At 32.7% G+C, this 72,089-nt stretch overlaps 4 protein-coding genes across 6 annotated transcripts; 1 reads left to right on the plus strand and 3 right to left on the minus strand.

The window, feature by feature from the left end:
- Positions 1 to 1,701: 1,701 nt before the first annotated feature.
- Positions 1,702 to 2,944, minus strand: LOC108333298 (uncharacterized). Its single transcript, XM_017568703.2, has one exon. The coding sequence runs from the start codon at positions 2,337 to 2,339 to the stop codon at positions 1,905 to 1,907; it is 435 nt and encodes a 144-aa protein (XP_017424192.1). The 5' UTR covers positions 2,340 to 2,944; the 3' UTR covers positions 1,702 to 1,904.
- Positions 2,945 to 4,563: 1,619 nt separating this feature from the next.
- Positions 4,564 to 14,442, minus strand: LOC108332437 (probable hexosyltransferase MUCI70). Its single transcript, XM_017567701.2, has 9 exons — positions 13,740 to 14,442; positions 8,117 to 8,407; positions 7,745 to 7,958; positions 7,478 to 7,587; positions 7,196 to 7,395; positions 6,475 to 6,578; positions 5,497 to 5,687; positions 5,163 to 5,362; positions 4,564 to 4,991 (listed from the first exon to the last, which is right to left on the minus strand). Exons 1-9 carry the CDS (start codon positions 13,975 to 13,977, stop codon positions 4,803 to 4,805), a joined length of 1,737 nt encoding a protein of 578 aa, XP_017423190.1. The 5' UTR covers positions 13,978 to 14,442; the 3' UTR covers positions 4,564 to 4,802.
- Positions 14,443 to 26,993: 12,551 nt separating this feature from the next.
- LOC108334061 (probable serine/threonine-protein kinase At1g54610) lies at positions 26,994 to 33,795 on the plus strand. 3 transcript variants are annotated; one of them, XM_052870579.1, is made up of 9 exons: positions 26,994 to 27,213; positions 27,540 to 28,083; positions 29,153 to 29,437; positions 29,948 to 30,265; positions 30,546 to 30,773; positions 31,228 to 31,328; positions 31,857 to 31,986; positions 32,684 to 33,154; positions 33,288 to 33,795. In XM_052870579.1, exons 2-9 carry the CDS (start codon positions 27,676 to 27,678, stop codon positions 33,489 to 33,491), a joined length of 2,145 nt encoding a protein of 714 aa, XP_052726539.1. In that variant the 5' UTR covers positions 26,994 to 27,213; positions 27,540 to 27,675; the 3' UTR covers positions 33,492 to 33,795. The 3 variants fall into 3 exon arrangements, with proteins under 3 accessions (XP_052726539.1, XP_017425166.1, XP_017425167.1); XM_017569677.2 differs by having other exon boundaries at positions 26,994 to 28,083; XM_017569678.2 differs by having other exon boundaries at positions 26,997 to 28,083; positions 31,857 to 31,971.
- Positions 33,796 to 68,919: 35,124 nt separating this feature from the next.
- On the minus strand, positions 68,920 to 70,650 carry LOC108332778 (uncharacterized). Its single transcript, XM_017568084.2, has one exon. The coding sequence runs from the start codon at positions 70,648 to 70,650 to the stop codon at positions 68,920 to 68,922; it is 1,731 nt and encodes a 576-aa protein (XP_017423573.2).
- Between the last annotated feature and the right edge of the window lie 1,439 nt (positions 70,651 to 72,089).

Here is a 72,089-nt window from a genome sequence, read left to right on the forward strand (position 1 = left end):
ACATAATGTATTAAATAAGAGGTGTGAATATAAAATTTTAAGACATATAAAACTACAACTTACTAGGCTAAAATTTATCAGTATTCTCTTTTTCATGAAATGTAACTAGGTTGAACATCAATTAAAATAAAATGTGTTTCAATTAATTAACTCAAAAACAACAATTAGATTGATTTTTAAAGGAATTACTAGTAAAAAAATAACATTTTATGACGATCTATTATGACGAATAAAAATCATCCCTTGTAATAGATTAATCGGTGGTAGAATTGTAATAAATTTAAGATATATTATAACGTAATTAAAAAATCAGTCATAATAATATGTAATAAGATATATTATTAGAATAAAATATTGTGATTAAAACGCAAATACATATATGGAGAGCCTGTGTTTTCATTAGCATAGTAGAAAATGAATAAAAGATTGATAAGTGTAGGAATTATAGTACTTTATATTCGTTAGCTACCAAACATTTATAAAATTTCACATAAAAGCAGAAAAACTAGCTTGTGACCAAATTTTCATTAACATTGAGACTACTTTGCTCCATAAGTGTAGGATTAATTTATTGATCAAGTAAAAAAAAACTAAAATAATAAAAGATCAATATTAAAAAAAGACAAGTTGTCATGGTATTAACCACAAGGATTTAGAAATACAAGAAAATATGATGATAATGAGACTGAATTTGTGTTCTTCTATGCTATCATATGTATGTGTAATGGCTGTCCTTAAATCGTCAGTTTATGAGTTCATTTCTCTAATAAACCAAAAATAAAAATACGAACATGGAAATATGAATTGTCAATGTGATACTAATTATATATTAGTATTTTGTTAGATAATAAATTTTAGATCAACAAAGTATATCAAAGTTCTAAAATATAACTAAATATTAAATTATACATAAGAGACCTGAGCCTGTTACGAATGGAGATGTCACAATTGTCAGATTTATATTTCTTAAGTTTGATTTATTTTTTCATAAGTAAGATTTAAGATTTAGGGTGTAATTATTTTGTATTATTTGTTTACAACGTAAAAATGGTATAATAAAAACAAACCTGTTTTCGCTACTTTAGACCGATGAAAAATGAATTTTAGTAGTTTTATACAAAAAATAAACATTAATTTGAATGTATTATTTTGATAAAAAAATATTGTTTGATTAAAATTCATCACTGAGTATTAAGTAGTAGTAGATTTTAAGTTTTAGTGGGTGGTTTGACAAATAATGGTTTTAATGGGTGGTTAGATAAATAATGGTTTTAGTTGGCGGTTCGATAAATAATAATTTTAATATTATAGTAAAGAATGGACTTTAAATCTAATTTACTTTTTAAAAAATATTGATAAACTAAGATTTATATTTACTTGTATATTTTAAATTAATTTTATTTCTATGTGAAATTTATACCATTGAAAACTTTTGACACAAGCATCCATTATAAGAAAACAGATATTTTAAAGGAAGATTGGGTTTTGAGAGAAAGAAATGGGCATCCTACACTTTTACACAAGTGGTTGAGCATTTAGTAAACAATAGTACTTTAAAAAAGTGAAGAAAGAAACAAGTTGTAGAATCTTTAAAATTGTCTTTCTCAATAACCATATTATTGACTTGAGATGAATGGAGTTGCCATTTTGGATTCCTTTTGTAAAACCATGATAACTTTCTACAACCATAGCAAAATATTCTTCAACCAGGAATCAAGGAGACTGATTAATTAATCCCATTTACATGTTTACATTCATAACTGTCATCATCTATGCTTTTGTAAATATGGATAAATTTACATTGAAAACACAGACTTTCACACAAGTGAATCCAAGAAACAAGTACAACAACACAAAGGCCTAAGGTTTTCCATGGATGCTACACTATACAATATAGCAAAACACTAATCATACTTCTCTCTCCACAAGTAGACAAGAAAGAAGAGCCAGGAAGTGGCCAACGCAATGTCCCCAACAGCATGTCTAGGCCAGTCATGGGCAAGATCTTCAAGCTTCCTTCCAAAGTAGAATCTCCAAACTGCCATAGATATGTGAAGAAAGACACACCCTTTGGCAAAGAAACTTTGGAACTCCCAGTCCTTAACACAAGCAACCATGAACACAAGGAATCCAATTGTGAACAACAACAAGCCAGAGAAGGAATCTGAGGTTTGAATCAGTAACTGATCATGAGGTGTTGACCCTTGAAGCTTGCTTGCTGTCTTTGGTCCATGCCCCAGCACACATATCTCTTTCGAATAAAACACCATTAGGACTCCACAAGTCAAAGCTATTGCAGAATGCAGAACACATATTATGAAAAAGCAAGAAGAACCCATTCCTCCAAATTCCAAAAACCCTTTCTTTTTTCACACTCAGCTCAGCTTCTTCCCCAGTAAAGGCAGTTCAAATCTCAAGCTCTAGTTACTTCACTTACCAGTAGTACAGTAACAGTGATAACAGCAACAGAACCAAATCTGTGACATGACCAATCCTGATTCTAGTTTGAAGCATGCTAACTTTTTCATCATCACCCTTTAGAACTTCAACCGAACAAATCAGAAGCTTAGTCTACTCAAATTTCAGACATAGCATCAAAAGGATGCTGAACTTCACCTTGATCACAACTTGTTGACAGATTTCAGAAAACCAGTTTCAATTTGGTAGATAAAGGCTGAGAGGACTTACACAAAGAGGGAGAGAGGACTAGAAGATTAAGTTTTGAGATTGAGTAGAGAAGGAGCTTGATGAACGAAGTTGATGTTGTGTTACCATAAATACCTCATAAATTGGATCCATATTTCATGCAGACATCGCCATGGTTTTCTGGTGGCCTCCTTTCTTGTTTGTTCTACTAGGCAATTAATTGAATGGTTGGTGGGTCATAGAAATGGGTCTACATGAGATTATTCAGAAAATGTTGTCGTTATATTTGGTATTTTCAAACTTGTAGGCCACGACATTTTTATATTTGTCAAAATACTAAAGGGGCTTTCATTAGACATCATTCATAATTTTGTACTCATTTAATCTTAAGGATAAGTATGCCAGAAATCTATGATCTGCCACCCGAATTCTAAGTATCTTGTTTTGGTTTTGGTGTGTGTGTGTGGCAGTCTGGGAGAAATTCTACTCATATGCTTTTTTATTTTATAATTAGGAGAAATGAAAATGAAAGACGTGGCGGCAAAAGATAAACAGAAAAAAAAATCTACAAAAAACTATCAAAATATATTGTGGGAGTAATTAATATAACTATTGTATTCTATTAAATTGTTTATAAAAACATATATATCTGAGAAATCATTGTATATTCTTAGAATAGTTATCAACACTACATAAAAAACAGTTATATTTGTATATTCTGATCATCGTTAAATATAAATATATTAAACTACAATTTGTTCAAGTTGTGCTATCTTTCAAGTGTATTATATTCTAAATGAATTTAATTTAACTATCTTGGTACGAATATTTTCTCTCATTTTTTTTCTTTAGAACGTTGATTAGTTTTGAACGAAAGTTAAGATTTTGTTTTCCGGTTCTAAATCTCTTTTACTGATCTTGTTAAGATTTTTAACGAAAGTGCACACTCACTGGTAAGGAATTTTACAATTTTAAATTAATCTTTAAAATCTATAAAATTTATAATAAGATATTAGTGATAGAGAAAGTGGGAAAACTATCTTTAAGAAGTAAAATCATAGTTATCCATAATATAATAAAAAAAAGGAAAATATAATTTCTAAAATTGGAAAGAGAAATTTCTGATTTAAATGTATCTCTAGTAAGAGTATACTTTACTAAATATAATTATATATATTCAGGTATCATTGGTGTCACTTAGAAAAGGAAAAAAAATTAGATGCAAAAATTTGAAGAATGTTCAATTGTAGGCTGGAAATGCGAAAATTGTAAGTTTGTCAACGTTTCAAGAATATTGAAAATGTCAAAATTTGACTAATCCAAATATGGAATATGATAAAGATTTGTTTAAAGAGATTTTTTAGAACAAGAAATGGTGTTCAGATGTTTTAAAGTACACGAAAATTGCCAAGTGTTGTTGGAATACACTTGAACAATAAAATAGAGAATTATATCTCTTTCAAAAGTTAGTGACAAGCGATTTCACACGCAGGTTTGGTAATGCCAGTGGTCACTTATTCTAATTTTTCATTTATCTTTCTGAATAATGATATACATTTGAATTGTTTCTTCTTAAAAGTCAATTATTTTTTGTCTTAACATAGAATTTTCCATGTTTAATAAATCAGATACTAATCTCGAACATAGCATGATTTTCACTGATACAGTATAACCATTTTCGGTTTCACTTATTTTCAGGGGAAAAAACCCAAACATTTAGCCCATTTCAGAGAAGATTTTCTTTTTCTAGAAAACTAATCTTTCAAAAATTATTCGTAAAAAGAAAATCTAACCATACACACTGTTCTCTCCACAGGCCAACTTTTATTTCTGTAATTTTTCAAGCACTGTTACGAACATCCAACAGAAACACGGATCCAAACACATTCTACAAAGACTACAACTATATAGCAACGGTAGGGCAGAGAAAAAATTAGTGATAATTAAGTGTGCAAAATGCACTATTGAGAACCCCCCTTTTTTTTTCTTTTTCCTTTTGGAAAAAGGGGGTAAAGATCTTTCAAAGATATTTACAATTCATTAAGCAACAGCTTCAAAATTGTTGTGAGCTCTTTGAAGTATAAATTTGCAACAAAGAATGCATGCATTTACACTTAATAAAAAGAAAACAAAAAGCCTCGTGGAAGAAGATAACACTAAACCAAAAAGTGGTTCAAAACATTGCTGAATACTCTATGATGATGCTTTGGACCTGATCTCCTTTCTCCTCTCCAACGTCTAGGATGATTCCTCATCTGAAACTTGTTATAATAAGCAGCTGGACTAGGACGCCGGATTACAACAGCTGGTGGAGGCATGTGTTCCAAAACGTCTCTATGGTAAGTCTAGTAGAATTCATCACAAACCACCAACATCAAAATCCAAACCATTGAAGAGGAAATAAAGCACATGCTAAAAGACCTTCACAAACATTTGCAAATGCATGTTGACTTCATAAACCAGTAAGCTTTTTCTAACAGCTAAACACAACTGCAGGGCAAGACGCAAATACAAACCTGTATCACAAAGTTACGTCTTTCACAATCCATAAACATGTTAATTCTCCAACCAGTTTTTGCCATTATTTTGTCTCTTACTGTGGAAAAGCTTAATTGATCCCTGGAAGTAAAGCGATCAACTTCGTTGAACCATAAGCAAGTAAAAAGATTTGTAATTGGAATGTGCTCTCTTATGATAACACACCCTTCAGGAACATCTGCAGAAACTCAGCCATAAGCAATACTTCAGACTTTTAAGATGGAGGAACTATTATATGCAAGCACAGGCACAGATGTGAACACATAAGCCATTTTACATATGCAGGCATGAATATATCAAAAAAATTCCTACCACTAGTTATAGGAAGCTTGTCTCTGGAATAATGAGTTAAGCCATCGTATAATTTATAAAATCGAATTTGGTTATCAATGGAAGCATTTTCATATTTTCCAGCAGCTTTATTAGCCTCAGCTTCAACAAATACATCAAAGCGTCTATAGTGTCTTGAAATCGCAAAAGTAGCATTTGGGCGCCACAAGAACCTGAAGGATATGAAAGGCAATGATACTTAAAGATATTAGAAATATACACTTACAATTTATGGTTGCATATATCCTCTTCATATGTTGTGCTATAAAATAAAGGCAAATGACCAAGATATTAGATTAAATACTATGACTTTTCATTTAATACTATATGTTTTAACTCCCTAGCAATTGTCCTAAGGATAGTAATTAACGATGCTCAAGTTACCAGTGGTTCACCAAAAGTAAAGATAATAGGAGTCATTTGATCATATCATTACTTAAACAGAGAGACCAGAGTCCGTATAGTGTAATAAGAAGATTCAATTTAGCAAGTTGGATATGTGGATTGCTAGCTATTTATAAGCTTTAACAAAATATTCAATTAGAAAATACCAAGAGAACTACTTGAAATTTCTCTTTGCTATATATTATAGATAGCATAGCTTGCTAGAATCCGACTGCACCACATCAAATGGTAAAAGATATGCACTAGTATAAATAAACCGTGTAAATCTGCTGAAAATCATTTAGCCAATAATAAAAGTAAATCCTTTAAATATATGGTTATTATTATAATATCCAAAACTTGTCAAATCAAAATCAATTTACAACTAAATGAACAAACAAAACTACATATTTTCATCAGAATATAATTGGAAGCAAACAATGTCATTGTGTATTCTCAAGTCTAAATGACGGTAAATAGAATAAATAATAGCAAATAAAAATTTATCCCACCAAATACAAAAGAAATAAAAACCAAACTAATTTTTAGTAAAATAGAGAGCAGAGATTGCTTTACCTCTCAATAACCTGATATGGGTCCACGACGAGCTCAAGCTTCCCGTCAATCCATATAGAATATCGGGCATTAGGGAAGATCCTGTGTAAAAGAAGTTTTGGAACCTGTAATAAGTTTTGCGGCATCGTGAGATCACATAAAGTTTCAGAAAGGGGAATGTATAAAAAGATCTTATTCAACTTCAGTAGAATATATATCTAATTATTTTGTGAGTCCTTCGTAATAAAGCAATAATTCAGAATTCCTTCTCACAATATTTTTTAACCAATTCATTTTCCTTCCCTTCTCAGCTTTCCAAACAAGTTTATATTAAATTAAAGCATTCATAACAATAATTACTCTAGTACAAAACAGTCTACATATGAAATCAAATGCTACATAATATTTAAATACATAAAAAATCAATTCCTCAAGTTTAGGGCATAGAAGCCTTAACTCTTTGCTTTCAACTCTGCGCTTCTATACACTCTTATTGTGTTATTAATACTGTATGAACTAGTAAAATCATTTCCCCAATCACAAAACATGGTGAAATGTTGAAGAAAGTGGAAATAAACAAAAATAAAGGCCAAGGTTAGGCCAGAAATCAAAAGCTTCAATTGAAAAGGGGGACCGTGTCTAGAAATGATAGAATATCTGCTGAAAATTGTACAACTTTCAAGAATGCGCACAATAGATTTTACTATAATAAATAGTGAGAAGCAAAAAGTAAGCTGTCAACCTTTCCGTTACGCCGAGAATCAGCGTAAGGAATATTATGGACGACAATGATTCTCCATAATCCAACTCTCCTGCTGCTACTCAAAATGCTGGCATTCTTCATAAACATTTCTGTTTCTTCATCAATGAACATATAGAAAGGAATGTTTCTCTTTGCTTCTGAACTGATGTTCCTGGGCTGCTGTATAACATCATAGTTTCCTGGCATAGATAGAAGGAACTATGTGAAGAAGAAAACAAACAAAAAGATGTATATCTGTAGGAGATTAGCCATAAGCCATACCAAATATGGCAGATGCAACAATGACATCATGGTACTTATCCAACTCTAAGAGATCAGCCTCGTCAAAATCAAATCCAGTCCCACGACCAGGTCTGCTTCCTTTGACAAATCTGATAAGAGTTTATGCCAATGCAGGAAAAGGAATAAAAATACATGTAGTAAACAAAACACTGATACTAATGTGGGGGTGACTTCTAAAAATTCTTCAAGGAATATTAATCTCCAGACTGGGAGAAAATTAAATATAAATAAAAAAAAAGAACTAACCCGCAGTGCACTGTCATGGTCTCTTTTATATCAAAAGCAGCATTCCTTTCTTCCAGAGAAGGGTATCCACCAAAATCAGAGCCACCATGTCGGTCACTATTAATTGAATTTTCATCATGCACATATGTCAAACTACGAAGTATAGGAGATTTTGATGGGGAACTTGGCATACTAGCTATAGCTTGCTTCACTGGAATATAACACACAGGGCATGCTGAAAATGAAGAGAGCAAACCCGATTACACGAATTCTAGAGGGACAATAACTAAATATGCAGTGTGTGTACGTGAAAATAAGATGTTATTGCTCATATTCGGGTTAATAATTTGAGTTAAGAAATGAAAATAGGCCAAATGGAAAAACAAGACTTACGGCGTGGTCCAGTTCGTCTTCTATCAACTGGTGGAGGCGGAAATGCAAAATGGTCACAACGATGTCTCCAAGTAGGGAATTTTGCCCTTTTGCCTTTAGACTTGGACAAGGACAATGAAGAAGGAGCAGAAGGTGGCCTTGATGTGCTTCTATATCTACTTGTCGATGAGAACACTCTAGAAGAATTACTATCCTGGGACTTATCTTCTACAACTCCTCTAGGTCTTAAAATTCCATACCTAGTAACGGCATAAGATCTCGTATCTTCAATTTCACTCGTGATGCTTCCACCTAGTTCATCACAACACCAAAATACATTGTAAACATACATATTTTAAATCATAATCGAACCTTATGAAGATAAACAGGCATAAAACCAGGGGAAGTCCTAAATCAAATCACTATATCTCAAATGGTGTCTTAACTCCTAACCAATATAACTTCAACTTTAGAAAGAAAAGAAAAACAATTGAACAACAAGACATGAACTAACAATTCCAGAAAGATCAAAACTAAAACACATTATACTATCACTTATTGATCTTAAAAATTTATAAGATGCAAAGTGTTGAAAATCGCACGTCAATTAAAGATAGGACCAATTTAAAATATATATGTAGATGCAAACCTCACTTTATAAGCTAGTTTTGTGGAGAATTAGATTTAAAATCTCCTTCTTAACATGCTATAGAAAATGACTTAGAGTTTATCTTAACAAAATTTGTGTTGGACACATCATTCTACCTGTTATCGGACCACTATCAAACCACCTATTAATGTATAATCCTGTACCCAAAATATATATACTTCGGTGTAAAGGGATGTATTAAAAGCTCTACGTTAACTAGAAATAAGATCAATTTAGAGTATATATATAAACCTCTTGTGAGGTTAAATTAACTTAAAATCTCCTTCTTAACACAAAATATCATTGAAATGATAGCAAACGAAATTTTATGGTACACCGCCTTATTACTTCCTCCATCCTACAACGACCGGCACATTTAGCCTTCTAAAAAGTTCCAAAATAGATTGTGTGCTCACCTTTCAAGCATTATTTTTTTTTCTAATTTCTCCTAAATTTAATTATTTTCTCCATTTCAATAAAAGTAATGCATTTATAGGAAGAGTAATGGTGTGATTGGATAAAAAATTCTAATTCAGTAATTTCGTTTTATAGAAAGTTAAAATATCGTGTGATAAAAAATGTTGTTTACATGGAACATTTTTAAAAAATTGAAATTCTAGAAATTCAGATTAATTTGATTATTTGAAATTATAAATTTTCAAATTTCACATTAAAGTAAATTTTAAAAATTTTAAAATTATCTTTTTTTCAAAATTATGTTTCCTTTCTTCGTACAATCTTCTCGAATCGGCTTCAGCCGTGACATTTTGACTCCTCACATTGGGACATCATCATCACTTAATTAAGACAAGAAATTTGTCGGTTTGTTTAAGGTTAAGTCCTTGTCAGCTTGACATTTTTTTTTATTGTTGTTGACAATTTTAGATCAGAATCACTTTTACCAATATTCTTAGATTTATTTTTATTAATATATAGATTAATATTATTTTTCAATCAATATAAGTTAGAATTGTTTTAGTTAACATTACCGTTTTTCTATTGATGTCAACCTTTATGTCAGAAAAAAATAGAAAGAACAGTTAGTAAGCGGAGGTTGGAGGACTTAGGACGAGTTTTATAGCAGTTAGCAGTAGTTTCTTTGGGATCTGTCCTGTGTAAGGGAAAGTTTTTCCCTTGACTGTTGTTGATTGCTTTCACTGTTTCCCATTCAATAAAACTGTTTTTCCCTTGTGAGAATTCATAAAGTTGTTGTGATTATTGACTCTAAGATAGTATCTAGGTTACTTGATACCAAGAATATTAGAAAGTGGGTTTTAAGCCTAACTCAACCCGATAGCGGGTGGAATAGAAGAATAGAATGCTCACATAGAACTCGCTAGGATAGGCTCTAACCATGGCTCTGATACCATAATAGAAAGTGGGTTTTAAGCCTAACTCAACCCACAAAACCGGCTTGTAAGGTAAGGTTTGCACCTCACTTATATATTATAATTTGGCCTTATCTCTAGTCGATGTGGGACTTCCAACAAAGAAACCTAACACAACCATACTTCTTTTCTTTTTTAATTGATGACAATGTAGATCAAAGATATTGTACGGCCAATACAAGTCAATGGTACTTTTTATTGGAATCCAAATGTGAATTTAAGTCTCACATTAAAGTTAAGTGTCTTATAAGGTAGAAAACTTATGTATCTATTGTCTTAAAGTTTTTTGGGTTGGAGGTAATATCAATTTCTATGGATTAGACCTGTGTCTAATTGGTGTTTGTATCTTTTGCGGAATTGTCCACTCAAAAGATGGTGACCGGTTTAGACAAAGACAAGGGTTTCAGACAAACGTGTCTCATTGTGGTATAACGGCGATATAAGAAGGTAACCATTGAGGTCCTCATAGTTAGGAATGTTTGTGTTCAAAAGGGAATACCAACACAGAAGGAACTCATCCTTAAAGGAAAGATTGGTAGAAACCTATTCCCTTAAGGTTTTTTGTTGGGCTCATGTCTCATTGGAATTGTATCTCCCTGGTGAATTCTCCACTTGAAAGACTCATTAGTATCAAAGCCAATAGTTTGTCTTGTTAACCACTGAGGATAAAGGTTTTAGGAAATTGTGTCCCGTTGTGGTATAATGACGATATAAGAAGGTCACCATTAAAGTACTCATTGTTAAGAATGTTTGCACTCAAAAGGAAAGTATACTAATGTAGAAGGGACTCACCCTTATGGTAAAGATTATTAGAAATCTAAATATGAGTTTAAGTCTCACATTAAATAAAAATGAAAAAGTTGAATGTCTTATAAGATAAAAGACCTATAAATCTATTGTCTTAAAATTTTGGTTGAAGATGATATTAATCTCTTATATGAGTGGAGTTCACGTCTCATTAGTATTATAACTTCCCAGTAAATTCTCTCCACGAAAAACTCACCACTAATTGTTGCTACTCAAGGTTTTCCCAACTAACATTAGCATACTATTTATTTTTCAACAATGTCAAAGATACTATTTTTCAACTAATATAAAGTCAAGGATGTTTAATCATCATTGATGGAGTTATTTTATTATTAACATTTTTGGAATTAATTTTTCGTTTAGGCTAGAGATATTTCATAGTAGAGGTAAGTCAGGGTTTTATTTTTCAAAGGGTGTTAGCCAGTTTTTTTTAGTTAGTGTTTGTTGTGGGTATTTGTTGGCCCATGTTTATAACAACTGTTTTTCAATTTATTTCACTAATGTTAGTTATTTTTAGTAATTATCACTTCGGGAGATTTCCAACCTACAATAGAAAGGTTGATGAAAGAACCTAACGAATATCATAAGAGACTAATCTCAATCCAAGTTAGTCAAAATGATTATATATAATATCAATTAAAAATAACATCAAAGATGACATTAAAAAAAAATCAACGTCAATTAAAATTTTTTGACCCACTTTAGTTATATTTTGAATTATTAAGTATTGTTTATATTAAGATAAACCTTCTGAATTTAGTGATAATTCAAAAACTATCCAAACAGAAAAATAAAAAATTAATTAATTTGAATTATCTTATCTAACTAAAATATTTAAAAATAAAACAATAATTTAAATTTAATATATTTTAATTTTCTTTAAATTGAAGCCACTTTAAGACTGTTTTACTGGAAGAGTTTCAAGAAGTAACAATCTTTTAATGTGTGAAAGAAACTTATACTGTAGTGATTTTAGGATGGAATGAGTATATTACACAGATGCAAAGCAAAGTGTGTTTCAAGGTTTAAAAATGTATTCCCCAAAATGTGAATTTGGGAAAGGAATATTTCCGTTTTTCATTAGCTTTGAAAAATTATTCCTGCCACTGTGTTTGTTTCAAGGAATAAAGATTTTTCATTTTTGCATGAGAAATGAACAATTTTCATGTTTGTAATGATTTTCAAAAAATTATTCCTATGTATTTATCATGTTTGAGAAAGTACCCACACTTTGTTTAGATTCACTTTTAGTGAGAAAGTTATATTCCCCAAGAAATCTGGGAATTTATTTTCTAATCTAATTATTTCCATTTACATTCTTCATTTTTATTCTTATATTTCAAAATTTTGAAAATAATTCTAGGAATGTTAAAACGTATCCAATCATTGTCTTAAAATGCTTTTAGGAAAATTATCACAATTCATAATATTCTTAGAAATGTGATTCTAGGAGATGCAATATTATACCTCACAACAAACACCCCATGAGTATTGATCACGTCCTAAAAGTATATATGTGGTATTTCCCTTCACGTTTACTTCCATAGTGAAGCATAAAAAGGTTATTATCTAACCGATCAGAACTTACTCATCCTTCTACAATAACTACACTTTAAACAAGACCATTATGGACCGTAAGTAAAATTCTACTCTTGCTTTCTATTATAAATTGTTTTGAATTTTAAATAATATTCCTAGGAGAATTAAAATTCAGCCAAACCTATTCTTAAATTTACTCAAATAAAGTAGGACAGTAGATAAATAAGTGCTGCTGTCAGTGATACTTTCCAATCAAAATTGGAATTTAACTTTGCAGTTGAGAATTCTAGTAAATGTCAGTAATATGAGTTTGTCCTAAATATTAATTAATGGTTCGAATATTTCGTAGAAATGTCATTGCCATAAATCCAACATAATTATATCTTGAAATGATGCCAAGAATTCCAACAACTCGACAAAGAGTATATACAAGCCATTTCAATCCAGAGTGAATAAGGATTCAGGAAAAATTACCATACTTTCTAGAACAATAATGGTTTCATCCAATTTTCGAAGTGTCATTAATTATCCTTGTAAATTGAAAAAAAAATTCTGTAATTGACCTCTATCATAAACATGTGCAGTTTCAAACGATTTAATCATTGATTTTTGTAACTTCTTCGATTTACTGTGTTTTCTCACAGGAAAGCAATAAATCAATAAAGGATCTCCCATCGAAACAATTCTTATGAATGGTTTTCTACATTAAAAAATATTATTCGTAATCTTCATTGTGCATACCATCATTAATTGATTTACAGTAGATTTTATATTAATAAAAATATGCAAAAAAATTCTAAATAACTTCTACTTTTATATTTTCTTAATTTAAATTTAATTATGAAACATAGTGATATGTATTCTGTTGGTATGAAATTTGACAAAATATTATTTTCTATTCTTAAGAAAAATTGTTTGTAGCAGTAACTCTAGAAGATGTATTTCAAGCAACAAATGATTATCCTAAACATACCCTAAATAACTACTAACCATTGAGATGTTTAATTGGTTATAAAAGTTTTACCAAAATTTTTATTACACTCTTCTTTAGTTTTATTCTTACTTGTTACTTACATAATATATAAAATAATAATTAAAAATAATTAGATTAGTGTGAATATATAATGAAATAAACTTAGAATTATAACATCAGTGAATTTAAAAATGATCAGAAGACAGAAAGTGAAATGGTGGGAGTATATCTAGGAGGCATTGATAAGGTGAAAACGAAAACATAAAATATGAAGAGGAAGTAACTAACCTCTGTAAACAGTGAAACAGCCAAAAAGGAAAACACAAAGGCCAAGGGCAAACATGAAGAGCATTGCGACCCTGACTCGCCCAAGGCGCCGGCAAATAAAAAAGAAACCCCTCTCTTTCTCTCTGGGGTTGTAGAGGAGCGTCTTTGAAGGTCTACGCACAAGCGTGGCCACAGAAACGTTGCCGTTTTGCAGCGAACCATAGCTCCCCGTGCGCACACCCAATGACACCCCAGTCATCGTTCTTCTCCCTTCAATACCATCACCTTCCACAACTCTCCTCTCTCTACCACTATTTTCCAATTCCCCCAACCCTTTTCCTCAACAATATCAAATTATTTAACACCAACAATAGTAATCAGCAATTGATAATGATTAAAAATAGTGAAAACACCCGCGAAGTGCCAACAACCTTAATCTCTTCACATCACGTTGTATCGCACCCGTTCCAGGGTTCGCGATTCGTTCGGGGAGCTGCATTTCCCAGGACGCGTGTGGGGTGTCAGAAACGGCCACTGATCGAAGGAGGGTCGGGTACGACGGCGAATGGTGGAAGCGACGACGTCGGGAGCGCCGCCGGCGTTGTGGCGGTGGCGAGGTGGAATCGGAGATCGGAAGTGGAAATGTGAAATTATGGAATGTGATTAGGGAGCGAGAAGAGGATTGGAGATGGATTGACGCATAGCGTGAATGGAGGGAAGATGCAATAGCCTCTTTTACCAGAGGAGGTAGATGCACGCGCGATTTTGCATGGGCCTCAGGCCCAAATTAACGTTCCTCCAAAAACAAAAACTCTGAGGCAAAATCTTTCTGCCCCTCCATACATTTCTTTCTGTACCCATATGTCATGTGAAAAGACATTTATGTCCTTATCTTCTTCCTCCATCATCTTCCTTTTCTGATAGTGCAACCCCTCATCCTTCTTCTTTCTTTAAAATGTATTTTTTATTTTGTGTTCCAAAAATTACAATTTAAAATATAACTTTTACATTTGATATTTATGCATTTTGGAATCCCCGAATTATGTATTCCAAAAAAAATAAAATGAAAACATTTAAATTATTGAGACGCAAGAAGAAACTGTCACACTCCAAGTATAGCTTTTCAGTCATGGGAATGGCCCATTCATCCATGCAAACCAAACTTCGATAATAGTGTTTGAATGAGTATTTATTTCAAATATTAAAATGAGATACGTTAAAAAAAAAGTATTAAAATCACATTATCAAACTATTTTTCTATATAATTATGTTAATAGATTAAATTTACCATGTTCTTGTTATTTATTTAACACTTTTTTAATAAAAAAAAAGTAAGACAAGAAATGTTCAACTGAAAATGTATAGGTCAACATTAATAAATTTAGTTAATAATAAATCAATAATTGATTTACTTGCGTGTAAATTGGTTTATAGAACAGTAATGTATTTTGGATGATTGAAAAGTACGAGAATGATGCAATTGTAGTAAACCCTAGTATTTGAAAATTGGTTGGTCATAAAACACTAGTGTAAGAATAGTACAGACTTTTTTGGTAAAACATAAAAAGGTGTGTTAAAGTTTACTAAATGAATGTATAAAGTTAAGTATCACCAACCATACTAACTACTTGTTAGTTCAATAAAGTCTGCTGTTTTTCAAAAGTAAACTAATTTATTGATCCTTTTATAAATTATTAATTTTATGAGTAAATATTATTTATGGGTGAATGTTTTTTAACCTTATTATATTTCATTTTGTTTTAATCATATTTATTATTATTTATTTTCTTTTATATGTGAATACAATCTACTTATCACATGAAGAAAATAACAATAAATAAAAGTTTTTTATTTTATATTATCTTTTAAAACATTAATGTTCATAAGATTTAAAAATCATTCAATATATTCAATGTAATAACCTTTAAAAAAATAAAAAATAAAACTTAAAAACAGTTTCTGAAGACATTTTCAGAAACTTACATTTCATTTTCTCTCCTTCAAACATCTCTCTATCATTGTCCTCTTCAAAACTCATTCTTCTCTCTAGATTTTTCCTCCATTGAGTCACTGGATTCCCATTCCGCAGACGTCTAGGCGATCTTTGCATCAAGGGCTCCAATTTTCACCGATTGCATTTGCGATTTCGTAGGGTAAGTAACTTTCCTTTTTTTGAACTGTGATCATGTAGCAAATTTTGCTGCATGTAGTTCACTTGTGATTTTTCCCCAAAATCTTAACCCTAAGCTTATTTTAGAGACTAATTTCTATCACCATTTGGTGAAATATAGGTGCTGTCAATTTTTACTAGAGTGCCTTTGGATTTCCTCTTGAGTTTAGCTGCTGGAAATTTAAGGTAAGGGGAACTGAGTTTTTCTTTTTATTTATGCCTTGTGAAATCCTTGTATGCATGAGATGGGTTTTGTAGAAATTGTGAAAGAATGCCTATGTTTAATTATTTCTTTCTTTCACATTATTTTAATTATTGTTTCTACACAAGAAAACCTTGCTGTTTGGATGTTGTATTGCACCTAAATCATTTCTGATTGCTGTCAAAAAGGCATGTTGTTAGCTGTTATAAATTCTGCAAATTTCTTGCTGTGTTAAATTAAAATTCTGCAGAAAAAAAAAAAATGCTGTTGTTTTTAAAAATTCTGCACCAGAAAATGTTGCTGTTTCTGTCATAAAAAAAATGTTGTTGTTTTAAAATTTCTGCACCAGAAAATGTTGTTGAATCTTACTAAAAAGCAATTAGTTTAAGCTTGAATATTCTGATTGCAGCAGTCTTGGTACTGTATTTTCACTTTTGAATATGTTGTTTCTCTTTAAAAATAAATGCTGGTTGAACCTGGATGTAATAAGTAATGTGTGGTTTTCATCTAGTTTATTTGTCTATAGAAGATGTATTGACTAAGAGATTTATTTCGGAATTTTTGATAGTTGCATAAGCATGAATATGGTTTCTTACTTTTAGAAAAGGCAGAGATAGAGATAAAGTTAAGTGGTATAGAATTTAGAGTAAAATAGTGAGGATGTAGTTAGATGCTACAGGAAATTTTCACTAGGTACGGAAATAAGAAGCTAGTGGTAGACAACCTTATATTTTTGTTTATAAATGATTGGAAATGAGATCTCTGTAGCATTCTCGTAAGTATAAATTGGTGGTTTTAAAGAATTGGATAAGTTATAAAAAGAAGGGTATGGGAGGGTCGTGAGGGTATTTGTTTTTAATAATAATTTGTTAAATATCAAATTTAGTTACTTTAATACGTTAGTCTTCTTTGTTGGAAATTGTTTACGTAAACTTAAATCATAAAAGTTTAATTAACATATTTTATTTAAGCCATGATGGTTTAAGAAAATATATTTTTGGTGTATTAGAAATTACATTCCAGAGGCCTTTTAATTTTATTGACGTATGACTTTAAATATTTTAGTGTGAGCATGTAGATAGTTTCACTTTTTGTTAATTTTATTAACTTTAAATATTGAAAGGAAGAAGCTATTAGACATATGATTGTACTAGGGTCATCCTTGCTGATTAATGATAGAAGTATAAATGGTTGTAATGTAGTCTTAGGCATTCATAGAGAAATGATAAACTATTATTTATTTTGGGATTGTAGAACTATATTACTTGGTGGCAACTTTAGCGTGTATATTTTGGTTTGATTTTGGTTCAAAGGAATTATGAAATGATCAAAAGTCTTGATTGGTGTGAAACTTTGAGAGGAATTATTGATTCAAGAGGTATATCCTATGATTTAAAGTGGTCGGATTGAATATGAAAGTAAGATCTCTAGGTGAGATCATTTAGTGTATTGAATGAATGTAAGAGGCTTTCATATGGGGGTTATCCCTAACACTCTAACGGTCTCTCATTCTCACTTAGAGAGGATTGACGCGTGTGGTGAGAGTAGTGGGAGGTCTTAGGGTAGACGCTATCACTGGAGGTCTATTCCGCGGTAACGGACTAGCCTTGTGTGTGGTCGGGTGAAACCCCTCGGCAATGGCTTTGCAAAGCAGTAGGGGCCACCACAAGTGCACAACCCGCCCCAGCTCTACATTCATTCCAAGTCTGGACGTGTCTAGAGTCTTAACATGATAGGATGTTTGTCTTGATGAGTTTTATGAAATAAATGCTTATGTTTATGATGACTAAGGTGTTTATGTGTGTATGGATATTCTGGGAAATGCTAGATTGATTGAAAATGAATTGTATGATTGTTTGAGACCTAGCTCACCCTTGCATTTGTATGTGTTGCATGTGTTTGCTTTCCCCTTTGCGATGATCATCCAATCCTTTGGATGTGAGCAGTAGGTGATGATGTACCTTTGGAGCAAGCTTTGGAAGTTGAGGAAGACCCAGCCCCTAGTGCTTAGGATTTCTACTAGCTCTTAATTTAAATAGCTCTTTATTTTGAAAGACTTCTAGCCTTCATTTTATCATGATCTGTATTTTGGAAACACTCTTTAGGTCCCATTGAACCTTTATTCAATCATGTATTTTGGAGAATTATGAACTTGTACTTAAGTTTTAAAACTTCCCAGCCAGACTTGGATAACTGTACTCCTTAATCCTATCTATTGTGTACTCTTAACTGTTTTATATTATTATAATCGATGCATTCTACATATATACATTGCTATATATTTTGGGATGTCACATTCAATCAATACGATGAACTATTGTATTTAAAGAAAATAAGTACATATTGTTTTGTCTTGCCTTGTATAATGTAAATGTTTTCTCTTTAAGGTCAACACTTTGCAAACTTTTCCTATTAATTTTTATCCTGTATTGGTGTTGTTTGTTATAAAAGTTGTTTGGCTTGATCAATCTTCTTTATCCCTTTATCTTTATCATATTTTTTAGCATTTTTACGGAGAATTCTTGAGATTTCTTAATTAGAGACAATATTATATAATATGTTTATATGAAATGATTAAGTCATTCTCAAGTAATCCTATAAATTATCCGAGTGAAAAAAATTTCTGTTAACAACAATAAATAAAAGTTTTGCTCACTGATATTCTTTATGATATCTAAACTTATTACTTCCTCTTTTATATAAGTGATGTTTCAACATCTTCTACTTCAAAGCATGATGTCTCAAACAAATATATTTTGTCATAGAGGTATTTTAAGTGTTTTGTTAGATAACACTTATAAGATATTTTGCCATATTAAAATTGTTGTTTACTAAAACTCCTTGTGATGTCTCTTGTATTGATTTGCTTTCTACGAGAATGTTCACTAGTGCAGAAAATGCCTTTAACATCACCCTTTAGATGTTCGACCCTCGAATATCCAATGTATAAAATGACCGGTGGCATTTTCCGTAAATAAAACAACCATATAGACGTCTGTTCTGGAGGGAACAGACTTCTAAAGGCACATAGACGTCTGATGTGGGAGAACAAACTTCTATATACTAATTTTTGAAATCTAAAAAGTCACTTTTTGACTCCATTTAGACGTCAGATCCCGTCAATCCGACTTCTAAAGCCATATAGACGTCTGATGTGGGGGGAACAGACTTCTATATACTCATTTTTTAAATCTAAAAAGTCACTTTTTGACTCCATTTAGACGTCAGATCCCGCCAATCCAACTTCTAAAGCCATATAAACGTCTGATGTGGGGGGAACAGACTTTTATATACTCATTTTAAAAATCTAAAAAGTCACTTTTTGAATGCATTTAGACACCAGATCCCGCCAATCCAACTTCTAAAGTCATATAGATGTCTGATATTGGGAGAACAGACTTCTATATACTCATTTTTTAAATCTAAAAAGTCACTTTTTGACTCCATTTAGACGTCAGATCCCGCCAATCCGACTTCTAAAGCCATATAAACGTCTGATTTGGGAGGAACAGACTTCTATATACTCATTTTTGAAATCTAAAAAGTCACTTTTTGACTCTATTTAGACGTCAGATCCCGCCAATCCGACTTCTAAAGCCATATAGACGTCTGATTTGGGGGAACAGACTTCTATATACTCATTTTTGAAATCTAAAATGTCACTTTTTGACTCCATTTAGACGTCAGATCTCGCCAATCCGACTTCTAAAGCCATATAGATGTCTGATGTGAGGGGAACAAACTTCTATATACTTATTTTTGAAATATAAAAAGTCACTTTTTGACTCTATTTAGACGTCAGATCCTGTCAATCCGACTTCTAAAGCCATATAGACGTCTGATGTGGGGGGAACAGACTTCTATATACTCATTTTTGAAATCTAAAAAGTCATTTTTTTGACTCCATTTATATGTTAGATCCTGTCAATCCGACTTCTAAAGTCATATAGACGTCTGATGTGGGGGTAACAGACTTCTATATGGCTGCATTAAAACACCGCGAACGTAGGGCAGCAGTTACGCGCACTTAATGTTCATCATCTTCCTCGCGTTTTCTCTCCACGGGCTACGTTTTTCAGGTTCGTTTTCTCACTTTTGCACCGTTTAAAATTAGTTTTACTTTGATTACATTACTCTTTGATGAATTATCTTTCATTTGAACCGATTAAAATGCGTTTTCGTTGGGTTTTGGTGCAGTCTTGCTTGTGTCCTTGGGCGGCGATTTCTTGCATTTTGCACTCATCTAATTCCCTCCATTACGTTTTTAAAACCATCGAATACAAAAAAATGTACAATCCATTCTCTTCAACTAAAATATAAAGTTGTAAACTCGAATCACCATGAGCCAGGAGCAATCCGAGAGGCCTCAAGCGGAGAAAGATCCAATCAAATACGGCGACGCTTTAGACGTATTATCTGTAGTGTCAGATGTTTATATAGACGTCTGACAGTGCAAGCCGACGTCCCATCAACGTTACCCATAAAGACGTTAGGTCGGGATCAGACGTAAAAAGCCCAAAATAAAAGACGTTTAAAGCCTTTTCTGCACTAGTGGTTAGTTGTGATGCTTCTAGTTTTGATTTGCCCACTAATGATAATGCTAATAAAAATGTTCAAAATAAACTTAGGAGAAGTAAAAGAAAAAGGCATAATAAATATTTTGTTCCTAACTTTTTTTCATGAGTATGATCTTAAGACTCCTTGTTGTAAAATTATTGAATGTAAATGGATTTTTAGTAAAAAATTAAGAACTGATGGATCCATAGATAAATTTAAGACAAGACTTGTTATTGGTTGTCGACAAGTAGGTGTAGATTTCTTTATATATATTCAACTGTTTCAAAAGTTACTACAATTAGAGTTTTAAATTGCTCTTCTTATATTTTTAATTTACAAATTTATCAAATAGATGTTTAAACTATTTTTTTAAATGGTGGTTTAGAAAATAGAATATATATGAACCAACATAAGGGCTTTAAAGAGTTATGAAATGAAAATAAAGTATGTAAACTTGTTAAGACTTGAAACGACTTAAAAAAAATACCAAAGCAATGACATGAAAATTTGACCAAGTTATTATTTCATATAGTTTTCATATTAATAATAACGATAAATGTGTTGTATGTAAAATAATACAATAATAATATTTATGCTTATACGACACATTAATATTTGGTAGTAATATTGATATTACAAAAGATCTGAAACATTTGTTACCTAATAATTTTATTCTAGAGGACCTTTGTCCTATGGTTATTGTGGGTATTAAGTTTATAAAGAAGATGATAACATTGTTTTAAGTCAATTTCTTCTTGTAAATATTTACAAAAGATTTGTTCATTATTATATTTGACTAATTTATCTAAACTTTATATTTCATATGTAATCGGTAGATTAGAAAAATATATACATTATCCTAATCATTCTCAGTGTAGTGCATTGGAAAAGGTGTTTAAATATTTGAAAAGAAACCATTAATTATAGAATTAATAATACAAAATTTCTTGTTGTTAATGAAAAATTAAGTGATACAAAATTATATTTGATTACAATAACACAAAATCAACTACTGGTTATGTTTTTATTTTGGATGGAGGTGCAATACCATGAAAATATGTTAAACAAACTATTATTTCACAATTTACCATGAAACTTGAAATTATTGGTTAAGATATTGTTGTAGGGATGTTCAACATACACACATAGATCTCCACACTAATAAGATATTATCCACTTTGGGTCAAACTCTCACGGATTTGTTTTTGGTACCACTCCAAAAGACTTCTTACCAGTTGAGGTATCTTATGTGTATATAAACACATGTCAATTTCTTATTTTATCCGATTTGAAACTTTGTTTGTACTCAACAATTGTTATTATTGAGAAGTAACTTTTTATAAACTTTTATATGATTTATTGTTATTAAACAAGTCTATACTTTTTATTTAAATATATAGTGTTAGTTAAGGTGTTATACATTTATTTTATATTATTTTTTAAAATATTGATGTTTATAAGGTTCGAAAATCTTTTATTGTACTTAATTGATCTAGCAAGTTATATTTTGAAAGAGGAATAGATATTATTATGTATTTTCGTGTAGATAATTTTCTTTCCAAGGACAACGTTCTAGGTACTTTAATCCAGACTATTTTTAATAATTTCTTTCTTAATGATTTATTCATATATTGTTCTGGTTTATCCGAAGAATTGTTTATCTTTATTAATTCTCTTTAAACATATTCATGCTTTTTTTATATTTCTTTTATAAAAGTAACGAAAATAAATAATGTTTATTCATATAATTGATATAATAATTATACAAAAAGTAGAGGGTTGTGATGAATTTTCTTATAATAAAAATTAAGTAGACCAAATCACAATTCAATATAGTAATACTCGACTCAACATACAAAAAGTTGTAATACAACTCGTTAAATTACTTGCTAGTTGAAATGTGTAGAAGTATTGAACGAAAAAAAAAGGTTAGAAAGTACTTTGTGTTGTGGTGTAAGAAAGATAACTTTTTGAAACACTTGATAAAAATCTTCAACTTTCTACAAAATCATTTCAACATGATAAGTGGTAAAAAGGGTTGGACGTTTCTTTTTCCAAACACAGTTTTTGAGAAGTGTAAACAGAAATTGGTAATCATAAACTTACTTCAAAAACATGCTTACGCAACATAACTACACCATTTTAACAATATATAAATGACTAACATGATTCATTTCACCATCATCATTTTGACTATAATTAACCATTAATTACTCTCTTAGAAGCTAATGATACTCTTTTAAGACCCGTATATATATATATATATATATATATATATATATATATATATATATATATATATATATATATATATATATATATATATATATATCATTAACATGTTAAATTTAATATCTCTAATTACATTACATAAATCCAAACCTCATTTGAGAATATCTAATACAGTACAAGAGTTTTAAAAATAAGAGTTGCATTTATTACCTATATATGATGTAAATAATTTATACACTTTGATATAAACATGATGGTGATGGATTGAGTATTGAAAATTCTAAAAACATTTAATAATTGAGTCTCTGTCCTTGACTTGTCAAGCAGAACAATTCACATGATATGTCAGCCATTTTTGGTTAGTCTGAAATTACAACCTTTTCAAAATAAAATAAAAATAAAAAAGGAAAGCAAATATAGTACGTATAATGTAATAATATTTTAAGCAATATAAATATCAATTATATATATACATACTATTATAATGCAAGTACAACGATGAACGCGAGCCATGCTTTGCGGCAAATAGTTATAACTTCGCTTATGGATCAAAACCCTATTAATAATCACATCCATTTAGCCCTTTAAAATTGAGGATTGAAATTGCATAAAGAATCGCTAAATCTTAATTAATTACTGTCAAAAAGAAATTCTTATTAATTGTTTTCAAAACACCCTGAATTTGATTTGTTTTATATATGACAAATTTATAAAGAGAAATATATGTTAGATTGGACGGGGGAGTAATATAATATCCTAATTTTAAATTAAAGAAGAGATGAAAGCAGTATATTTGTTTAATGTAACGACCTGATTACTAAGAAATATGCTTAACTACATAATTATATAAAGAAATTTAACATACTTAACATTTCATCAACATGTATAAAGAACTATAAAATTCAAACATAGGTAGTTTATACAATAAGAAAATTTTGAATGTTTTAAGACACGAAGATAATGCATTATATATTGTACTATAGTCGAATGCTACATAGTCATAAGCTAACCAATTCCTATTCAATCACATTATATATTACACTTGGTAGATATTTTTAGATTAAAACGAGTTAATAGAATAAGGTATGATTATTTGCGTTTTAAGGAAGGAGTTTATACTTATAAAGGTCTTCTATCACTTTGATTTACTTGGCAGTAACAGTAGAACTGTTATGATAGCCTGCATAAGTCTGACTGATATTAATGCTCAAGAAATCCTTAACACTTTGTAATAAACCCTTAACACTTTGAAGTATGCAAGTCGTGCATGCCACATCCAAAACAAGCTTGTTGTCAACAAAGATCTCATGTACAATGAAACGCTAAAAATGCGACAAGAGTATTTGTAAGCAGAACTTTATGCTTGCTCTAGTGGCTCTTCCAAGGAAGTTCAAGTCCTTATGGAAATGATTTCTTGACTTGAAACAGCTAATAAGGATCTTTATTACGAACTTCGTGAATACCGTAGTAGATGCTCTGTTGTAGATCAATGTGAAAAAAGATACTTATGCTAATAGCACATGTAATGCAAAGACTAATGGTCTTAAGAGGGGCTTACCTATAACAAACTTTGATTATCCAATGAATTAAACAACAGACGATTTAAGGGAAATCAAAGAAGTAGCAAAAGAGTGGGAGCACACTCTTTTGCAAAATAGTATGGATAGAAAGATACATGAATTGAATAAACGCTTAGAGCAAAAAGAGTCTTAGATGAAACTTTTTGGAATATCTAATGCTGATTGGGGGGCTCATATAGATGATAGAAAATCCACAATAGGGTAATGTGTCTATCATGGTGACAACATTGTTTCGAGGTCTTCCAAAACGCAACAAACAGTCTTTAGAAGTAGCATTGAAGCTGAATCACGTAGTATTGCATCTATCACTACAAAAATCTCTTTGATGCACACTTTTCTTTGTGAGGACTACGACAACTTTTAAGCCTAAATAGTGTTTGGCTTCTTCAGCCTCAACGTACTTCATCCCATCTTCTAAGCCTTAACGACCAAAAAGTTACATGTTGTCAATTAAATAGATGCTTGTGCAACCTTCAATACAGTTCCTTGTTGATTACCTTGTCGATTTTGGTCGAACCTTTCATGTAGTTCCCTTTCGACTACATTGTCGATTTTGGTTGAACCTTTCATGCAATTCCCTATCGACGATGTTGTTGATCCTGGTTGAACATTTCATGTAGTTTCCTGTCGACCTTTCATGTAATTTCCTGTTGACTGCCTTGTTGGTCCTGGTTGAACCTTTCGAGTAGTTCCTTATCGAGTACCTTGTTGGGCCTGATTGAACCTTTCATACAGTTCCCTATTGACTACCTTAAAGGTCTTGGTTGAACAGTTCATACAGTTCCATATCGACTACCTTGTCGATCCTAATTGAACCTTTCAAAGAACAATATTTCTTATATTTTATATCTCACATTTCTACTATTAGACATTATTTCCTCTTATACTATGCTTTGCTCACGTGTATCACACAATGATAACATATGGACAACAAATAAAAAATAAAGCACCAACATGATCTTATTTATTTTTATAAAGTTCAAATATATATAAAATAGTTATAATTAAAAAAAATTTAACAAATCATTTATAAATTTCAAAATACATGTAATCATTTAATTATTACAAGACTTAATACATAATAACATGTAGTGAACCGAATATGCTTTAATCATGCACTTATCATAGGATTCTCGGTAGTGGATTTATGCAAAAAATCGTTGTAACTCCATTTGCCTCACATATACAATAACATGGTTAATTCTTTGTCGCATCGTCAAACTAGGTTTCTTTCAACTCGAAATCCCACTATACATTAATACAACGAAGGGATACAACAACGTTTGTTTTGGGGTTATGATAGTAGTTACAAAATTGAGGTATATTCAGGCGAGGTAAAAAGACGAGACTTTTGGCGTCGATTCAAAAAGCAAAAAAAGTTATGATTTTACCCCGGTTCAAAAAACCCGAAGCAGTAAACAAAAAAAAATTGGGTATTTTACTTTGGTTGGATCCAAAACCAAGGCAATAGATCCTTTATGCTTCGGTTGGATTCAAAACCGAGACAATAAACTTTTTTCTGCCTCGATTTTTACCACAATCACTGTCTAAAGTCAATTTTTTTTAAAAAAAATAGTTATGTTTCTTCAACATTCCATATCATAGAAGCATCATATTACAAAAACACACCTGTTTACATATATTTGAGTTATAATGACTTATTATTAAGACTCTAGCTCAATACATACACTAACACATGCATAAATGAAACAACTATCCTTAGAATTACTTTCATTCACAACATAACATACAAGAGAAACATTCGTAGATTATAAAACATCTTTAAATCCAAATTTTAGAATCTAAAATAGAGCCCACTCATGCTTAGCGTAGAAAATAATGTCCAACCACAATCCTCTAGTACCCAATGTTCGCATGTCTATGCAACACCTAAAATATACCATTAAGTATACTAGGTTGTTATATTATAACAAGTGTCGTACCCATAAGAATTTGGTAGAAAATACAATGTTTTATAGTCGTATTTAAGATATTTGAAAACATATTTATGCTGGTGGAAAAGTTATAAAACACGTTGGAAAATAGTTTGAATTGCTCTATGAATGACTTTTAAATGGTTTGCTAAGAATCTAATTAAAATTTTCAAACAAAAACAGATCAACATTTAACCTTTAACCTGGTTGTTACTTGGTAGTTGTTACTATGTTAATCAATATAATTATATTATACTATAATCAAGGTTTATTTGGATAATTCTTAAACTTTAGATCGGAAATCAAACATCCCAAAACATAAATTAATTAATTAATTTTGGAATGATTAGAGTTTGAATCACCCTAATTAAAGTCCTTTGAGTTTGATTACGGAAGCAACTTAACCCTTTAATGAGTCTTTGGGCTTTGATACATTCTCTCTCTTCACATATAGATGCTGTGCAGGGGACACTCCCTCTTCGCAACATAAATATGCGCCGCGACAACATTAAATATAAATATATATATATATATATATATATATATAATATACTTTTTCGTAAGTGTTTTTTTTATTAATTATGTTGCACAAATAATTGAATATCAATATAATTTTTTTTACTACGTTAGTTCCATTTCTTCATCTTCCAAAACACACTCCCACGGTTTCTCTACCCTGCTTGCCCTAGATCCATGGCCTTCTTCTCCATACTTTGCTTCTCTTGATGAGTTTCAGTGCTACCCTTTTCCATTCTTACGCTTTGGGTGCCGAAAAATCCTTCAGGAGCTCTGTATCAAGTTTGAAATCTACTCTCACAAGGTTTTTAGGATCTGGGTATTGTTGTAAATTTGCAAGCTCTTATATCTTCTGGATTGTAAATTAGCAGGTTTTGCACTGTGGGAACTGTTATTCTGTGCAAGTAACTCTCATTTTCAAGTTATCAGTGTTTTGCTTCAAGTGGGTAGGGTAAAGTAGTGATTTTTGTGGCCTCAGGTTTGATTTGTCGAATTGAGGGTTTATCTGATAGTTAGATTCTGTATCTTCTTGGTGTTTTATGGATGGGTTGTGTGTTTTGTTTTCTGATTTGTGACCAAATCTGGGTTGCTACTGTAGCTAATGTTGTGATTTATTTTGTGTGACATGAGTTTGGTGATTATGGGTACTGAAGAAGAGGATAATAAGATAGAAATATAGAAATCTGGGAATGCTGATAACGGGGTGAATGTATTGAGACCGGGAACTGGTTCTGTGAGAAGGAGGGTTAGTTGGTTAGTGGGCATAATGGGTGGCATGTGTTGCAAGCCCTCTGCCATTGAAGACAGTAAGGAGAGTCCAAGGGAGCGTTTATCGAGCAAGGCTGTGTCGGACTTGCGTGTATCTAGGGGAACTTCATCGAGGAGGGAGGAAGTTTTTAGGGTAAAAGATAGATATGATAACAATGAGGGAAGAACGGCATTGATTGATAAGCAAGGGAATGGTTCTGCTAGAGTGCAAGGTGATAGTATTGAAAGAAAGAGGGAGAAAATGGAATATGCTGTTGCTCCACATCCGGGGATTGGTAGTGTTCCCAAAGCCATGGAAGGTGAACAGGTTGCTGCTGGGTGGCCCTCATGGCTGGCAGCAGTGGCTGGAGAGGCTATCAGGGGATGGCTGCCACGGCGTGCAGATTCTTTTGAGAAGTTGGATAAAGTAAACTTCTTTCATTGACCTGTATTCTTAATTACATTATGCAATTCTTTGGTTTGATGCAGATAACTGTTTTTTTTCAATTGTAGTAGAGTATTGATTTAAACTTAAAACAAGTTTAAATTCATTTGCTGTAATTACGTGATGTTACATTTTCCCCTGATCTTTTTGTCCCCCTTTCTCTTAATTATCTATATTTCTAAAGTCTACACTATGCATGTGTCTGCAATGTGGAAAAGTAGAAACCGAACACCAGCTTAATTTAAGGAAGTTTTTTGTGTGTTGTTTTTCATTTCCTATAAAATAGATTTAAAAAAGAAAAAAGAGTGAAAATAATGCATCTTTGTAATTATTAGTGAAAATTGAAAATAGAAATCATACATTTTATTTACTAATCAGGCCCAAGTGTTGTTTTGACCATGCTCTTTGCGAATAATCTAATGCAGGAAGCAAAGTGTAGACAACTTTGTAATTATTAGTGAAGTTATAATTTTTTTTCCGATTTTATAGGTGGCAAACAAAACACCCCAACTTCCCACTACCACTTTTGGTTTTTAGTAAAAAGTTGCCATGATTCTGAGCTGAATTCTCTTCAATAATCACGAGCTCTTCCTTCAAATTGTTGACCAAAATTGCTTAATATTTTCTGCTTAACTATTTTTAACGTCTAATCTGATGATAGTTCTTGGTAAAGAAACTATCTCTAATTGATTTGGAAATCACCTCCCTCTTTATTTAAACAATGCACTTAGTGTCTGTTCTTTGACAACAATCCTAAGCAGTACAATTTTCTAGATACAGTTTTTATGCTGGTTTTTTATCTTTGTGATCTCACAGTATAACAGTTAACACAAATTTCGGGAAACTTATTCATGGTTGAATATATACCACTTATTTTCTGTATCATATATCCTCAATTTCATGCTGAAATTAAGTAGAATATGAGAATTGTGTACTTATAATTTTCATTATATCTCTCCTTAATTTCACGTTACTTCAATGTGAGCATATCTCCTGTATGCTGTAACCATGAATGATAAATTGATAATTTTTTCCTTTCTCTAATGTGCAGATTGGACAGGGAACTTATAGCAATGTTTATAGAGCTCGAGATCTTGAACAAAAGAAGATTGTTGCTCTGAAAAAAGTGAGGTTTGATAATCTTGAGCCTGAGAGTGTTCGCTTCATGGCAAGGGAAATTCACATTCTGCGCAGGCTTGATCATCCAAATGTCATAAAATTGGAAGGCTTGGTTACATCAAGGATGTCTTGCAGCTTATACCTTGTTTTTGAGTACATGGAGCATGACTTGGCTGGGCTTGCATCACATCCTGGACTGAAGTTTACTGAAGCTCAGGTAATTTCTTAAGCATCCTTATGTTTTATCTCTCCCTTTCCATTTTATTGCAAATCAAACCTACCATGTCTTCTAGGGAGAATATTGGTTCCTCTAATTTTTGTTTGATTTCATAGGCAATCAAAAATTTCTTTTCTATTATAATGTTTGTACTTTTAAGCTAATTGCTGATGCGCCCACTTACTTCCTAAATTAATTCCCTGAAATTTACCTTCTTATTTTGTCTCCATTGAAAACGAGGTTAATTAAAGCACGCGGAAGAAATTAAATGAAGAGTAAAATTTCCACTAAAGACTAACAGTTAAATAAAAAAGGGCTACAAGATAACAAAAAAAAAACAGATAGAAAAGAATCAAGTTTTAATTACTGATTTATTGTAGTTTGAATAGTAAATTATTTAAATTTAGAGGAAGAAGCTTAATGAAGGGTAAAGATAAACCTATTTCAAAACAGAATGCTATCCTACAACACAAATAAAAAATTAAGTAATTTCCTATTGGATCTTGGCAGGTTAAATGTTACATGCAGCAACTTTTACGTGGACTTGATCACTGCCACAGCTGTGGTGTACTGCACCGTGACATTAAGGGTTCTAATCTTTTGATTGACAACAATGGGATATTGAAAATTGCAGACTTTGGTTTGGCAAGCTTTTTTGATCCCAATCAAGCTCAGCCATTGACAAGCCGAGTTGTCACTCTTTGGTATAGGCCACCTGAGCTTTTGCTTGGAGCCACTTATTATGGCACTGCTGTAGACTTATGGAGTACAGGTTGCATACTTGCTGAGCTGTATGCTGGGAAGCCTATAATGCCTGGAAGAACTGAGGTATGCAGGCTTAGATGATTCTGTTTAAATGCAGCATTTGACCATTTTCCTTTTCATCTGTTCAAACTAACTATAGTATACTGTGAAACTTTGTTGTTTAAAACCGGTCAACTGCTGAAGAAGAAAATATTGGTTGTAGGTGAAAATAAACCATTTCTTAAATATTATGTTATTGGCGTATATTCTTTTCATGTTATTCTGTGATGTTATGCATAAAAAAGTAGCTTGGTTGTATTATAAAATAAAAAATAATTAGAAACTACAATTTTCTGTCTTGCAGGTGGAGCAATTACATAAAATTTTTAAACTTTGTGGTTCACCTTCTGAGGACTATTGGAGAAAATCAAAGTTGCCTCATGCAACAATATTTAAGCCTCAACAGCCCTATAGACGATGTGTTTCTGAAACATTCAAGGACTTTCCTACACCTGCAATAGACTTGATAGAGACTCTTTTGTCCATAGATCCTGCTGATCGTGGAACTTCAGCATCTGCTTTGATTAGTGAGGTGTGAAATTCTTGAGTACCTGTTATATAATTCACTATTTTTCTTTTTTGTTTTAATTCAAGGGAACTCCATCAACACTGTGAGAGTGGGTGTTCATGTTGGTGTTGGGAAAAGCATTTGTTTAACTATTTTAGCAAACATATGTCTTGGATTCCTTAATTAGTTGCAAAGTAAATGTCTGTGACATCTTTGTGTGGATATACTTATCTTATAAAAATCTCGTTATCTTGTGTATTACTGCAAATATACACCAGTATCGTGGGTATTATCTCAACAGCCTTAATATGGTACAAAATTAATTTGTATAACCGAAAATTGATGTGTTGGTTGGTAGTTATTCACCATTTCTTGCTTAAGAAACGTTTTGCAGTGCATTTATGGTACTAGAGTATTTTTTTCAAACTTCAATATGCACTGCTCCTGACCCTCTTCTATCGGTTTACTTGTAATTTAGTTCTTCTCAACAAAGCCTCTACCTTGTGATCCCTCAAGCTTACCAAAGTATCCTCCTAGCAAAGAATTTGATGCCAAGGTGCGGGATGAAGAAGCTAGAAGGTGTGTTCGATTTTGGTGTGGAATTGTATTCATTTATATTCAAATGTTTTTGTACAAATTACATTTTTGAAGGTTACCTGTGTCTGTGTTTTGAAATAATCTAATTAATTAATCCATGTCATTGTTGTTGTGTCTATTTTTATCTAAAATTTTGGTTATTTCCAAAGTGCAATGATTAACTTTGGGAAAATGGAAGAAAGGAATCTTCTAGTAATTGTTCAAACTAAATTTTCCACACACTCCCCAATGTCCCCTGCTCTGTAATATCCTAAATTTTACGTGTAAAATGTAGTGACTGCAACAACACTGTCAAGGTTACTTATAGAACAGAGAAAAAAATATTTTTAATGTTCCTTATGATTCACAATACGTGGGTATACAGAAGCTAACAATAAGTGTAGCTGAAATATACTGGTTCTTAAAATCAGACTGGTGCTTATCACTTCTGCTAACATGTTCGCTTTGGCTGGGCTCTTTTATTCATTGTCCTTAAGTGCTTGTTTATGGTTTTTGTTATGATGTTTGCAGACAAGGAGGAGCAGGAGTCAAGGGCCAGAGGCATGATCTTGAGAGAAAAGGCACAAGAGAATCACGAGCAATTCCTGCACCTGATGCCAATGCTGAACTGGTCCTGTCAATGCAGGTTTGGTCAATTTTGGTTGTTAAACTAACCCCCTCTTGGTCATTGAGATTTGTCATTGTTGTTTGTGGATAATATCTTTCATTCAGTTGAGATCAGTCAAATTTAAATTACATGAATTTCTTTTTCAGAATAAACTTTTTCTTGATTCACAATTTAATATCTGTGGCATTTTGTAGAAACAATGATGATTTAGTGTGTCTCCATTTCTGACTCACCTATGAAAGGAATTCACCTTAGATTGAGCAAAAGACTCAGAATTTACAGACTGTAGCTTCTGTCAGTTGTGGATCAGATTGTTTTTAATGTGCATCCGAACATGCAGTTATTCCACTTGGTGGACTGAGTCTTGGGAGTTGAACTGAAAAATAAAATAAAGAATAATAAAGAGATTATAGTTTTCTTAGGCACCTATAAATTAATTCCAAAAGGGTGCTCCTTTGAAGCACCTCTTACTATATCACAGCTTGCTAAATCTGTGCAACAGTGCACACTGAATGAGATGAAAACTGTTTACTATGCATTGCAAAGTCCTTGTTTTGGCTTTCTGCTTTTTGCTTAATATTCATATTATTTTCCTGATAATTGCTGAATTTATTTCACACTCCCTTTTGGAAAATCTTTATCTTTACATTTTGTGTACTCATTCATTTTTTTCTCGTCAGATTTGTTTATCTTATAGCTGAAAGCATAAACAACCTTATTATTTTTGCAGAAGAGGCAAGGGCAGGCTAATTCTCAGAGCAGGAGTGAGAAGTTTAACCCTCATCCTGAAGAAGTTGCTTCTGGATTTCCCATCGACCCCCCTAGACCGTCACAAGCTGCAGGAGTGAGTGTGGATCCCCCTGTTCATCAACACAAAAGAGCTTCCCATTCAGGTCCATTGACACACCGTGCCGCATGGGCCAAAGCTGGGAAGAACCAGGAAGATGCTCCAAAGGTTTCAATGGGGGGCGACTTATCAACAATATCAGGCTTAGTTGCGGCAAGGAGGAGTATGCTCTCTGATGATCGCAGAGAAAGGTCTGGATCATCACAAGCAGATGCCCAAAAACTAATAAGCAGGTTCCCAGGATCCTTCAAGGAGGCCTCTGAGTCAATGACGCAACAGGATCAGAAAAATAATCATGCACATGCTCCTCAAAAGGAAGAAGGAAGAGCCAGCAGCAACAAAGACTCAAGTCTTGTAAGTAGTTTTGAAATGTTTATCTGTTGCTAACTTTGTCTCCTAATCGGTTAGAAGTGTGGTGAAGTTATTACATCTTGGTTCTAGTTTTGTCTAAATGTTATGGTTGGATTATCTTATGACAATGTTGCAGGTTGGTTATGGCTCGAAGGGTCATAAAATTCATTATTCTGGGCCTCTGCTAGTTCCATCAAGCAACATGGATCAGATGTTGAAGGATCATGACCGGCAAATCCAAGAGGCGGTTCGAAGATCAAGATTAGACAAGGCAAAGATGAGAAGACTCCAAGCTGAGGGGAACCAGATAAGCAATTCATTATTTGTTTCTGGTCGTTGAGTTGTAGAACCTGATGCTGCAAAGCATCATTTAAGAATATTTGATTCTTTTTTTTTTTAATATTTTGCCTGTACAGGGAGTTAGTATCCCTCAATGCCCCTCTGTGGCCATGTTAGGTAACTCTAGCTCAGAACTCTTCACCATGTATTTTCCTTCTTCCACTTCCAATCATTATATGGCCATTCTTGCAAAGCTTATCAGCATAAGCTGTAGTAGAGTATTGGGAAACCTTGTCTTCCTTATGTTTAACTTATGATAGAGTAATTATCAATCACTCTTGTTAAGATGGCTATGCATTTATGTATATATATGTCTATTCTCTTTTTCTCACTTGTCCTTCTCTTATGGACGCATCATTTTGGTACATGATTGCTTATAGCCATTTCTCATGTAGTATAATAGTACATGGATGTTAAATTGAAATTCCTCGTAACTCAAATTTTGATATATTTTGATCTATCAACTTTAGAAATGAAAGAATGTAGTTATTTTAATCCAATGAAAGAATGTAGTTATTTTAATCCAATGACATTAATTTTTTTGACTTAAGTTGTAACATATGAAACAATATAAATAACTTAAATGTTAATTTAAAACATGTTTTACACTTAAAAACAATTTAACACTTAAATGTCAATTATTTTTAAAGTTTGGAAATTAAAATATATCAAAATTTGAATCATTACAAAATAACGGTGAAATCCATTGAACAAGAAATGAGAATAATTTTGATTTCTTTTAACAAATATTATAAGTTAACAAATAAATTGTTTCTATAACTTAAACGTTAATTTAAAACACGTTTTACACTTCAAAAGAATTTAATACAATTGAAATAAAATGATTATATTAATTAATTTTTAAAGTTTAAAAATTAAAATGTATTAAAATTTAAAACATTAACTAATTCTAATTTTATATTGAAGTTTAATAACAAAATATATTTACCCTTTTATTTAAAATTACAAAATAACGGTGAGATCCATTTAACAATAAATGAGAATAATTTTGATTTCTTTTAACGAATATTAGTTAACAAATAAATTATTTCTATACAAATATCAATAAAAATATTGTTCAAAGAGGATTACTTGCATTTGTTTAGATAAATTACTCACTTCTCTGAGCTAAGAGTCCATCTTCCTACACATGATTACATAAACAAGATGCCGCTTCTTCCTACACCTCCACCATGTATTTCTCTGCACCCCTTTATTAAAAAACTTTTCATTTTGCCTTTTCTGGATTATAGAATCCGGAAATTTTTTATTTATATATATAAGAAACTGCCCTAACATGATTACATGAACAAGTCAGAAAAACCAACACAATCTGTCGGATCAACCAACAATCACAAAACGACATTATTGAACAATGCCTAAACTTTAATCACTTTTAGAAAAGAATTTTTTTTAAAATGATTATTTTTTGTAAAAAATCTCTAATACAATTTCTCTGTTTTTTAATTTGTGCATAAAATAATTTACTTATAGATAAATTCTTTTTTTTTCATACGAGTATCAACGAAAACATTGTCTAAATCTAAGTCATGTATATGATATAATCTATATGAAATTCAAGATACCACTAAAATGAAGGGAATTAATGTCCGGAACGTAACGATACATAATTAATTTGAGTTATCATTTCCTTCCCAAAAAAAAAGCACAGCATTAAGGATTAAAATTAAACCATATTTATATAATGAAAAATTTAGATAAACATTGTTATTCTCCATTAATAATTAGAGTTTTAATTTATGTGTTATATGATATTCTGAATATGAATATTTGATAACAGGAATTCTGAAAGCGAAAGTGATTGTGAAAAACTTAAGAAATATTGCATTTAAGTGATGAAAGAGAGAGAAATTATTGATGTGGTGGAGGACTGTTTGCATTCATAGCGAATATAGCTAATTGTGGTGCCATTTCAAAGATAAGTGGGTACACTTTAATACACTTGTTCATTTAATATTAATAAAAATTAAAAGTGTTATATTATTGTCCTCACTAATTTGTTGTTTTCATAAATGGACACTCGTCATTTTCTATTATAAATTATATTGCTGGGGATTATCAAAACTTCAAACAATATGTAGGAAATCTTTATATTAATTTATACGGAATTCTTCGAATACAACAATAATAAAACATAAGAGATTAATGACTTCTAACTTAAACAATAGGATAAGGAATTTGTTAGTTTTTTTTTCTTTTAAGATGCTAAATTTTATTATCTTTACTTAATATTATTGAGTTCTCGTTCTTTCTTTTTGTTTACTCAATATTATTCTGTTTTTTTTCTCATATATGATGATCAATCCTTTCTGTCTCTTTTTCTTAAGTTTCTTGGTTTTATTTTGTATGGAAGGTACATTCGACATTAATCATAACACCATGGATGTTTCATAAAATCCTTCCAGCCCATAATCCTAGCATAGTTTTTGTATGATAATAGATATACTGTTCGCTATGATACCATCATAGAATAACTATGCAATAGTGGAAAAGAAAGCTGATAAAGGAGCGAAAAGAGAAAAGAGAAGCCAGAGAAAAGTAGGTTGAGAAAGATATCAAGTTTTCATTATTGTGGGAAGAGATACAGGAAAATAAATATATAGGAAAGGAAACTGAAACAGAATGACAAAAACTAAAACAGAATAACAAAAACTACAATCCTAACTGTAATCCAAGCAGTGCATGTCAGTGAGACCGATCGGTGTAATGAATCAAAACAACCGAGCGTTTCAGGTTAGTGATACCGAGCGGTGCATTGAGTCAATACAAGAGCGGTCGACACAATACAAGAGCGAACAATATATCTATTATCAGTTGGAAATCCAAGTGTGAGTCTAAGTCTCACATTGGATAGAAATGAAAAAGCAGAACAATATATAAAGGTGAAAGACCCATTAACCCATTGCCTTAAGGTTTTGGGTAAAGAGTTGTGTTGATATCTTATATAGTTGACTCAATTGTTATTGGTGTTTGTGTAACCCACAAGAAACCTCCTCCTCGATAGACCCAACAGTGGTATAAGAGCCGATGGTTTGTCTTGGTGACCAGCTCGGACGAGTATAATGATCCCTATACCAAAAGTCTTCCTAGCAAAGGGTATCTAGGTAAGCAAGTTTTATTAAGATACGACGGTTGGAAATGACTACTCGTGGTTGTGGTTAGTTGGGAATGCTTCCGCTAGAGGGAGAGTGTACCTATGTGGAAGGGTATATAAAGGTGAAAAACCCATTAACCCATTAAGGTTTTGGGTAAAAAGTGGTATCAATCCCTTATATAATTGGTTCAGTTGTTATTGGTATTTGTGTAACCCACATGAAACTTATTCCTCGATAGACCCAACATTAGTCAATGCAAACCACCATTCATGGAGTAGAGCCATGAAACATGCCTTGCTTCGAGAATAAATTGAAGTTCATAGGTGGAAGTATAACAATGGCATTTGGAAATCTCAAGGAAGGAAAAAGTTTCAAAATAAAAATTATGGTAAGTAATGTAGCTACTGTTGTTATAAGATGAATCATACTAAGCACGATTTTCCTTTGTGGTACAAGCAAAAGATTGAATGGATTGTTAACAGTGTTGTTGCTAATAAAGCTGACTCCATTAATGATATTAACCAAGAAACTCAACATGAGATTAGCCAAGAAGGTGCTCAATTTACACATGACCAAATGCAGCAAATTTTCAGATGATTCAAGAATAAAACACTAGATATGCCTACATTGGTAAGTCTTCCCTTGAAAAGGCTGAAAAAGGTCAGAAAACTAAATATTATTGGATTCTTAACAAGGCTACAAACCATGTTACCTATTCCACATCCTATTTGATCAATTTTCATAAAACAAAATAAATTTTTTAACGGTTAAACATAGTCACAAAATTTCTTTTCTTTATAATTTTTTTATTATATTTTAATAATTAAAAATCGTCACAAAATATATTATATTTTATTATTGTTTAGTATTTGTTAAAGACTTAGAATAATGACAAATCATTTATTTATTTTTATATTTTCAATTATTATTATTAAATTTAAATAAATAATTAAATTATTTATTTTATTTAAAATTATTTTTTTAGATAATAAAAATGGTATTAATAATTAAATTTTCATTTAACCTAAACATGCCACTTTTTTTCATATAACACACAACAATAGATATTATAAAACAACATGTATTTTAATCAATATTCAAAACGACAAAAACTAAGAAATGAAATAGGTCCTCAAATGACAAACTTTACATGTTTTGAATGAAATGACATACTACCCTTATCAAAATTTTAATTGGTAAACAACCAAATTCAAGAAGCCACTGTAAAAGGATAGTATATCGTATTTGAAATGATAGTATCATATTTGAAGAACTAACTATTTGTTTAATCTGATATGTTTTCCTGCATATTTCTTATTCCAACTTCTTTTTCAGCAATAGTTCTTTCATTTTGGTTGATTTAAGTTCTTGAAGCCTTTCAACTCCTTCTCAACCTGCAAGGAGAAAAAAAATCATCCGGTAAATGATATAAATAGGGGGGAAACTACACTACAATTGACCCAACAATGTTTTCAATTATCACCAAGTAACAATAAAAGACAACATTCAATAATCAGGGAATATGACTTACTTTTGACAACTCATCACTTGTTTTTCAGTTCACATATCCAAGTAACAAATGAATGCATTGACTCCATTGATTAATGTAACAATGCTAGAGTAGAAAAGAATTGATTAATGTAACAATGCTAGAGTAGAAAAGAATTGTAAGGTATTTTTGTATTAATAAGAAGAGAACAAGGTTTGAAACAACAATAGAAAATTATTTGACAGTAACAAAAGAAATAGAGCAATGAAATTGTGGAAACATAGCAATGAAATAGTGACTACAAAGGTCATCATAATAAGTGGAATGCCATTTTGGGGAGAGAGTCATTCTTGAAAAGGAATTTCCATAAAGAGAGGTTACGTCAAGAAAAGGAGACAAAGAGTATGGTTAGATAGAAACATAGTAGAGAGGAAAGTCATACCACACACATGTCTTCACTAAATGAATCTCCGAACTTTTGTGCAATTCATTATTCTTTGCATTGCTTTTCATGGCTGTCAACTTTACCCAATTCTCCCACGCATGAGACAATACTTCCTTCTTTAACAATAACTTTGTCCTTAAAGTTGAAATTTGGGTAGGATTGTTGTATTTCTTCCAAATCTTCCTACAAATTGTCACTTGTACTTAATAAATTCCATTGCACCAATATTTGTTCTACTTTCTTCCCATTTCTGATAGTTGTTCATGAATCTAAGATTTTGATTGGTTGTACTAGAGGTCCAAACTCACTTGTAGTAAGTGGTAATGGGATATATTGTTGGTTATGATTCAGGAGATATGGAAAACCGGGTGCATCTTTATTGATTCAGGAAGCAACAATTTGAAAGCAACCTGTCCAATCTTTTCAATGACTTTAAAAGGACCAAAATATCTCAAACTTAATTTATGGTTCTTCTGTAACACCACCAAATGTTGTTTGTAAGGTTGAAGCTTAACCAAGGCTAAGTTCCCTACTTCTAAAGGAACCTCTCTTCTCTTTTTATCTTTTTGGTTCATCATGTAATTTTGAGATTGATGCATTTTTACCGTCAACTTGTTTAACAAAGCATCACACGATTTTAGACTCTCTTATAATGTTGGTGGATCTTCTTCATTGTATTCATACCGGATGAGTGAAGATGAAGGCTTACCATAAACAACTTGATAGGGGGACATGCCTATACTATGGTGGAATGCAAATTGTACTAATATTGTGCCCACAGAAGCATCTCAAACCAATTCTAAGGATGATCAAATACAGAGCATCTTAGATACATCTCTAAGGTTTTATTGAGATTTTTTGTTAGTCATCAGACTAGGGGTGATAAGAAGAGCTCATTGCTAATTTGGTACCTCTTGAATTGAATAAATGTGTCCAAAAGGAGCTTATAAACACCCTATCCCTATTGTAAACAATTGACTTGGGAAAACCATACAATTTGACAATGGTCTGGATGAAAGCTTCAACTACAACCTTACTGTAAAATCTAGGCTTTAAGGGAATAAAATGGGCAAATATGGATACCCTATCTATCATCACCATTATATTCGAGTGACCATGTGACAAAGGTAAATTGGTTATAAAATCCATTGCAATCTCTTCCCAAATAAGATTAGGAATATGAAGTGGTTGAAGGAGGCCGGTTGGCAAAGATTGACTAACTTTTACTTGTTAACATATGACACATTATTTGATAAATATTTTGATATCCTCCCTCATCTTGGGCCAGTAAATCTGAGCTCCAATTCTTGCAGTAGTTCTAGTAGTACCAACATGTCTATCCACCTTAGATGTATGAAATTGAGCCATGATCATGTTGATTAATGTATGATCATTAAGAACCATAATTTTCCCCTTCTTTACAATTACATCTTTGTGAAATGTATATTCGTCAAATTTTCCTGCATTTTTAACACAATTTTGGTATATATGTAATAATGCCTCATCCTTTTCTGTTGCATCGCCACTGGTTTATATGTATAAGAGTTCATTTCTTTAGACCATGCCATTGCAAGGCTTCTGGATAACGCATCTAGATGTATATTTTCTTTCCCTATTGGATAGTTAAATCATATCCAAAGAATTTAGGCAACCATTATTGTTGTCTAGGAGTCTATAATGTCTTATCCAATACCTCTTTCAAACTTTTCTGATCTGTTTTAATGATGAACTTGTGGCAGTAGATAATGTTTGAATTTGACAAAGGATTCAGTCATGGTATAAAACTCTCTTGTGTAGGCCGAATGCTTTTGTGTTCTAGGTGACAGTTTCTTAGAGAAATATGTTATTGGATGTTTATGCTGACTTAAAACAACTCTTATTCCCGACCTTAATGCACCTGTTTCCAAAACAAATGGTTTAATAAAATTAGGAATTGTTAGCACAAGGGCAGTAGTTAATGCAGTCTTTAAAGTTGTAAATGCTTGCTTAGTGGTATCATTCCATTTAAAAACCTCTTTTCTTCAATAAATATGTTAATGAAGAAGCAATATTGGCATAACCCTTTATAAAGTGCCTATAATAACTAGTCAATCCCAAAAATCCTCTTAACTGTTTCAAATTTGAAGGTTTAATGCAGTTCTTTACAACTTCTAACTTTTCAAGATCCATAGCCACACCATCACCAGATAATGTATGACCTAAATAGTTTATTTGCTGGACCCCAAAAGTATATTTAGAAAATTTTGCAAAGAGAAGTTTATCCTTGAGAATGTTGAGCACCCTTTCAAGGTGTTGCAATTGATCCTTCCAGTTTACATTGTACATTAGTATTTCATAAAAAAATACTAGTACAAATCTCCTTAAAAAGCCTATAAATTTATGATTCATGAGACTTTGGAAGGTTGCCGGGGCGTTGGAAAACTCAAAAAGGCATGACCAACCACTCATATAAACCATGATGTGCTCTAAAGGAAGTCTTGTGCCTATCCTCAAGTTTCAATAGAATTTGATGGTAACTCGATCCTAAATCCAGCTTAGAAAAATAGCAAGCTCAATAAAGTTCGTCAATCAACTCATCTATTGTTGGGATTAGAAAACTATCCTTAATAATAATAGCATTTAAAGCCCTATAGTCAGTACATATCCTCAAAGAGCCATCTTTCTTCTTGATCAAGATGATTAGAGAAGAGAAATGACTACTGCTTGGTTGAATGATGCCTTCCTTCAACATATTTTCCACCAACTTTTCAATTTCTTCCTTCTGACTATGAAAATACCTATTAAGTCCGACTTTAACAGGGTTGGAGTTGTCTAACAGTGGTATGTGATGGATATGAGACCAAGGTGGTGGTATACTAGAACGGTTGCTGAACACTGAACTGTATGTATGTAGCAAAAGTGCTAATTCTTGTTCCATTTCAACAAGAATTTCAAGCAAGGGAGAAGGAATATGGTCCTCTTGAACCATTAGCATGTTGTACACTTCAGCTATAGCATTTGTGTTGACTATTCTCCTTATGTGGTGTAATTGGGCTGTATTAGGAAGATTATCATTGTCACCTTATTTTCCATATTCTATAAACTTGATTTGAAGTGTCTCATTATCTGCCAAGTGATGCCCAATGGTTTTGAGCCAGCTAGAACCTAATATAAGGTCTGCACCAGAAATTGGTAAGGAAAACATAGATAACTAAAAGACATTGCCCTGAGCTTGTAATTTTCAGTCTTGAATTAATCACTCCGACTCCATAAAATTTCCATTACCCACCATGACTCGAAATGTTGGAGCTTGAAAAATTGGGAGTTTTAAGAACTTTGCCACCCTTGGCTGAATACAATTATTTGAACTTCCTCTGTCAATAAACACTGTGACTAACAAACACTAATACAAAAATATCGTATAACGTCGTTATTTTTTGGCCTTTCACGTCGAATTCGAAGTCGACGTCATATCGGGCGACGTTAAATTGACATTGAATTTAAAAAATTCAACGTTAATCAAATGGACATCGAATTTTGTTAATATTCGACGTTAAGCAATTTTTTTTTTTGTTTTTTTAATTAATTTTTATCCTTTTTTACAACTCTACGAGACCTGAAAAAGCAGAAAAATAACAAATTTTAGTTTTTGGTATTTTATAAAGCATGAACTATGAACGTGTAGTATAGTATCAATAACAAACAACAAACAAGTTCAATCAAACAACAACAACGACAAATAAGTTCAACCAAATAACAACAACAAACAAGTTCAACAAAAAACAACAACAAACAAGTTCAACAAAAAACAACAACAAATAAGTTCTTCAAAACGAAAACGAAAACGAAAACGAAAACGAAAATTAACCTTCAAAAGGTGGGTTCGTCGAAATAAAGTGTTTCCACCAGTGAGAGAGAAAGCAAAGTGTGCTTATGAAGGACAAGAACATGAAAATAATCGGTCAAAACAAACGAAAATTATACATAAAGTAGTTAATTAACATGAATTTGTATCAAATGAAAGAAAGATTACATGTGATAGTTGTCAAACTTCGTTCGAGAAAAGTTTGAGAAGGGAAGAGGGTCTCGTGCGTTAAGATAAAATGAATGAATTTTCAATCTCTCCCTCAAATTAGAAAGGTGAAACTTTTGGCTGACAAATAATACATTGAAGCTCCTACAAAATTCGACGTATTATTTGGTTTAAAAGAAAAAAGAAAAAAAGAATTAAAAAGGGGTTACTTTTTGGCTTTTGGCTGACAAATAATACGTTGAAGCCCTGACATATTTCGACGTATTATTTGTTGTTTAAAAGAAAAAAGAAAAAAGAATTAAAAAAGGGGACTCTTTGTGGCAAATATTACGTCGAACCGCTACATGATTCGACGTACTATTGGTGGTTTAAAAAAAAGAAGAAAGAGAATGACACGCTGGTTTAAATAATTACCATCATAGAACGTCAAATTGAATGGGACTTCGACATTCTACAATTGCATTTATCTACAAAAATGCCACCGGTCATTTTTAATGTTAGCTATTTAGTGGTTGGACGTTGAACGCGTGACGTTATACGCCGTTTTTTCACTAGTGAAAGTGCTTATATAGGCTTGAATTTGATTTTCCCTACTCCCAAAACCCCTTTTAAAGCATTCAAGGATAGCTGATGGGCGTCCCTGTTTGATGTATCCTGTTCTACTGTATCATTTGGTGGTTCTTTCTCACCTTCATGTTCTTCTTCACCAAGTTGCAACATAAAACATTGTCTATTAGGACACTTATGATAGAAGGAAAATTTTTCATCACAAAAATAGCAAAGGACTTTTTCACGTCTCAATTGCATTTCAACAAGGCTTATCCTCTTGACATTGGGGTGTTTTAGTTGTGGACCTGGTGGTGTGGGTAATAAGGGTGATATAGTTGATTTGACCTCAAATAAAGGTTGTTTGAGTGTGTTTATGGATGACAAGTTGTAGGGGGTTGATGAGGCTGATGATGTTATAAATTTGGTGGAGTATGAGGGTGATGATTTGGTCATATTTGTATATTTTCCTCATATAATTTGGATAAAGCTACGGCTCTTAACAAAGTTGATGGGGTCATGGCCACTCAATCTTGTTTAATGTCAACATTTAAAACACTAATAAAACAGTTTAGAACAACTTCTTCCGTTAAACCTTTCGATCTATTTGCCAACACCGTCAAACCTTTATTTTTGGTTTTAATTTTTTTTAATTGTTGAAATACCCTTGCTCTTATTTGTTGATTGGCCCTTGTTTTTAATGGATTTTATTGCAGGAAGACCCCTGGTCAATTGGGATGAACCTTTGAATAGATTGGGCTGCTGCATGGCTTATTCGGATTTGGGCCCTTACAAAAGTCTAGGCTGTTGTTGTTGCTGATTTGAATTTGGCTGCTAAAATAACATTGGGCTGCTGCTTGGGTTGCTGATCTAGCCTGTTGCACTAGACATTCACTGCACTCCAACACTTCATTGGGCTGAATGGATTGATGCTAGATTTGGGCTCTCTTAAGTGTGGGCCAAAGAGGGTATAGTTAAATTTTTACTTTTTACTTTGATATAGTTGTTTTGACATCTATTTTTGCGTAGAATAGGGGTAAATTTTTTTCTGAGTTGTGTTTCCTTTCGTTTAGGTCTGATTGTGTTTGTAAACATTGAAGCTTTTAGTGTAAATAACCATACTTAGTTCAATTTGTAAATGTAACTCATACTAGGTTCTTGTCCTTTCTCTATTTTTGTTTCCTTGTTTCATATTCTGTTTTAGTTCTTTATATTCTTCTTTGTTTTAACTTATGTGAATAGGAATTTGTTTTAGATTCTTTTCATTACTTAGGTTCTATTTTATTTCTGCTACTGTTTTATAGCTGTTCTGAATCTGTTTAGCTTTTTCTTTTTCAATTCTTTGGTTAATCTGTCCCTGTTTAGATAGCTTATAGGAATAGTCTAGGTTCATATTATGCTAATATCTTAGGTAGTTTAAAACTGATTGTAAGCTTTTTAGATCTCTTTCATTTTTGTTTTCTTATTTTAGGTTCTTATTCTACTTTTAGTTTCTATCCTTAAGACTGAGTCTAGGTTCCTTTAATCTTTTTGACTTTTATTGTCTTATTTTAGGTTCTTTTCATATTACATTTTGTTAGTAGTTGTTTTAGTTTCTGAGGATCTGTTGTAGCTTGTAGATAAAATGTGTTTTAGGATTTGTTTAGGTTCTTTTCTTTTCTCTTTTGTTGTTTTCTTTTTAGACTGGTAATTAGGATCAGTTAGCTTAATGTCATTTCTATTCTGATTGGTTTAGGTTCATTGCTTTAGGTTTCTTAATGCTTCTTACTTGCTCGTTTCTTTTCCATTTTATTGTTTCTTTTTGCGTAAAAGTTTTAGTTAGAAGCTGTTATAGGTCTTAGTTGAATCTAGTCTAGTTGGGTTAGTTTTCTTAGTTACATTTTGTTCTATCCTGGATTGTTTAGGTTTTAAATAGCATAGGTAATTCTGTTTAGGCGTTTGTAGGTGCTTTTAAGTTCTGTTTTATGCTTATCTTCATTCTTTGCTGATTTCACTCAATTTTTAGCTTCATTTCTTTAGATTAGAATTGTCAAGAGTAGACTTAGCTTTAAATTTAGGCAGAGGTAGCTCTAGCATTGGTTTTTGCAGTCTTTAGTTAATTTCAATTTAGTAATTTTTGCAAAGGATGAGTAGCAAGTCAGTTTTAACAATTTTTAAACCCTTGAGAGATTTTGGGCCAATTTTTGTCTTTCTTTTGTGATTTCATGCATGTTTAACTTTAATTCTGATTTTGCATTGATTCTTTGTGATAAGCTTGCTCTTGGTAGAATTTAGACATGATTTAGGCATTCTTTCTTTTCATCTATAGCCATTTAGCTTAACCATTTCAGTTTTTTATCCATTGTACCTTTCTTTTGAGCCATAGCCTATTTTTTTGTTTCCACTCATTACAAGCCTTTTTACCCCATCATTTATCAACCATTAGAGATTTGTGAGAAGTAGGGGGAGCTGGAACTTGGTGAGTGCAATAGAAAAGAAAACTAAGCTAAGAAATTTGGTTGTGTGAAAAAGAAAAGAAGAGGTCTGAAAAAAAGAAAAAAATGCAAAAGATTTGAAAAATGAGACCTGGCCGAATTGAAAACCAGAGAGAAAGAAAGAAAAAAAGAAAAATTTGGATTGGCCAAAATATCAAAACAGTGCACCGAGTTTAGGTTCTTTACTTCTCTTCACAGTTTCTCTACTTCCATTTAGCCTTGTGTTTTCTAACCCTTCATACAATTTACATTACAAGCCACTAAAGACCTTTTGATCTAGATGAAACCATGAGCTGAGCACTTTTACTTAGAATATTTTCAAAATTAAGAGTTGAGGTTAGCATGTCATGATTGGGTGAAACAGGATTGTCCCTAAACACTTGAGTGATTTGAGTGCATACACTACATCCTGTGAGGTTGAGACTAACTGCTACTTTTCCATATGTTTGCTTTGCTAACTTTGAGTGAATTAAACTGTTTTGCATTTGCTAGAATTGCTGAAGCTTGAGTTTAAAGTTGAGAATTCTTTTGTGTAGTTCTAATTTAAGTAAATAGTTAGGAATTGGTGTGTTTTGGCAGGTTTAAGTTGCTGAAATAGAATTTAGAAGTTCCTTGTTTTGGGTTTAGACTTTTTGCTTTTGTAGTTGGAGTCTTTTCTTTTGCCTTTTCATTTTAGTTCGTCCCTACCCAGGAGGGCAGTTGTCTAAGTGTGGGGTGTGATAACTCTCTATATTTGCATATTTTTCCGTGTTTAGAAGTCTTTCTTAACTTCTTTTAGTTTTTAATTTTGTAGAATTAGATTAGTTTTAGGTTTTTCTATTAATTCTTTTCTTTTATAGAATTTTAGTTTAAAATAGGTTTTTAGGTATATTTTTTAGAGTTTTTAAATAATTAGGAAATTAATCTTGTTCTATTCTTTAGTTTTGTTTTTTTTTAATTGTTGAAATACTCTTACTCTTATTTGCTGATTGACCCTTGTTACTAATGAGGAGCATTGACAAATTTGAAGATAAATGATTTTGATGATACTGTAAGAAGATATACTTGAAGAAGCTGTTAAAATTATTTTAAAAGCACTTTGTAGAATATAAATGTATTAGGAAAGTCTTTGAATATGTAATACTTAGAAAATCTCGTATCTTTAGTTAAGTTACGCATTTAATCGATTATGTGAAGCTATAATCGATTATCATGAACACTCTTGAAAAAAGCATTTCGCTTTGGAATAATCGATTATCACTTATTGAAAAACCCTGTAACGAACTTAAATAATCGATTATCACTAACAATAATCGATTATCAGTGGCAGTTGTAATCTGTCTTTTCTAACTCAAACCAGTTTCCTATATATAGTTGTTCCAAAACCCTTAGAGGGTTAACTCTGACCTTTTTGAGAATACAGTTTGTCTGAGGAAGTTCGAAAAAGCTAGTTCAAGTGTTTTGCCTGGTCTCGTGAATAGGAGAAGCTCGCGCTTTGTGGGTCAAAGGTCTGAGCGGTTCTCTTCGAGTTGGCAAGGCTGTCATCTTCCGGTTCGTTTGTCGAAGGAAGATTTTATCTGCACTGTTCCAGTTCGTTGGTCGAAGGAAAGTGTAGATTCCTGCTTCCGGTTCGTTGGTCGAAGGAAGCAGCCTTCCGGTTCATTGGTTGAAGGAAGCACCCTTCCGGTTCGTTCGTCGAAGGAAGGTTTTATCATTCTATTCTTTCACTCCATTGTAATATGTGAAACTGATTTTTAGTGAAGACGTTAATCACTTTTTATAGTAATTAGCGACTGAACGTAGAATCTTTTGATTCGAACCAGGATAAAAATTATGTGTTAAATTTTTCTACTCCCTACACTATTTTCATTTTGCGCATATCAACTGTTCGATAAATTTTTTCTAAGAAAATTAATTTTCTAAAAGGGACCATCTTAATACGAGTTTAACCAAACACGCTTTCCGCTATATATATTTCATTCCTCTGCGCGACTCTATAACAGTACCGATTGTTCCGACAACCTTTGTTTTTAATGGATTTTATTGTAGGAAGACCCCTAGTCAATTGGGATGAACCTTTGATTAGATTGGGGTACTGCATGGCGTATTCGGATTTGGGCCCTTACAAAAGACTAGGGTGTTGTTGATGCTGATTTGAATTTGGCTGCTGAATTAGCATTAGGCTGCTGCTTGGGCTGAATGGATTGACGCTAGATTTGGGCCTACATAAGTGGAATGACGCTGTTTGGTGTGCTGCTACTGCTTTTGGGGTCATTCACGTTAGTCTTTCATTTAGAGGATAAACACCCATGAGATAGAGTTTTCTGAAGCGAGGGAGGGAGCAAAGCTTGGAGGCCACTTACCCAAAGACCCAAAAGATGAAGCTTGTGTTCGCACATTTTATCCAGAAGCCAGAAGAAGAGGATTGGAGCTTGAATCGGTGGAGATGCTGAAGTGATTGAAGGGCTCAGAAAAAAAAGAGAGAATAAAAGAAGAGTTGATCGTCCGATTAAAGCGAAGCGAAGCGTCAAGGTTTTCTTTCATCTTCTTTCTTCTCTGACCCTATAAAAAAGGGTCTTTTCAACCATGTAACAGTGACACTTACAGTTCTTGCTCTACAGTTTGCATTCTTTAGATTAGGGTTTTATTCGCTTTTGTAGAGTAGGTTTTCGTTTCTTTAAGCTTTTGGAGCGAACATTCACGGTGGTGACAGCTCGTGGTGGCTCCGGTTGCGCGTTTTGTTCGATACATTCTTTTTGTATTTTTCGTTTCTCCTTAATAAAGTTTAATTTATGTTGATGTTTCTTTGTGTTAAGTGTTATATGATTCTGTTGTTTTGAATTTTTCATTCTTATGTGATTGTGTTCTTGTGTTGTTTTTAAAGGAAAATTGATTTGAACTCGTAAATCTGCACATTTGTAATTCTTTTTTTGAATTAACCGACCCCAAGGTGTGTAACACCCAAATATTTTAAAGGGTATATTACTGATAGTAGAGACTAAATTAATTTGATATCTCATATAAACAATCAAACTTTATTTCAATTCCTCCAAAGTACAATACCAAACTTACAAACTTTAAACAATATAGTCTTCACCACTTAACATAAATTTGAAATTTCAACTTATAAGTCTTACACAACATAATTTTCCCAATACAAATTTATTCTTTTTTTTACAAAAATCCCTGAAAGTTTTTCCCCGCATCTCTCTCATCTCTAAGCTTTTTCAACCGCATCTGCAACATTATCTATTCACATATAACATGAGTTATATGATCATAGCACAAACAAATAAGGGTAAGCCAACCATATCATAAAATCATTAAACTTGTAATAAAAATATTTCAATCATGTATTTCTGCAATTGATAAAATATCATTATCCTGATGTCATTAATTCATCATTATCAAAATCATCTTTCTCATTTTCATAAACCTTACAAGTGTACCATGCTTACTCACGAAGCCTTATGGTCAGACCGCTCTCTACCTGCTTCCTTAAGCCTCACCTGTATACTATGTCTTACTTTCTGAAGCCTTATGGTCAGACCTCTCTCTGTCTGCTTCTATAAAACTTATGAACCATATATTTATGTCAAAGCCTTATGGTCAGACCCCTTTCTGCCTGCTTTCATAAACCTCGGGTGTTACTTTATTCATATCCAGCTCTCATGGTATAAACCGAACATACTACTCCCAGTAGTAAACATCATTTCATAAGTAATGATTTCTCATATCCAATCCAACATTTCATAAAATCAACAAATCATACCCTCTTATCCACTTAACTCAATCATGTTCATTCTTTAATTATAAATTGACAATAACCCATTTTGATGTCAATACCCAAAATAAAGTAAACCTATTGCCAGATATCATACTTCATATTATAAACTCATTTTTTTTAACAAGTATAACTCAACATATTTTCACCAATCAAAGGTCATAGATCAGCCAAAATACATCAACATGTCTTAGGAACTACATATTAAAATTTGGGCTCAATGTAGCGGTAAATATATATGAAGTTTTTACCATGATAACTTTATGCATCTACAATCAACTTATTTTATTTTATTTTCATCCTAGTAGAGATCTTTCTTTACCCCAATTGGTCACCGGAGAGGACCCAGATGTCTGAACGCATCAAACTCACCTTCGACGCCAGCACATATGACTAGTCACAACTGACTGGACCAGGCCAGGGCTGCTCTATGATCAGGGATGTACCAACTCAGGTTTTTAAGGTTCCTCTATCTACCCTGTTCTCTTATGCTCTAAATCTGAAATGCCAAATTTTAATATTTTCACTTCCTCTCACAGCAACCTCAAACAGTATCTATACATCTATTTAATACCCATATACAAGCTATTAAAGAACCATTACTCCAGACCTTCCAAGAAGATCAATTTCAGCCAACAAACTCATTCAAAATAGATTAAATTCATCACATCACAACACATACTATTTTACAGTTTTAGTTATAACATCCAATATAATAAAAGTCATAAAACAGTTTCACAAGAGCACACCAGTTCAACATTCACATGCATATATTTTTATAAAATAAATTCATACAAAAATAATTAGCTCCCCTTTACCATCAAATTAATCTTAATATAAAATTCAGGGGAAACAAGAAGTTGAATCTGGCAGAGCCGGTTAGACAACTTCTCATCCTTCCAGAAAGGAGCAATAAAAAAATGGATAAAACAATAAAATTTCTGGGGAAACAAGAAGTTGAATCTGGCAGAGCCGGTTAGACAACTTCTCATCCTTCCAAAAATACAATATAAATAAGAAATAAAAAGTATGGGGAAATAAGAAGTTGAATCTGGCAGAGCCGGTTAGACGACTTCTAATCCTTCCAAAAATACAATGTAATTAAATAATAAGAACAATAACAGGTCTGGGGAAATCAGAAGTTGAATCTGGCAGAGCCGGTTAGACAACTTCTAATCCTTCCAAAAATAAAACGAATAAGGAAAACAATAAAAAGTATGGGGAATACAAAGAAAGGTTAGCTCCCCTTACCTCTATTACAGACTTAATCTCCTCTTTCTTTGAAAACTTCCAGAATATCCCCTTTGCAACTAGAAATTCTTCCAACTCTCTTCTCTCAAAATTTTTCTAAGTTTTTTGGTGTAAATTTTCAGCCTCCCCCCTTGGCTATTTATAGCAAAAAAATTTACTATTCATTTTAACTATTCGTTTTTTTATTCATTTTACTATTACAAAAATAATTTTTTTATTTACAATTTGATGAATTCTGATCTCTTATGACTCAAAGCTACGTGGAATACTTATCCCTTCCAAAAATATTTTTTTTACTATTCACTTTTTACTATTCACAATTTACTATTCATTTTTTCCTTTTTTTTAATCTAGTATCTGACTTACAAATATTTTCAAGGATCTTAGAAGGTGGGCGTGCATTATCGAGATGTCTTCTCGAGTTGGATAGGAGTTTAATAAATAAAGAAACGTTCAGATCTATGTTTTTTCTTTCTATTATTTCTAGTATGTGTGATTTTAATTTTGTAATTAGACTATGTTTGAGAATTTTGAAGGAAAACATCCACATTTCTGCATCTGTTTGGGATGTAATAGGACCCGAGGTGGACCTAGATTTTCAAGAGGTCTTCTTGAGAGATGTTAAGCTTCATAATTGTCAGACTAAGTTCAATTTCAGTGTTGTATTCCTGTTCTTGTGAAACTGTGCATTGGTTGAATAATTGAGTGAGAATTTCCATTTTAAGTTCTGAAATATGAACTAAAAAGCACCCAAGGAGGGCTTAAATTTCTCAAAATGTCTTTCTGAAGAGTAATTGAGACTCTTTCATTTAATCTATTGCACAATTACCTCTGTTCTTTGCTTTTTGCCTAATATCTTTAATTTGCTTCTTTATTTTTATTATTTCTGTTGACTTGATGTTAGAATAGTCTTAATTTTGATTGTAATTTTACTTTTCCTTCCATTTAGGTTATGTTATATGTTCCACTGTTCTTAGCATTCTTAGTTAGGTTTATGTTCTTGTTTTCTTACATCATTTACATATTGCAGTGATAATCTTTAGGTTCTGTTATTAGGCAGTAGTAATGTTCATTAGTTTAGGATCATTTTAGTTGCACTTATTTTCCATATTAGTTTAGGTGTTGTTGTTTCTGTTTTAGGTAGTTTAGAGTTCTATTTTCTTTTCTTTCTTTCATTTTTTTTAAACAATTTATAAATATTAGATTTTCTCTTTTATTTTTAATTTCATTAATTCATTTTAAATGTCCCCACCCAGTTTAATAGTAAATAATTAGTAAATAAATAAAAGATATAACTCTACACTTTAATCTTAACTTTGTTGAGTCCTAGGATTGATATTTTGGTCATCCCTATGTTACATTAGTGAGGACCAGACTTTGTTCTGCCTTAGGCGACTAAAAGACAGTTTAACAATTATACACAACAAGAAGGAATATTTTTTCTGGACACTTTCTCTCTTGTTTCCAAACTCACCATTATCACACTACTTCTTGCCATTGCTACCTCAAAATTAGCACTTACACCAACTTGAGGTAGATAATGCTTTCCTACATGGGGACCTGAATGAAGAACTATATATGGAGCCACCACCAGGGCTGGATATTCATGAAAAAGGTCAGGTTTGCAGGTTAACTAAGTCCTTATATGTGCTAAAACAGGCTAGTAGACAATGGTTTGATAAATTGTCATATTTCCTACTCTATGTTGATTATACTCAATCTAAATATGATCATTTCCTTTTCACTAAGAAAACATCCACAAATTTCACAGCCCTCCTTGTGTATGTAGATGACATTATTTTGGTAGGAGACTCTATCACAAAAATAGATCACATAAAAGCTCTTCTTCATCATGCTTTCCGGATCAAGAAGCTAAGGAGACTTAAATACTTTTTAGGCTTTGAAGTGGCCAGGTCTAAGAAGGGGATACATATATATCATAGGAAATATTCCCTAGACATCCTTGAAGAAATAGGAATGTTAGGAAGCAACCCCTACACTACTCCCTTTTTAAGCAACACAAGTTCTTTATATAAAACAAAATTACTTAGTCAACCCTAATTCCTACTTCAAGTTAATAGGGACGTTGCTTTAACTCACTAATATTATACCTGACTTATGCTTTTCTTTCAATCTTCTTAGTCAATTTGTCCAATCTCCTACTGATTATCATTATCGGTCTTTGCAGCATATGCTTAGGTACATCAAATCCAGTCTCTCACAAGGCCTTTTCTTTATTGCAGACTCTCACATCTAGATAAAGGCTTTTAATGAATCAGATTAGGAAACTTGTCTGAATACTAAAAGGGCCACTAACGGGTTTTTCATTTTCCTAGGATCCTTTCTCATATCATGGAAGTTTAAGAAACAAAGTATTGTTTACAGGTCTTCTACTAAAGCAGAATATCGTGCCTTGACTACTACAATATGTGAAATACAATGGATTCATTATCTCCTCTAAGATCTTAACGTTGAGACCATTGCCACTACCACTCTTTACTATAACAATAAGTCGACCAGACATATTTCTCATAATCAAAGCTTCCATGAAAGAACTAAGCATATAGACCTCGAATTCCATGTTGTTCTTAAGAAAATCCAAGCCAACCTCCTTCATCTTCTACCCATTCGCTCAAACAAACAATTAGATGACATTTTCACGAAGTTACTTCATCGTGTTCGCTTTCAGTTCATCGTTCCTAAGCTTGGATTGGTGAACATACACCATCTAACTTAAGGGGAGGCTATTGAGTTAGTTAGGATTGTTGAGATTGCTAGATCTGTTAGCTAGGATTACTACTTAGAAGTAGTAATCAGTTAGAAAATTAGGTTTTCCAGGTTTTTCCCCTTTTCCTTTGCCTATTTAAGGTTAGGATTTCCTTTTCTTCCATGAAACTAAGAAGAATAAGACACAATACACAATAATAGAAAGCAAGTTCTCGTTTCTTACCTTTGTTTCATCTTTCTCTTTGATCTCCTACTTTCCCTCTTTCCAGTAACCATGGAGAACTTTCTCCCTTCGTAGCAAGTCTTGAACCCTCCCTCTTTCTCGGGTACCAGTTTTCATAATCACAATTCACATTGTCATAATTGGAGGCAGAGAATATAAACCACAATAATTATAGATAAGGAGAATTAGGATATGAAAAATAACCTTTGCCTAGACATTTTACAGATGCTATTTGCTTCACCTACGATTCAGTGTTATCAAGTGTTTCAAACAAATCATCAATAGGCTTCATACCAAGTAATCCCCCTTCTCTAATAGACCTGGTTCCTTTGCAGGTTTACCTTAGTTTTGTATTTACAACTGGATATTATATTTACCTTAGTTTTGTGGTCTTTAAAGAAGCAACAAGTTGTGTCACGTAGCAATAGTTTATCACATACTAGCTTGTATACAAATTGCAAACTTGTTTACTAAACCTGTCTCTGGCTCTGTATTCATATTCGTGATAAACTTAGGATACATGTTTCTCAACCTCCATCCTATGTTCAAGGGGATGTTAAAGTATTCGGGTGTATGTTGTTAGAATTCCAAGTGTGAGTCTAAATGTAGGGAGAAATGAGAAAATATAAGTGAAGACTCATTAAATCATTGTCTTAAAGTTATGGATAGAGAATGATATTCATTCCTTACATGGTTGAGTTTTATTGGTGTTATTTTTCTAATGAACTACCATAAAATAGTGAAGACCATTGGCTTAAGGTTTCGAAACAAGCAAAGGAATTCATGTATCACATAGGAAATATGCGCTTGATGTTATTGGTTTGCTTGCAACTAAACCTTGGTCTACTCCTACAATTAAAGACACCAAACAAATATTTGAGCAAGATGCTACTTCCTATCAACGTTTTATTGGTATGATGTTATATCTCACCAATATATAGGCTTGGTATAAGCTATGTTGTTCAATTCTTAAGTTAATTTCTTTGTGCTCCAATCTTGGACCATGGAAATATTGCTCACCGGATTTTATGCTACATTAAAAGCACTCTTGGACTAAGGTTATACTTTCCATGTGATTCTAGTTTTTAAAGGATCCAACCACACATAACTTCCCATCTTACTTTCTATGAATGCGTAGTTAATAGGCTATTTTCTTTTTTGCATAATATAAATGATATTCACCTTTTTGTTCGCCATTCTTTTTTGTGTCTGTTTTTCTTCCTTTCTTTTTATGCTTGGTTTTGGCTATAGATTATTGCAGAGAAGATAAATCCATAAGAACTATAATAGGCGTTTTCCAATAATATAAGACTTTCACACAAAAGTTTAAAACTTTCTTCCATACCTAAGGCTCAACATATCTATAATTTATTTCTGAATTCAATGTGATAATGAGATTCTCCATATCCATTCTGTTTATTGGAATGCATTTCTTGATCTTTCACTTTCTTGCATTAATGTTTGACAATTTGAATTGACTTTGTGTTCACATTTTTTTACGTGATAAACTAATGAATTATCTTTTCAATCATTTTTAAAAAATATATAAAAAATGTAATAAATGTTATGCACTTTAAAAAGTATTTATGAAATTTTCTATTTCGTACTTTTCATTTCTACAATTATTATAAAATGTGTGCATACATAAACTAATTAAAGAACAGATAAGAAAATCAAAAAGTATACATGATATGTTGTCTTAGATAATGTTTTTTTTTTTAAATTATATAAATGGTTTGTATTTATAATGGTTAGTTGTGCATATAGATTTCAGTCCACTAACTGATTTTGTTTTAATTGAATTAGTACAAAATCGATAAAGAATTAAATTAAAACTTAAGGTCATGCGACACATGTCAAGTCAATGTTCAAAATTGAGAGGCTCTGTACGGCTAGGTGGAGATTCTCACGTGCATGGATGGTGGAAAACGTTTGGAACATTGCCCTAAACACGTGTTTATGGCCTTTTGTGGGCCACACTACAAGAAATCAAGAACCCTAACTTCTAATTTCAACAGTCAGACATAAACATTTAAAGAAAAATCAACATCTCCTTTCCTTCAACAAACTTTCTACCTCTAAATTTCTTCTTTGTGGACCTTTGGATCAATTAATGTCAAACAAGCAATGTTAGTCACGAGATTTCTTCATAAAAATTTGTTGAGTAAACCCTTTAATGAGTTTTTCCCCTTCTCGATGAATAATTCATTAGAAAGATATCAGATAATATGATTTGAATTTAACTTTTAACGTTACTTTATATCTAAAATTATGAATTTATGATTTTTATTTTTAAATTAACGTTTAACTTTTCATCTTTATTTAATATAAACCTTAGATTCGCATTTGATTTCTAACTTGTTCACTTCTACAGATGGTGTGTGTTTGGACGTACGATGAAGCACGTTAAAACATCGTAGTTATTTTTTTCGACAATAGTGTATAGTAGTTTATTTCACGTGACCGAGTACCATGTTTTTTGGTCTGATAAAAAACCATGTCTTTTTTACAAGTGTCCATTTTGTTTGGAATATGATGAAATTGTTTCTCATTTATTTTTACATGCCACATGTGAATTTGGTTTGGAAGACACATGTTACTTTTTGGCTTAATGTGTAACACTTGTTTTCCTAATAATGTTGTTCACCCTATATTCGGCAAAATGATTTTGATCTTAGAGAAAGGAAGGTACGCTATATTTGGCAAAATGATTTTGATATTAGAGAAAGGAAGGTTAAAATTTTGCATGTGGTGCATGCATTGGAAAAAAATTTCAAACGGTGTTAAAATCGTGTCTACTTATTTTGGATATTGTATTTTGATTTAACAAAATAAATAAATATATTCAAAAGACAAAAAAGTGGTATATTTTTAGTTTTGATTTGATTAAAACATAAATTTTCATATTAGATTTCAGTTCTGAAAAAATGAAACGATAAGAAAATAAAAGAAAAAAAGATAAAAACTTAGATCTCTTTAATAATTGATGTCTAATCTTCTTAAAATTAAATTATTTTAAAATCATAAAGGAATTAAACTTTGATCATTATTAAAACCGAAACTTATTTATCTTTTTCAGCTTCAATTTTAATAATAATAAAACCTAAATATAGTTATTTTTTATGTAAACTTTTTTTTTCTTTCTATTTACATATTAAACTTGGCTAGAGAAGGAAAACAATCAGAACCAACACACAAAATTTATATACAATAATATATAAATGACAATTTTATATAATTGTATTTTAAATAATTTAAAATAAATGTTTCACTTATTATTGTATATTTCTATTATATATTTTGTACAAGTTTTCCTTACATACTGCAGGGACTTCTTGTGCATTGGTTTAGATTATTAAATATATGTACAAAAGACAATAATTTCAATTAGTATATAAAAAAAATAAAGTTACAAAGTATATTCAATTAAATTATTACTATTTTCTAATCAATTATAATACGAGCACGAACAACAATGATTATCCATTACATAACATAGTAACCTTACTCATATAATCCAATTTGTTTAGAACAGTACAATATACCAACACAATTATAAATAATAAAGGAAGAAAAGAATCAAACAATTATATATGGACCAAAATAACGGAGGAACAATTATGGAAGCTTTTTAGTTGTAGTAGTTGATCTCCCTAACAAATGCTATGTTCAACAAATAAACTACAAAGAAAGGAAATGCTTTAGAATACACTTATATAACAAAGAAGTTTATAAGATTGGTTTTTATCAATCTATTACTTGGTTGAGAATGTTATGAGAGACTTGTGCAACGAGCAAAACCATATAACAATGCTCTCCTGGGGAAAATTACAAGTACCTGTCAATGATGCTTGAATTGAAATTGCAATCATTGTTATACCCTAAAATGATGGATTATATATTACAATACAATTAACTAAACTTATGTATAAATAATATAAGGGACTAAATATATTTGCTTTTCTCATTTAAAACATTAGTAACATATGATTGAATGTCATCAAACTTATTGTCTTCATGAGTGAACAGAGGGTCTATGTATCCATATATATATATCCCTCAACCTCATTCACCAAAGAATCAAAGTGGATTAACAAACGAAATAGAGAAAAAAAAACATTTTGTCACGTACCCAATAGTTTAAGAATAAAATGCAGTGGCACCTTATTTATGGAGGCTTCGTGTTCAAACATAGGAGTGGTGTGAAAGCTTCAAAGTCGCTTTTATGTTTGCAAGAACAAAAGAATGAAGGGAGAGGTGTGAATGGAAGAAAAAAATGAAAAGAGGGAGAAGAAAGAGATAAACAAATGGCATGAATGCTTTACTTTCACAAGAAGAGATTAAAAATGGAGGAAAAAAAGTGAAAATGAACTTTGTGTTCTTGAGTAGAGAATGAAAATAAAGAGATGGTGGATTTTACAATGGCGTGTTCAAATGACAAAAAAAAAAAAATTTATTAAAATTTAACCCTAGTAAAGAAATATGCTTAGACTTTATTAATAATTGAAGCCTATTATGGAATAAGCTTTGATTCTCTCATAAAATCAAAATCTATTACCTTGCTTCATAAATGAAAAAAATTTTTTTTTTAGAGATTCGTGGAATCATATAAACTTTTGTTCTAAGACAATTGAAGTTTATTGTGGATTTTATGCTTCGGTTATCAAATAACTCTAATAATAAATTTTACATTCGACTCTTCAATTATTTAAATAATCAAAATCTAAAATTTTATCATAACTTCAAAAATATCACCATAATTTTTTTTTAAAGGTTGTAAATTTCTTGAAAATGAAATATATATATATATATATATATATATATATATATATATATAATCCTACAATAATTAAAATAAGAAAGTGACTGCATAGTGTCGCAACCGAGAAATCGCGACGGGACGACGATCCGAAAAAGATAAATAAATTTGAAAAAAGAGATTGGAGTCGCCACCATAGTTTATTTTGGAAAACTACAGAAAAACCATAAAATGATAAGGCATGGTCTGCGAGAACCAGATTCTTGGTTCGGGAGTCGGTTACGTGTAGGGAAGGTATTAGCACCCTACAACGCCTGCCTTAAGGCAGTACCTTTAACTAAATACGCGAATATGATGTGGTTTTCAAAATGTTTAACTTTCCCTTAAAATAAAACTCTAAAGAAACAAACAATATTTTTTAGTTTTTTGAGCCCGATAAGGATTGACCTTGCTCCTACGTATTCCCATTCAGAATGAGAAATCAGGGTTCCGTAGTTCATTTTGAAATTGTTTGAGAAATTTGTTTGGAAATTGTTTGAAAGATTTGTTTAATTGATTATGGATAAATTTGGATTTTTGGGGAAATGAACCTGACAAGGACTAGCCTTGCTCCTACGTATCTCCACTTTTGATGGAGAATCAAGGATCACGTAGTTCTGGCAAGGCGATATTGTTTGTAGTTTGAAAAATAGATGTTTTTTAGTTTTTGAAGATTTTATATTTTTTTTGGTATTTTTTATTTAGGAGAATGAAAAGGTTTTTAGCACAAGGACGATGCGTACGATCACACATGTGCCTAAACCTTTAAAACATATTTTTGTAATTTTATTTAAAAGAGAGAAAAGGTTTTTAGCACAAGGACGATGCGTGCGATCACACATGTGCTTAAACCTTTGAAACGTATTTTTGACATTTTTTGAAGAAAGAGAAAAGGTTTTTGGCACAAGGACGATGCGTGCGATCACACATGTGCCTAAACCTTTAAAACATATTTTTGGGATTTTGAAGAAAGAGAAAAAGTTTTTTGGCACAAGGACGATGCGTGCGATCACACATGTGCCTAAACCTTTAAAACATATTTTTGTAATTTTTAATTTTGTATTTTTCTTTTTATCTTTAATTTTTATATTTTAGTTTTCTTTTTATTAAGAAGAGAGATGAGTTGAAATATCTATGACATAAAATTGTGAAAAAAAACATAGGATAAAATTGTGGTAGAAAATTGGATAAATTTATAAACTAAAAAAAATGATCAAAATGCATATAAATAGAATGAAAAGAAAATGTGTACCTCGTTGAAGATTTGAAAGATGAAGCAAAACTTTGCTTGTAATAAGTTGTAAGGAGAGATAGGTTGATGGCGAAGAAGATGAATTTATAGTAGAAATGTGGTATGGGATTTACTATGTATAGAGGGATTAGGAAATAGTAAAATGTGAGAGAAAAATGAAGTAGAGTTTTGGGATGGAATGAAGAGGTTTTGAGAGAGAAGAGATGGATATTATGTAATTGTGTGTGTGTAGTGAAGAGAATGTAGGTATTTATAGAGTTAAGGATGAAGAAAGTTGATGAATAAAAATAATATAATAAGTTGGTGGAAAATTTAGATGAATTAAAAAAAGGTGAATAGAAAAAGTTAATGTGGAAAATAAGTGAAAGAAATAATATAAAAAGTTGGTGGAGAAAGTAGGTGAAATAAAATATAGTAAATAGTAAAAGTTAATGTGGAAAATAAGTGAAAGAAATAATATAAAAAGGTGGTGGAGAAATTAGGTAAAATAAAATATAGTGAATAGTAAAAGTTAATGTGGAAAATAAGTGAAAGAAATAATATAAAAAGTTGGTGGAGAAATTAGGTGTGGAAATTAAGTGGAAGAAATAATATAAAAAGTTGGTGGAGAAATTAGGTGAAATAAAATATAGTAAATAGTAAAAGTTAATGTGGAAAATAAGTGAAAGAAATAATATAAAAAGTTGGTGGAAAAATAAGGTGGAGAAAAATGGATAATAAAAAATGTTGATGGAGAAGATATAATTAAAAAATGTAAGTGGAATAATTAGAAAAGTTGATATATAAAATTAATATGGAAATGATGTGGAAAAAGTAAATGAAAAAGGTAGATGATGTGGAGGGTGAGGTGGATGGTGATGTGGAGAATGGGGTGTGATAAGAAAAGATAGGTGGTGAGAAAGTAAAAAAGTGAGATTATTTTGGGCCATTGGATTAAGTGTTTAAAAGAAAATTTGGGGGTGCAAAAAGTAAAATAAATAGTTTTTTTCATTTTGTTTTTTTTTATGTTTTTTTTTTTTATTTTTGTGATGAATTATATTTACCCGGACGAAATTGGGTGTTGACAGCTGCCCCTCTTTACTCAGATATTACTGGATAATATGAAAATTTGAGATTTTTGTATTATCGGAGTAAAAGCTAAGTAAAGAAAGAAACGCAAATTTCGTCCGGATTTCAAAATGAACAAGGAACAAACAGAGAATTTTTTTTTGTTTTAAAAAATGAACAAAACTGAGAGAATTGAGGTGTAACAACCTCGTGGAGGGTGTACCAACCCTATGGATGAAGTTGATGAGGTGTAAAAACCTCGTGGAGGGTGTCGTAACCCTATGGAAGTGAATGAGGTGTACAAACCTCGTGGAGGGTGTCGCAACCCTATGGATGAAGTGAATGAGGTGTGCAAACCTCATGGAAGGTGTCGTAACCCTATGGATAAGTAAATGAGGTGTGCAAACCTCGTGGAGGGTGTCGTAACCCTATGGATGAATGAATGAGGTGTACAAACCTCGTGGAGGGTGTCGTAACCCTATGGATGAGTGAATGAGGTGTACAAACCTCGTGGAGGGTGTCGTAACCCTATGGATAAGTGAATGAGGTGTACAAACCTCGTGGAGGGTGTCGTAACCCTATGGATGAGTGAATGAGGTGTACAAACCTCGTGGAGGGTGTCGTAACCCTATGGATGAATGAATGAGGTGTACAAACCTCGTGGAGGGTGTCGTAACCCTATGGATAAGTGAATGAGGTGTGCAAACCTCGTGGAGGGTGTCGTAACCCTATGGATAAGTGAATGAGGTGTACAAACCTCGCGGAGGGTGTCGTAACCCTATGGATAAGTGAATGAGGTGTACAAACCTCGTGGAGGGTGTCGTAACCCTATGGATAAGTGAATGAGGTGTACAAACCTCGTGGAGGGTGTCGTAACCCTATGGATGAATGAATGAGGTGTACAAACCTCGTGGAGGGTGTCGTAACCCTATGGATGAATGAATGAGGTGTGCAAACCTCGTGGAGAGTGTCGTAACCCTATGGATGAAGTGAATGAGGTGTACAATCCTCGTGGAGGGTGTCGTAACCCTATGGATGAATGAATGAGGTGTGCAAACCTCGTGGAGGGTGTCGTAACCCTATGGATGAAGTGGATGAGGTGTACAAACCTCGTGGAGGGTGTCACAACCCTATGGATGAAGTTGATGAACATTCGTAATTTTGAAATTGGAGGAGAAAACTTTGATGTATGTTGATTTTTTTTTGTCTTTTTTGAAGGAAGAAGATTTGATGAAAACATGTAATTTTGAAATTGGAGGAGAAAACTTTCATGCATTTTAATTTTTTTAATCTTTTTTGAAGGAAGAAGATGTGATGAAAATATGTAATTTTGAAATTGGAGGAGAAAACTTTGATGCATTTTGATTTTTTTTTGTCTTTTTTTTTAAGGAAGAAAATTTGATGAACATGTAATTTTGAAATTGGAGGAGAAAACTTTGATGCATGTTGATTTTTTTGTCTTTTTTGAAGGAAGAAGATTTGATGAACATTCATGAAAATGTGTACATGATGTTGACTCTGATTTTTTTTGAAAGTTTGAAATCAATAAACAAAGTGTTGCATTTTTGTACAAGGATTTGAAATCTCGATATGTGAGAGAAATATGGTTGGTGTAAATTTTGAAATTTGAGGAGAAAACTTTGTTGTATGTTGATGATTTGATTTTTTGTTTTTTTCTTTTTGAAGGAAGGAGATTTGATGAGTATACATGGAGGCAAATTCAAAGTACATGATGTATTGGAAGATTATGAAACTATGACATTTTTTTTTTACTGAGTCAATTTGCTTTCTTTGAAATTATCAAATTTATGACGATCTAGACTTCCAATTTCTTTCTTTTTTTTTCAATGGATGTCCAATCCTAAAGTCAAATGTTCAAAATGAAGCTTGTGTGCCAAACATTTCTTGACGAGATACTAGTGCATACATGCTTGGTATCAAGGGTTGGGAAAAATATGTGGAGGATGATTGGAAGGATTTGGAGAGTACCGGGTTGGCTACTTGAGCCTTTTACCCCTTAAAACGGCTACAAAGGCCAATGTGAGGTAGTAGATACCCAGAAGCTGCTCTGGAACATGGTAAAAGTATTGGTATGGACAAATGTATCTGTGAATTGTGAGGGAATAAGTCATGAATCAGGGAGTGAGAATATCATGTGGGATTTGCAAATTGCCCCAATTTTGGTGGTTTTAAATTTTTGAAGTTCGGGGCGAACCAAGATCATGCGAGGCCCGACAAGGGATGCCCCAGTCTTTGTATGAGCTTTGAATATTCAGATGAAAGATTAACAAAGACGCCCAATATTTTAAATGGGTCAAAACACATGAAACTCACAGAGTTGTCCCTAGTTTTGGGTATGAGTCAATTAAGCGAGGTTCAAAAAGAGGTTGCCCCCCACTTTGGGTTTACGAATGATAAGATGGACTCAAAATCATACAAAGCCCCAAAGTGTCTGCCCCTGTTTTGAGGGTGGATCTATGAATTTCAGTGCGGACAAATCTGAGAGGCCCAACAAGGGACTCCCCGGTCTTGGTACGAACTTTGAATATACAGATGAAACAAATGTGAGATTAACAAAGTCGTCCAATATTCTGAATGGGCCGGGCCGAAACATATGAAACTCACATAGTTGCCCTGGTTTTGAAGAACAGGCGAAAAGGTTATGAAAAGCTTACAAAGTTGCCCCAAGTTTGGGACTCGGGGGAAGAGTTTGAATGGGACATGAATTTGTTCAAAAATTTGTGATGGATATGGAAATGATTGGCTTGAAAGGATTGCCCAAATTGGCTTGATTTTCCTTTGTATAATTTTGATCAATAGGGAGTTCCCTTCTTCTGAGGACATTTATTGTTTTTTTTTTTTACAACTGCATTGTTGGTCATTTTGTCTTGTCTCGAAAATTAAACTTTATGAAAATTTAAGCAACCATTATTCAATCTGTGTGGACTTTTATTGGGCTCGTAATGTGGCTTGGGCTAAAGGGTGTTGAAAGAAAGGATATAAAGGCTCAAATAAATTTTTGTGGGTTATTTGAAACAAGAGTTACCATCTGCACCTTGTATCAATTATTCGTCAAAACTGTTGACTTTCTTTGCTAATTTGCAAACTTCACTCTTTGTTTGTCATCACTTTGTGATTCTTTCCGTTTTTGCTTCACTTTTGAGGAATTCTCTTCATTTGATCACTAAGTGTGTTCCTTTGCAATTTGAGTTGACTTCTACTGTGATGGTAACCCTTGTTTGGGTAAATTTGAAAAGAAATTTCTTATTGGCTCAAATTTGGTATCAAAGGATATATTTTTGTTTTTTGGATGAAGAAAGATGGCCACACATCATTTCAAATTTTGGTTGCTTTATTTTCAAAAGATTAATCTGGAGACAAGACTAAATGATCTCAAAAAGAGTCATTTTTCATCCCTTTTCTTCTTCTTCTTTCTTTGTCATAACGGATTCCAGGATCTCCCAAATGAAAGCCAGTGGAGGTAATGGAAAATCTGCCCCAGTGTAAAACTTTGTGTTTATTATTTGGGCTCAAGAACATGATTGGGCCAATCTCTTGGTATAGCGAGGGCTGAAGGATGATGTTTTCAAGCAATGCACACACAGATATCTCTTAAGAATATGTGACTTGATCATTTGACTCCAGGAGATTATGACATCCATTACATTTTTTTTTTAAATCTCATAAAATGGATAATTTGCATCGAAAACAAATGACTCAACTTTTGCGTATTTTTTGGTTTTATGCATGAAGAAAAGTAATATGAAATGAAAATGATGATACTAGTTGAAAAACAGATTTTTTTTGTTTTTTTTTTGTTTTGTTCTTTTTTTGTTTTGAAAATTGGGCTTTGCGGACCAACCTAGAAACTGGACCTTGCGGGCCGATATGGAAAATAGGCTTTGTGAGCCATTGGGGAAATTGGGATTTCTTGGCCAATGGAAACTGGGCCTTGCGGGTCAGCATGGGAACTGGGCTTTGCAGGCCAATATGGGAAATGGGCTTTGAGAGCTATTGTGGAAATTGGGATTTCTCAACCAATGTGGAAGCTGGGCTTTGCAAGCCAGTATGGGAAATGGGCTTTATGAGCTATTGTGGAAATTGAGATTTTTGGCCTTTGTGGAATCTGGGCCTTGCGGGTCAGTATGGAAACTGAGCTTTGCAGGCCCGTATGGGAAATGGGCATTCTGGGCCAATGTGGAAATTGAGATTTTTCGGCCATTGTGGAAACTGGACTTCTTTAATTCTTAATTGTTTTTTTAACAACAAATTCCAAGAAAATCATGCATGATAATTTGGAAGACTGTACTAAAAGCACATTGTTAACAATTTGTATCTTCCACAATTATGCAATTTACGGAAAGAAATCTTTTTGTATTTTTTTTTACAGAGAAGGACAATTGGACTCAATGGGCTCCGAACCGATCTTTTCTTTTTTTTTTGTTTTTTACTTTCCGACACGGGAAAATCCAGATCGGATCGGACCTGAGGAGAAGTAACATAGAAGGAAGTTGGACTTACCAGGCACATTGACCCAATGGATCAGATGACTTGAGCCGTGTGAACTTGACACAAGAAGATGACAAAGAAAACATTTTTTTTTTGATAGTTTATGGAATAAGCTAAAAGAAATTCATTTTTTCATTTTTTGTTATGAGAGGATTTCACAAGATTGAACTAAAGAAAATTTTGCAACACTACTAGACTCAATGGGCCCAACACTATTCTTTTTACAACCATGACAAAATCTTCAGACAAGGGTCTGAATTCCTTTATTTTTATTTTTTGCACAAATACTTGTTCACACAAATGAAAAGGGAAATTATGAATTGAAAACACAAAATCTACATGTATTTTTTATTTTTCAGAAATTCAGATGCACTGGTTCAAGAGAAACCACATATGACAAAGGGGCCTAATGGGCTCAATAACTGTTCATATTTCATTCTCAGATTTTTTTTAACTACAAATTCAAAGAAAATCACACAGGACAATTTGAACAAATGTACTAAACATCATTCAACAGCAAAAATGTGAAAACAAAATATTTTTGACATATTTTCAAAAGAAGTAGACTCGAGAGAAAACCACGAAGGCCATTGGGCCTAATGGGCTCGAGCACTGTTCTCTTTTTTCAATATTTTTATTCTTAGATTTATTCAAAATGTAGAAGAAGAAGGAATAAAAATCAAACAAAATGGTGTGATGTGAAATTACAAACATGCCAAAATAATTCTTCACTCAAATTTATATTTCAGAAGAATTGGGTTCAAAGAAGGTTAACATGACAATGAGGCCCAATGAACCTGAAAAATGTCCATTATCATGCAAATGAAAAACAATTTTGAACACTTCAAATTTTACATCACTCCATTTATTATTTTTTTTGAAAATTTTCTATTTATCATATTTTTTTTATATTTTGTTTTATTATTTTTTTTTGTGAAATCGGATCATCTAAGAAGTCTGGTATTAGGCCGGATTGACCTAACAAAACCCTACCCGTTTTCAGATTTTCAATTTTTTTATTTTTGAATTCAGAAAGACCGGGACTATGACATCAGACGGTTGCATCGACCGAAACTGTAGCTACAGTGGATTTGCTCAGCTATAAAACGGGTACCCCTTCGGCGTCCGAGCGGCATTTCCCGATCTTACTCTCTCTCTACCTCTCTCTTTCTCTCCCCCTCTTTGAGCGTCTGGATTTCTGCGAGGAGCTTCTGCCCCAGTGTGCCTTCGAAGGCGTTCGACTCTTGCAACGACCTTCTGTCTGTAAGCCCTTCTGCGTCCGGGTAAGTGCTTCGATCTCTTAATCTCTCTTTCTTTCATGTTTTTTCTTTCCATTCTTTCTTTTACGCTTTCTCTGCTTCTCCTTCTTTTCCCCTTTTCGCTTTCTCTGCCTTTCTTTCCCTCTTCCTTTTCTCTGTTGTTTTTTTTTCTTTCCTTTACGCTTTCTGTTCTTGCTCTTCTTTCTTGTTCCCTTTTCGATTTCCCTGCTTTACTTCCCCTCTTCCCTTTCTGTTTTTCTTTTTTGCTTTCCTGTTCTTCTTTTCTTTTATGCTTTCCGTTATGTTGTTCGGTTTTCCTGTCCTTCTTTCCGTTCTGTTTTTTTTTTATTTCTTTCCTTTATGCTTTCTGTTCCTCTTTCCTTTTACTCTTTAGCTTTCTGTTTTTTTCTTTTCTGTTTTATGTTCATTCTTCTCCTCTTCCATTTTTTCATTTTTCTAAACTTAAAACACTTAAAAACACAACTGTCTTAAACTTAAGGGGTATATAGGCTGGAAACCAGACGTTAATCTCCCTTCGATTTAAGGTATGGCAGAGACAATCGGGTAGAACAACGCCACGTACCCCATTTAAAACTAAAAAAAAATTTTAATTTACATGAACAATCATGGACAAGGACGACTGGACATAGATCCGTCTAGGACCCTTTTGCAAGGACCGTGAAATAGATCTGAGACCAGACACTGAAATAACAAAGACTGACCGGACAAAATAAACCTAAAAGGAAACAAAAACAAATAAAGAAAACACCGAACTAAGAAACTAAATTTTTTTTTGTGTTATGCTTTTTGTTATGTTTTTGTTCTTTTTATTTTTATTTTATTTTTATTTTATTTTTTTTATATGTTTTAGAATACTTAGAGAGGAAGGATGAGTGAGATGGAAATAGAGAGATATACCAGTCAGCGGTGGCGTCCTACTGACGATCAGATCAAGATGATGACCAACATATATAATTATGGGGTCACACATCCAAGCAGAGCCCAAGTCGTCGAGATTGCGTCTTGACTAAGGGCTTTCGGAGATGCCAGCGAATATAACGTGCACTGCTGGTTCAACAATCATGGTAACCGGGTCAGGCGCCTGCAAGCGGAGATAGACCCCACTGACACTATCTTTTCTCTGCTGCCGCGGTACATGTATGGTAAAAACCCTAATTTTTTTTTAAATTTCTCTCTTCCTCCTCTATTATTGACATAAAAAAATTTTGTTGAAAGAATATGACTGGGTAATTATGAGGGCGCCGAGGCTGCTGGATCTGTTCCCCATTCCGATCATCATCGACGACGACAGAGATGAATGACAAATTCCTGCACCCATGCCTCTCGCATTCCGAACCAAAGCTCCCTCGACGGAGCTCTCCCTTAGACCACCACAACCAGCTCGAGAATTTTTTCATTGAATTTTTTTTTAATATATAAATTTTTTTATTTTTATGGTCTGTAATATCAGCATTGATCGAACCCTGAACATCTTTAATATGCGTTATTTTTGTTTTTTGCTTTTTTTTTTGTTTTTTTATTTGAATTTGTACCTTCGCACCTTTTTCTGTTATATCTATTTTTTCTTTTTTTGCATTTTTATTTTATTTATCAAATGTTAAGATCGTATGAGTATATTCAAAATGATATCTTTGTTCAAAATCATCTTTCCGACCTTACTGTAAATCTTGCTCTGATGATGAAATAAAATTAGATTTTTATGTGTTTTTTCTTCATTCAGTCTAAACAAAAAAAAAATCAATAAAAAAACCCTTTGAAACAATGACGAAGAGGACCTATATATAAAAAAAATATTTACAATGAAGGAAAATAAGGCAAATTAACTTCGAAAGACGAGAACTGGAGTAAAACTCAAAATTATTTGTATGACACAATGAGTAAATGGGTTCAAAAGAAAATAATTTATTTACAAAGAAAATACGGAAAATGACTTCGAATAAAATGAGATCCGAAGTGAACGTCATGAGCAAAATTTTTGAACCATTATGCGTATGAGACAATGCAGAAAATGGGAAGAGAGGAACAATGAACTCGTAAAACAATTTGAACAATTTGAAATTTCGATGACCCCCTTTTTTTGTTTTTTGGTCCGTGTCCCTTAGGGTGTTTTGGAGACTTAGCCGTATTATTATTTTTAAATCTAAATTTCATTAGATGAAATAAATTAAGAAAAAGAAAATAAAAACGAAAAGAAAAAGAGAAAAGTAAGAAATTATAAAGATGTGAACATTGCCAAATGTATAATCTGGAAATTAACATGAAACAAAGTCGATAGGACATTTCATCCACAATATTTAAGTTCACCACATGTGAGGTATGCAAAATCACGATCAATCATCACGAGCCTTAGCCATTACATTCTTTATTTCTTTCATCAGTTTCTTGCAGTAATTGAGGAAAGTTTCGACCTTCTTAGGCGGATTAAAGATTGGCATTGCAGATTCAGCATCAGCTAATAACTTAGGGACATCCTTAATGGCTTCATTAGCAAGGGAAGCTAGCTGTGCGACACTTCTCTTCCAGTTTTTATAACTCGCCCTTGTTCAACGGTATACTCCTTCATCTGATTCATCAACTCTTGATGTTTCTTCTCTGATTCAGCCCGATGCCAACGTTCCTTCTTCAGTTTTGTCACTGCTGCATTCGCCTGTTGTTCGGCGTCGTCCATTCTAATATGCATTTTGTGCAGTTCCTCTAGTACTTTTTGCTTGTCCCTCTGGGATTGGTCATACAATTGCTTCGTAACACGCTCTGATATCTCAATTATACCATATTCCCGGTCTTTCAAAGTCAGCTCAATGTTGGCCGCTACTAGCTCTTGCTTTTGTCTTATTAACAACTCCTCGTATGCTTCGCTGTTTTCCACACCTTCTTGCTTAAGATTCTCATAATCATGTTGTAGGCTCTGAAGATTATTGGTCAACTTGATATTTTCTAGTTTCATTTGCTCGAATTCTGCCTTCAACAATTTTAGTTCCTCACTTTCAGCCTTATGAAACTGTTTTCCATAATCTAGGTTAGGAGAAGTTAACTCGAAAGGCAACTTCACTGTCCTAACCCTTTCTGCAATCCAATGGCTGTAAGGAATTCCTTCATCAATAGTCCATGGTCTGGGGTCCATTTCTGCACGAATAATGTTGCCCCAAGCATTCCTAACTTCATGAAGTACTTCAACAAAGGTTCCTTCCTCATAATAGATTTGCAATATGGCAAGAGACGCAGGTGTAGGTGATCCTCTCATAGGATGCCCAAATTGCCTTTGTGCTAACACAGGATTGTAATTAATACAACACCTAATACCCATGAGGGGTACATTAGGGTACCTCCCGCAGTGATATATAATTTGTGATCTACGCTGCCAAGGGACACACCATTTAATTTGATCCTCGTTTAAACTTGCACAAAGTTGTGCCCATTCATTTGCCCCTTTCACATTTGGTTTACACTGCAATAGCTCATCCATGGGGCACGGGGAATTTAAGGCATCTCCAGTCACACGGGAAATGAACCACATATACAACACTGGTAGACAGCATAACATCTTTCCTCCCTTCAGTTCATAACAACGATTAAGGGTCCCATAAACTTCAGCCAGGACGGCAGTGACTGGATTCTCACAACGCTCTTTGTATCCTACAAATGCGTTCATAGCGGCATAGTCAACGAGATTCTTGACACTAGGAAAAAGCATGATACCATAGAGGAGAAGAGCCAATACATCCATAAACGTTTCCCAATTTTCCTCTTCAGCCAAACGATGCAAGTATCCTTTTAGGTATCCTTGGGGAAGGCCCCTCACTTTGCCCTTGATTATGAACTTGCTTTCTAACTTCACAGGGTGTACTTTCATGATCCTTGATAGCTGCAAGATAGGGACATACTGCCCAAGGTAATTGTATGGGGCTTTTCCCTCAAGAGGTATATTTAAAATCTGCTCGAATTCTTCCACTATTGGCACTAGTTGGAAATCTTGAAAAGTGAAACACCTTAGTGGTGGATCATAGTACTGGGCTAAAGTAGTAATTGCTGATGTTTGGACCTTCACCTCTAACAGGCTCAACAAATTCCCATACTCCTTCTTGAATGCGTCCTTTTGGGATGACTTCATTTTCTTTACCAGTTTTCTCAGACCATTCCTATTTCCTTCCTCTGCTTCAATGGTTATCCTTTCCTTTAAAATGTTTGAACTTGAAGGTCGGTCAACTTCAAATCTCATGTTAATTTCCATTTTATCTCGACGGCTTAGTCACAAATTTATAACTTCCTACATATGACCCACAACAACAAGACCATAAAAAAATGCATGAGAAAAACACATGATGATAAAGTGATATATTCAATGCGTTTAATTTTTTTAAAAAAAATCGGTTATAAGACGACACACATCTCCCATTCGTGCCTTATGAAAAGTTGAATAACTAGAGTTCTAAGGCCAAATATATGCACTCACAAGGATAGCTTCCTAATCCTTAAATCAAGGCCACTAGAGCTATGATTCTTTTCACTGTTTCTCCACAACAGTCAGAGTAATCAACTAAATGTGGAGACACAAATGAAGAGAACAGACTCTAGCTGGAGTTCTCACGATAGCCAGACAGGAAGTACATCCCAGAGTGACACCGCTACACAACCCCTCTATTTCTAAGTTGCGCTCAGACCCGGGTATAAGGCCTCACTCATGATATGCATATTGTGTGGAGGGAGATTATAATAAAAAAACAACAATTGCAAAAATAAACATAGATAAGTAGAAACAATTATTTCAAACATAAATAAAAAGTAAAAGAAACTCACATGCAATTATTCCAAATATTAAACATAAATAAAGACAAAGGGATTAAAAACAAAAAGAAAAACCACATTGAATTCACTTATCTAATTAAATGGCTTGACTCTCTGACGTCCCCAGCGGAGTCGCCATCTGTCGCAATCGAGAAATCGCGACGAGACGACGATCCGAAAAAGATAAATAAATTTGAAAAAAGAGATTGGAGTCGCCACCATAGTTTATTTTGGAAAACTACAGAAAAACCATAAAATGATAAGGCATGGTCTGCGAGAACCAGATTCTTGGTTCGGGAGTCGGTTACTGATAATAGTTGAAAAACTATTATTTTCATGCTTAAAATTGATACTAAAAGCAACCTTTAGACTTAGAAACTAGCTTGAAATCATACTTTTATCCATATTTTCAGAAATAAGAGAGCTGGACAGGTTTATGCTTGATTTCAGTGTTTTTGTGCAGGTTTTAAGGTGAATTTAGTGAAAGAAGTGAAGAAGGAGAGAGATAGAATCAGAAAAGGAATCGAAGAGTGCAAAAAGAAGAAGTCGAAGTCACCGCTCAGCGGCATTTTACCGCTGAGCGGCACTTAAGAGGTTGCGGGAGGTCCGCTGAGGGGAGAAAACGAGACGCGCAATCACCGCTGAGCGGTATTTTACCGCTGAGCGGCACTTTAATGGGCTTGGGCTTGACTTTTTGTAATTTACGAATGGTATTTAAGCCTTAGGGTTTCCTAGGGTTAGGCATCTTTGGCAGAAACGAGGCAAACACTCTCTCTTCCACCCCTTTGAAGGAGGATCTTGGATGCTCAGGCTACCTCTTCACCTTTATTGGGTTTATTCTTTCATACTTTCATTGTAATTCATCTAGGTTCACCATGAATATGG

Source organism: Vigna angularis, chromosome 11 (genome assembly GCF_016808095.1).
Source record: "Vigna angularis cultivar LongXiaoDou No.4 chromosome 11, ASM1680809v1, whole genome shotgun sequence".
Lineage (NCBI taxonomy): Eukaryota > Viridiplantae > Streptophyta > Magnoliopsida > Fabales > Fabaceae > Vigna > Vigna angularis.

What these genes read in the sequence shown, in the direction of transcription:
- LOC108334061 (XM_017569677.2), top strand. Translation starts at nt 27,676, where the DNA reads ATGGGTGGCATGTGTTGCAAGCCCTCTGCCATTGAAGACAGTAAGGAG. An exon ending in TAATGCCTGGAAGAACTGAG is followed by an intron (nt 30,266 to 30,545) that starts GTATGCAGGCTT and finishes TCTGTCTTGCAG; the next exon opens with GTGGAGCAATTACATAAAAT. An exon ending in CGGGATGAAGAAGCTAGAAG is followed by an intron (nt 31,329 to 31,856) that starts GTGTGTTCGATT and finishes TGATGTTTGCAG; the next exon opens with ACAAGGAGGAGCAGGAGTCA.
- LOC108333298 (XM_017568703.2), bottom strand. Translation starts at nt 2,339, where the DNA reads ATGGGTTCTTCTTGCTTTTTCATAATATGTGTTCTGCATTCTGCAATA.
- LOC108332778 (XM_017568084.2), bottom strand. Translation starts at nt 70,650, where the DNA reads ATGGAAATTAACATGAGATTTGAAGTTGACCGACCTTCAAGTTCAAAC.
- LOC108332437 (XM_017567701.2), bottom strand. Translation starts at nt 13,977, where the DNA reads ATGACTGGGGTGTCATTGGGTGTGCGCACGGGGAGCTATGGTTCGCTG. An exon ending in CTGTTTCACTGTTTACAGAG is followed by an intron (nt 8,408 to 13,739) that starts GTTAGTTACTTC and finishes GTGATGAACTAG; the next exon opens with GTGGAAGCATCACGAGTGAA. An exon ending in CCATATCAGGTTATTGAGAG is followed by an intron (nt 5,688 to 6,474) that starts GTAAAGCAATCT and finishes CATATCCTTCAG; the next exon opens with GTTCTTGTGGCGCCCAAATG.